Source organism: Lactuca saligna, chromosome 5, assembly GCF_052625555.1.
Source record: "Lactuca saligna cultivar CGN05327 chromosome 5, ASM5262555v1, whole genome shotgun sequence".
Lineage (NCBI taxonomy): Eukaryota > Viridiplantae > Streptophyta > Magnoliopsida > Asterales > Asteraceae > Lactuca > Lactuca saligna.
Window position 1 is genome coordinate 269,726,401 of NC_136421.1, and position 72,089 is coordinate 269,798,489.

A 72,089-nucleotide genomic window follows, 5' to 3' on the forward strand; every position below is an offset into this window, starting at 1 on the left:
AGGGTTTGTCATGGTTATGGATTTGTGTTTCGGGTTTTCGTTTTGGTATCCATTGTTCCTTGAGGGTTTGGCATGGTTATGGATTAGTGTTTCGGGTTTTCGTTTTGGTATCCGTTGTTCCCTGAAGGTTTGGTATGGTTATAGTTTGGTGTTTCGTGCTATCGTTGGTTATCATTCATGAGGGTGATTAGTGGAGATATGGCGTTGGTTGAATGTGGGTAGCATCTTCAGTCTGAGGAGTGATTAGCTGAGGAATGAGTACTTTTGAACGGATTGATCAGTGTGGAAATGTGTTTTAACGAAGGTTGCTAGTTCTAGTGGGAATCAGTCTGTGTGTAAGCGTTGGGTTTTGTGCAAGGTTATTTTGGGAGGTCGGTGTTAGCGGCCCGTGGTTGATAGTCAGTGCCCTAAGTGGGGGAGAATTGGAAATTCTCCGGATGATCGATAGACTTCAGAGGTTGTTTAGCTGCTTGGGTTTCAGCGGTATTTCTTTCAGCCGAGAGCAGGCTGGTATGGGTGAGTAGGAGGCATACGGGGCGGATTACAGACCTATGGCATTGATTTTGTAGGACCTGGGATCAGGCTGGGATCAAGTATGTATGATAAAGATAGAGTTCGGAACCCATGAGGGGCTAGAATAGTATGCAGGGGAGGATTTCCCAGAGAAATAACTCGTAATGATGAATGCTAGTTGAGCGGTCCGGATAGACTGAAGATCGGAAGGCGTACCAGTCAGACCGAAGGCTCGGGGGACGGTCCAGCCAGACTGAAGGCCCTGGAGGGCGGCCCAGATTGGCTGAAGGTTTTGAGAGTGGTCCAGATTGACTGAAGACCTGGTGAGGTGGCCCAGTCATGCTGAAGACTCTGTAGGTATTATCGGATTGGTTCGAGGAAATAGGTTGGGTGTGTTGTGATGTGTTAGAATTAGGAGGTCTGGCCCCGGGTATTGATTGTGAGTAGCAGAGGTGGTGCATGGACTGCAGAGTCCTTGCGAGCAGGTTCAGGACATGTATATCTCATGGTTAACGGTCATGCTAAGGGAATGTAAATCCACAGAAGTGGAAGCAGCAGCGCAGGTTTGCGATGGGAGTGGCCCAATTATGGACGTTGAGCAGTGAGATTTCGGCAGTGGTATGGAGCACATCCGGGTTGGATGGTTGCTGAGGCTCGGCAGGAATGCATGGATGGAATTTCGGAATTTCAGATAGATTTGTTGATGTGGTAAAAATGCATCCGGAAGGGTGTTTGGAAGTGTCATCAGTGTATCGGGGTTTTCCTAACCCGAGCACACTAGAGCCAGTTTGGTGCAGTTATGAGATTGCGATGGAGAACTCGTGGGAATTTCTCTAGGGCTGAAGCTCGTTTAATTCGGTCGGCAAGAAAGGTAAGTTTGGGTTTCGGGTCTCGATGGTCGAGTCTTGGGAAGCCTGGTCCGGTGAGTGCCAGGCGGAGCATTGCACGGTTAGTCAAGGACAACGATTGTGAGATCCTTTACCACCATGGTAAAGCGAATGTGGTTGCGGACGCGTTGAGCCGCAAGTCAACCGGTTCTTCCACTCTAGCAAGGTGTATGAGGATAGTGGTGGACTCCTCGCTGGTGAGTTTGATCAGAGATGCCCAGCTCGAGGGCATACGATCAGAGAACTGGAAGGTGGAAAGGATCAAGGGCGAAAGCGATCAGTTTGTTCAGGATAGCCGGGGGTTATTGACCCGATGTGGCTGAGTTTAGGTTCCGATGACTGGTGGAGTCAGGCAGACAGTGATAGAGGAGGCTCATAAGTCTCATTTTTCCATACACCCGGAGGCCACCAAGATGTACCGAGACTTGAGTTTGAATTACTGGTGGCCATGTATGAAGCGAGAAATCGCTTGGTATGTCGATAGGTGCTTGACCTAGAGGATGGTCAAGGCCGAGCATTAGAGGCTGCATGGTAAGCTGCAGCCTCAGGAGATCCCCATGTGGAAATAAGAACATATCATGATGGACTTCATCGTGAAGCTGCCACAGACGGCAAAAGGGTTCGACGCTATATGGGTCATCATGGATTGATTGAACAAGAGTGATCATTTCTTGGCGATACGGGAGAGTTACTTGGCTGAGAGTGTAACACCCCGTTCTTCGAGTGTTCAATTATAAGTCCCTGAGATTTAAGAGGAAGGGTAATTCTGGTCCCTTTCGATAAATGAGCTTCAACCGAGAAGGTTTCGAACGGGTGTATGTGTTAGAAGTATTGGGCTTCTCGTCACCCTCGTATGAATGTAAAGTTATTTGAGAGTGGGTTTAGATTAGAGGAGTTGCGGTGCTTCGAAGTTGATCATTGTTTATAGTTCTTTGTGGAATAAGAGGGAAATGGTCCCATGCATGCATGGCATGCATGCATGCTTTTGATTTTGAAAGGTGGCTGGGCACGCCCAACATAGAGGGGCGAATAGATGCGGGTGGCCGGGTGAGTACGCCCAGCGTACCAGGGAGGTACGCCCAGCGTACTCTCAGAAACCCCAAACCCTATTTTTAGGGTCAGCCACTATATAAGGAACATGTTGGTTCACCCCTCAGCCTCCTTATGCTCATCTTCAACCTCAGAGAAACCCTAGATCTCGTATCCTCTCATATTTGGGTGTGTTTGATCTTGAAAAGCTTGTGTTGGCAAAAGAAAGGCTTGAAGGAGAAAAGGGAAGTTGTCAAAGAAGAAGAAGAACGTGTGGAGCTTGTAGATCTGAAGAAATATCACCCTTTGGGGCTTGTTTGAGGTATAAAGTTTCTTGCTTGACCTTCATATTGCATAGATCTATGTATCTTGAAGCTTTGTCACCATTCTTGTCCCAAAAGTCCCCACCTTGTGGTATAGTTCGATTTGGTCAAGATTATATGTCCTTTCAGACCTTTGGAGAGGTCTTGAGTGATAAAAATGAGGTCCCAAGGGCTGTAGCTATTCCATGTATGAGATATATAGGTCTTAATGGATTAAGACCTTGGATTAAGGGCTTAAGGACGTCTCAGGTGATAAAGTCTGAGACATTATGAATTCTAATCATATTTGACCTTTGGATCTGAAATGTGGGCTTAAGAGCTTAAGCCATTAAGAGGTTAGAAAGGCTTAATGGATCTCGCAGTTACGCCCCGCGTAACCTTCGAGTACGCCCCGTGTAGCGGGCCAATGCCCCGTTTTCTTTTGGTGATCATGGCAGTACGCCCAGCGTACCAAGGAGAGTACGCCCAGCGTACTCCTCTTGTGGACTTTCATTTTGGGCTAATTGTGGGTTGTTGGTTATTGGGCCAAGTCGGGGAAATTATGAATAAAGTGTTTTGGGCCCAATTATTGTTATGGTCTTTTGATCTAGGCCCATTTGGTGAGGTGGGCCCAATTTGGTAAATTGGGCCAATGATTGGACTTTGTGTGAGATTTGGACTTTGGTCTTGGCCCGATAAGTGAAAGTATGATTGACCTTATGTTTATTTTTGTGATGATGGTTAGTTCGGGATTTGCGGTGAGTTGGTGATTCGAGAGTCTGCTTCTTCGATTCAGAGTATCAGCAATCGCGAGGTGAGTTATCCTCACTATATCGACAGGGTCTACGGCACCAAGGCCGACCCTTTACCGGATGGAAATCCGGATAGTTGTCTGTTATGGTATTGCTTGATATGGGCCGGAAGGCATTCTATGTTATGTGGACCGGAAGGTCATGGCCTGGAAAGGCGTATGTGCGTAAGTAGTATTTTGGCTGAGACGTAGGGTGATGTTATGCTCGTGATCGGTTAGGTCGGTATCCTAATTAGGGTGATGATATGTTATGTGATCCGTTTGATCGATTTGTTGACTGTGAACTGTTATATGATTGAATGTTATGTACACAAGGTTTTTTGGACTGGAGTTTGACCCGATATGCATGGCTGTTCTATGTTCTGTTATGTTATGTATGCTTTTTATGTTATGGGCCGGAAGGCAATATGTTTCGGACCGGAAGGTCGTGGCCTGGAAGGGCGTATATGTGGTTGGTATTTTGGGGGTGTCTCACTAAGCTTTCAGGCTTACAGTTGTGGTTTAATATTTTTCAGGTTCTTCAGGAGACTGTGGCAAGGCAAAGGCGTGATCGTACCGTTCCTCGCGTTTATGTTTTATGAAATGGACCTGGGAATACTCTGATAAATAATGTATTGAAAACCTTTTTGTAACAATGTTATTAAAATGGATATTTTTGAAAAGTTTAAATTATGTTGAAATTTTTGGTCGTTACAGAGAGGTTGGCCGACATATATATATCCGAGAGATCATTGCTCGCCATGGGATTCCAGTCTCCATTATCTCAAACCGAGATGTTAGATTTACCTCCCGTTTCTGGCAGAAGTTGCACGAGGAGCTGGGCACACGCTTTCACTTTAGCACAACGTTTCATCCTCAAACAGATGGTCAGAGTGAGCGGACCATTCAGAACCTTGATGATATGTTGAGGGCGTGTGTCATTGATTTTTGTGGGGATTGGGATTCCCACCTACCTCGTACAGAGTTTGCTTACAACAATAACTACCATTCTAGTATTGGCCCACCATCGTTTGAGTTACTGTATGGGCACAGATGTCGCACCCCGGTTTGCTGGGGTGAGGTTGGACACCGAGTGATGGGGCGGACGGAGGTAGTCATGCAGACTACCGAGAAGATTCAGCAGATTAGGCAGTGACTGCAGACTGCTCAGAGTCGGAAGAAGATTTACGCCGATAGACGCCGATCCGAGTTAGAGTTTCAGGTGAATGATATGGTGCTCCTGAAGGTCTCGCCCTGGAAAGGTGTGATTCGCTTCAGGAAGCGAGGGAATTTGGTCCCCGATACATTGGGCCATTCAAGGCCATTTCCAGAGTTGGCAAGGTGGCATACAGGTTAGAGCTCCCAGAGGAGCTTAGTCGGATCCACAACACTTTCCATGTTTCAGAACTGCGTAAGTGTATTGTGGATCAGGAAGCAATGGTATCAGTGGATGATATTCAAGTAGATGGGCGTCTGAATTACGTGGAGAGGCCTGTGGCCATACTTGAGAGGAAGACGAAAGTTTTGCGGAATAAGGAGATAACTTTGGTGAAGGTACAGTGGGAGCATCGGAAGGGATCTAAGTGGATGTGGGAACTGGAGACAGAAATAAAGGAGCATTACCAACATTGTTCATCGCACCGGACTTCGAGGGCGAAGTCTAATTCAAGTGGGGGAGAGTTGTAACGCCCCGATCCCCAGGTATTGATTTAAAGAAGAATTCTTTTGTTTCCAAGGTCTACTCGACGAGTTGGTTTCCCTACTCGTCGAGTAGCAGCGGGTTGGTTCGCGAATTTAGTGGCATACTCGCCGAGTCCAAGAAGGGACTCGACGAGTAGGATCTGGCAGATGAAACCCTAAATCTTGGGGTTTTGCACCCTATTTAAAGATGCACAATCCTCCTTTAGCCTCTTTACAGTCCATTAAGAGTCTAGAAAGGCCCTAACTCGTGTGTGTGTCTTCTTTGGAGGTTTAAGCTTGGAGGAAAGTCTTGGTCAAGGAATCACTTGAGAAGCAAGCTAGTTGAAGCAAGAGGTTGCGGGTTTCAATTTTTGAATCAGAAAGGGCTCTCTTGAAGGTATTAGATCATTTTTCCCTTCGCTTATTTTCTCCTAAACCCTTTTGTGCATGAGTTTAGGAAATGGTTCTTGTGTTTAAGCCAAGATCTTAGCATCTAGATTCATAAAGTCACCAACTTTGCCTAGTATGAGCTTTCCCTCAAGGATGTGACCCTATTGTAAGCTTAGTTGTGCCATTTTAGGGTCTTAAAGCCTTGCATGCACATAAAGTTTGCAACTGTACGTGATAAGCATGCCTAAGGAAATTGGATCTACAATTTGGGGCCTTGGCATGGCTTAAAAAGTGTCTGCATGGTCAAAGGGCTGAAGGGACTCGGCGAGTCGCATAGTCGACTTGGTGATTCATAAGAAGATGGACATTGAATTCGACGAGTTGGATGAACAATGTGGTGAGTCCGATGAAGATTACCGTAGACTTGACGAGTTGGATGAACAACTCGGAGAGTCGGTAAAGGTTTCCCCAAATTGATAAATGCGTGTGAACCGATCGAATTGCAAGAAGGAAAACTCGATGAGTGGCCTTAAGGCTTCAATCACGAACCTTAGGAACTCGACGAGTCACTCAGGAGACTCGGCGAGTGGATGAGTATCTCGAGGAACTCGGCGAGTAGCCGAGGGTAGTCGACGAGTAAGGGTCAACATGGACTGTCGACCTTGACTGTTGACTTTGACTTTGACCAGGAGTTGACTAGTTGACTTATGGGGTACCTTGAAAGGTTGAGAACTTACGAGTATGGCTCTATTATGATAATACGTGGTCGAGTTTGTGGCTGTGATCTGAGAGTTAGAGTTTAGTTACCGAACCGACATTTGCAAGGTGAGTTATCCTCACTATACTAAGGGGTCTAAGGCACCAAGGCCGACCCATTTAATATGTTATCCTAACAGTGTTAGTATGTTGAGTATGAAGTTAATGTTGCATGCTCAGTGGTTATGCCAGTTAGGTAGATCTGAAGGACTACCTGTATTGTTATATGGTTATCTGCATGCTTAGTGGTTATGCAAGTTAGGTAGATCTGTAGGACTACCTGTGTTATATGGTTATCTGTACGCTTAGTGGTTATGTTATATGTTGATATGTTATGTGGGATGGGTTGAGGTGGGACTGCTTCGTGCGGTAACCAATAAACCCAAGAGCATTCCAGTTACAGGCTAAGGGAGACTCGTACCGTGGGCACGATGGCAAGCCAGATGTGAGCTGTGGAGCCGCAAGGCAATCCAGATTCATATTGTGGGCCCAGAGGGTAATCCAATATGTAAAGATTTGGACCCGTTGCATCCTGTTCAGTTTGTTATGTTATGATGTTGCTGACATGGTTATGTGGACTATATGTGTATCAGTATTTTGGGAGAACTTACTAAGCTTTCAGGCTTACAGTTTCAGTTTATTGTTTTAAATACTTCAGGAGATCGTAGCAATGCAAAGGCTTAATCGTACAACTCTTCATTTTTTTATGAATTTGTTTCTGGGATACTCTGATATGATACATTTTAAAAACAAGTTTGTAATGTTTAATGGATTTGAAATGTTTTTAAAAATTTACTTGAATTTTTATGGGTGTTACAATATATATATATATATATATATATATATATATATATATATATATATATATATATATATATATATATAATTATAATAATAATAATAATAATAATAATAAAGAAAAACAATACGATAAAAGAAATGGATAACCGGTTTTTTTAAATGGATAACAAATGTGCAATGTAATTTTTTTTAAAACCATAAAGGTGCATCTTATCAAATTTTAAAAGTTGGACGTTCAAATCTGATCAAACCATAATTATCAAAAGTGTAAAAACTGACATTTTAAATGGATCCGGGATGTGAAATGTATTTTTTTTTAAATAATAAGATGCATCTTATCAAATTTTTAATAGTTGGACGTGAAAATCTGAACAAACCAAAATGAGTAAAATTTTATATATATATATATATATATATATATATATATATATATATATATATATATATATATATATATATATGAAATTCATGTTAGATGAAGATAATGATAAAATTTCTAAAAAACTGTAAGTAAATCAAGTTAAGAATTGAATTATATAAACATTGGACCATTATAAGACATACTAGGTTACAACCCGTGAAACCACGGGTAAAAAAAAATATTATATTTAATTATTAATAATTAAAAATGATAATCAAAAAGCAAAGATTTATAAAATTTTATCCTTACTATAAACATAACTATATAAATGCATAAATTTTTTAATTTGAAGATGATACAAACAACTAAAGATGTAGCAAAGCAAAAAACAAAATAAATCTAAACAATGAAGCAATTAACATTTAAAGTATAAAATATAAATAGACATTATAAAACAACTTCTTCAGGTGTTATAATTTGTTAAACATAAAATATAAATTATAGATATAGTCAACAAACATTATCTATTATAAATATATTTCGATATTCAATACATTCAGATATTATTAATTATATATATATATATATATATATATATATATATATATATATATATATATATATATATATATAATCAATTTAATAAACAATAACATTTAAAGTTTAATAAAAGAATGAAAAAGAGATATGTATTATATGTATTAACCATAGGAAAAAAAAAATCAAATATAGGAATTCAAAAATAACCGTATCTTTGAAAATTAAATGGAATCGAATTACATTTAGAAATTGAATATTTTGCCGAAATTCAAGCTAAAAAAGGAATTCAAAATTTTATGTTAGTCAGTTACAAATTTATAGGGATTTAAAGTTAATTATGCAATTTTTTGATTTTTGATTTATTAACAATACATACAGAAATATTCAGAGTAAAGCAGGGTATAGTTGGAATTTCACTTTGATGGAAAATAGTTTGTGTAAGTGCCGCAAGGCAAAATTGATTTCATTTATTAAGATAGAAGATATGATACAAAATAAACCTAATATTATGGTTTTGGATATCTGAGTATATATATATATATATATATATATATATATATATATATATATATATATATATATATATATATATATATGAGAATACTATTGATATGATTTATATTATAAAAAGATATATGTCTGTTGGTATCTATACATGTATGTTACTATGTATAAATATTTATTTATTTTATTTTTATATGGATATAATATTTATTTATAAATACGATTTTGATGTTTAAATATGCTTTTAATGATTAAGTATGGTTTTACTTTTTAATGTTTAAATACGTTCAAGTATAGAAATTTATTTTTAATATTTTTAAAATGTATAAATACATTTTCTAAATAGATAAATACTTTTAAACTTATAATACTTATTATAGTTAAAAGCACAATTAAATATATATATATATATATATATATATATATATATTCATAATAACAATAATCAAAAGTAATAATAATGATAAATTATTATTATTATTATTATTATTATTATTATTATTTATTGTAACCATGATTAAATTTGTATAAATTCTTCCAATATTTTGGACTATATATTATTATAAGAATCAATACATCAAAATGTTTTTTGCAGAGAATTTTATATGCATTTGAAAACTATCTGTAAAGTTCAAAACTACTAATTGTCAAAACAAATAAAAAAATATTAGAAAATATAATATTTATATTTAACTATTGATAATGATAGGATTGTCAAACTTTTTTTTTTCTTTGCAGAGACAACTAAATCTTTTTTTTTTTTTTTATGTTTGCTTAATCTCGTATTAATAGTTTTTGTTTTTCTTTTATACGTTTGATGAAGTTCGTATTGATATTTGATTAGTCCTTAGACGATAGGTGGTCATCTGAGTTGTATCTAACTAACTAGTTGCTGTGTAGACAATTAATAAAAATTATGATATTAGTCATATCGACTGAGCCTAATATTTGATCTTTTGTAATTACTTACGTCAAACAAAAATATATTATAAAACAAGATTACAATTAATTTTTACTACACATCTACGGTAAATAAAATTTACAATTTTCATTTGTTATCGTTTAATTGTTTTGTGTCTTTTTGTTTTTTCATTTAAAGTTAAACAAGCAAATATAAACAAACTTCCATTGTTTGTTAGATTTGGTACAACAATATTGGTAACGTTAATATCAATAAAACTAAAAGAAAATTTTTAAAATTCAGATATTATGTGAGAGTCCCTATAATAAAGTTGAGATATTATACAAAATAAAATTGATTCGGTAACTATACAAAAAAAAATTATAATTTAATTATACAAAATAAAGTTGAGATATTCGGCATATCTTGTAAAAATAGCTAGAAGCTAATAACTTGTATAACGAATTTTTTTCAGCTTTTATAGAAGGAGGTCCAACAACAATAATGCAACAAAAATGTTTATATTTTCTCTTAATTTAATCGTAGATAATCATATTTTAATTTTGTTATAAAGACGCTTATATATAATATTAAGATGTATTTTTATGTTTTAAAAAAACTTAACTTTTTTTAATAAGATGTTTTTGTATATATATTTAAAAATTATTAGTTTTGTCTAATGTACTTATGTAGTTACGAAAACACGATAATACATTTGTTTATACTATATATATATATATATATATATATATATATATATATATATATATATATATATATATATATATATATATATATATATATATATATATATATATATATATAGGTTCAGGTTCATTTGCGACTATTTTAATTTTGTGAGATCGTGAGACCAAAATCTAAAAATAATTTTAAAATGCAAAATAAATGGAAAAATCCAAAAATTATTTTTTTAAATATTATTTTCGAAACTTGAATTAACTAAATAAAATAAAATAAAATAAAAAAAATCCCGTTTTTTTTTTTTTTTTTGAAAAATACGTGAAATATTCTAAATAGAATATTACACTGATATATTCTAAAAAATAATTTTAAAATGCAAAATAAATTGAAAAATCTAAAAATTATTTTTTTAAATATTATTTTTAGAACTTGAATTAACTAAAAAATAAATAAATAAATAAATAATTCTATTTTTTCAAAAAAATACGTGAAATATTCTAAATAGAATATTACACTGTACATAATCTAAAAATAATTTTAAAATGCAAAATAAATGAAAAAATCAAAAAATTCTTTTTTTAAATATTATTTTCAGAACTTGAATTAACTAAAAAATTTTTTAAAAAAATAAAAATAAATAAATAAATTTGTCTCACGGTCTCACAAGATTAGGTCGTCTCACATGAACATAACCCTATATATATATATATATATATATATATATATATATATATATATTTATATATATAATTGAAAAAATTGAAGCAATAAGGATAACTAATAAGGAAAAATAAAAAGGATAACTAATATTTAAAATACAAAAAAATATAAATCGAAAATGCTTAAAAATGTAAAAACTATTTAATGTTTGATAAAGTAATAACTTTGATATCGGATATATATATATATATATATATATATATATATATATATATATATATATATATATATATATATATATATATATATATATATATATATATATATATATGACAAAACTTCAAAAATGATCCATGTGGTTTTCAAAAATATCAAGTTTAGTCCCTAAGTTCAAAAAACCTCACGAATTGGTCCTTCCGGCTAACTCCGTTACTATTTAGCCGTTAAGTCAGGGACATTTTTGGCATTTCACTACACAGTGACCATTTATGAGGTTTTCAATTACTTTTTTTAGAATAAATAAATAAATAATATTTAATACGAAAGGGGTCCCACCCCATCTCTATGTGTGTGTGTGTGTGTGTCTCTCTCTCTCTCTCTCCAGCCCTAAATCAAGAAAATCTACAGCCAACGGCTCTTCTGGTGAAGCATCACCTTCTTTTTGGATCTTCAACAAAAAGAATTGAAGTATAGGTGGAGGTGCAGGTCAGATCGGCTTAGGCAGAACCTGGATACAAGTAAGGTTTCTACACCTCCGTTTTTGTTCATGTTCGTTGGAGAAAACCATGGCAGCAAAGGAATACCCAACTTCATGTGCACGGAAGAAACCCAATCAGAAGCATGTGTAGGAAGTTGCCTTAAAAATTTCAACTTCATCACTTTGTAATTCCTCCAATGGCTCAGGTTCAACTAAAAATCCTATCTTCCTCATCGTGTCTTTTTACCATTTACTGGAAAAACAATGGCTGCATATTTTCCTTTATCTTAATCAGGATCAATGGTGGTGATATTATCTTCAACGAGACCTTTCATCTTCAAGAATCGACCCTAAACCCAGATATTATGTTGGCATCTTGCATACATTCCTCAGCTATCGAACTCCACACCAGACCCGTTTCGAAAGGAACCTACACACCATACCCATTTGGATGTTGAGTGCTTCCAGATTCTTTCTATGCTTTTGGAGAATCGGTCTGTAAAGGACAGTAGGAATTTAAACAAGAACCTCTAATCACGTATGCTATCTGTTCCGTTCTTTTCCTTTTAAAAACGTAGGTACCCGATGAAGTCGGTTTGTAATTGGGTTAGGTAAGATCGATGAAATCGGTTTGTATTTCTCTGTGTCTCTCCACAGACCCTACCGATGTTAAGATGCATATATTAACGGTTTGTAATCAGGGTTTCCTAGAGATGTGCAATCGGGGTTTTCTAGTGGTTGATCTATGACTACAATTTGAGTTTTGGAAACTCCTCGGAGTTCTTAGAGGAACTGAAGACAATGGTCACAAGGAGCGGCAAAGACGACTATATTCAGTAGTTTAGGACCGCTACCGTGCACAACGAGATTGGTGATAAGGAACGATTCAACATGGATGGAATGGTGGAGGGGAAGACCAGGGAACTCGATGTTGCCACAGAAGAATATCTGCCCATCAGAGCTTAATCCGATGACCCCAACGTCGAATTTCGAAATGGGTGTACGAGCGAAATCTTGAGCAAATTTTACAAGAGATAGAGGGAGGGGGGGGGGGGATGGGACCCTTGCATATTATTTATTTATTTTTTTTAAGTAATCGAAAACCTCATAAATGGACCCTGTGTAATGAAATGCCAAAATTGTCCCTGACTTAACGGCTAAATGGTAACGGAGTTAGTCGGAAGGACCAAATGTTAAAATTTTTGAAACCCCAGGGACGATCCGTGAGGTTTTTTGAACTTAATGACTAAACTTGATAATTTTGAAAACCACAGGGACCATTTTTGAAGTTTTGTCTATATATATATATATATATATATATATATATATATATATATATATATATATATATATATATATATATATATATATATATATATTTGAATAACAGTATTATAAATAATAATATAATAATATGAAAGTATTATGTAATTGTTATTTTAAGTCCTATAAGGATAGTGAGTGTGGTGTCACATTTGTTATGATTCACGTAAACGTCACATCACACTTGCCACATTCTTAGCAAAATTTATCATTTGATAGGCACGAGTTGCCACACTTATATGTTATTTTTTTAATATACAAAATAAATAATTTAAATGTAACTTTTTTTAAAGAACTTAAAATTCATTAAATTAAAAATAAAAACACAAAAAAAAAAATAGAAATTCAAATTACAAACCTAAAATTTTTTAAAAATCTAGAAATGAAAAAAAAAGACAATAAATTTAAAAACCCTAAGCTAGATGTTATATTCTTTTGCAAACTTCTCTTTGGCTTTTAAGGCCATTTCTCGTTCGCATCTGAATAGTTCAGTTATGAGTCTCGTTAAAATGGACATGCCACATATTTTTTCATTATCATTTGCAAAGTTCAAGTAGCGCTCAAAGGAAGATTTCAAACCGTCCATTTTTTTTATAGTTTCTCCACGTCTTCGGAAGTAGTTGTCGTCGCTTCTCTCTTTCGCTTGGCATTGTCTCTTCTCATGGGACGAGTGGCTCTTGGAACCTCAAAAGACTGATATTCATTGAGATCAATCCCGATGTGCACATCGGACGATTGACTATATATCGTTTCAGACATTTTAGTTCTTTTAGATGAATCACCCGTAAAGGTTTGAGAAGATGCCACATTCTGCCTTTTTTATTTATTTATTTATTTATTTATTTTTTTTTGACAATTTTACAATGTTCCAAACATATAAAAATTTAAATGACACCCCTTTTTGTTCCCGATACATTTCATAAGATTTTTGCAAAATGGTTTCGTCGTTTGCAGCACTTTACCATTGCCGTTTTATACTGGAAAACAACTCATTGAACTCCGTCATGACTTTGTTAACATTTTGCCACTTAGAATAAACATGATCTTTTTTCCGGTAATCACCAAGATTCATCTCGTTCAAAAACCGGTGCGTGATTTTCCGGAAGAAAGTTGGACAATCATGGTTGTTTCCAACCACATGATCTTCAGAAACATCCACCCAAGCACGCTAACATCTTTTCTTCGGCGGATGTTCATTGCTTTGGAGGCACCCTTCCACTTTTTTTTGTGGTTGATTCTCTTCCGGCTCATATTCTGTTTTCGAGACGACTGCAGGTTCTGCTTCAGTTTGAAATTCGGTTTGGTGGTTCATTAGGGACTCGAAAAGATCATCAAATGGATTAAACTCATGCATCATTTGGGATGAGAAGTTCATTTGTGGTTGGTTTTGAAACTTGAGTTGTCTTTGAAATCGTGGTTGGTTTTGAAATTGAGGTTGATTTCGGTATTACCCTTGATTTTGGTATTGAGGTTGATTTTGGGCTAGAAATGGGTAGTAAACACCACAAAAATGTAGATTCGGTGAAGAATAATTAGGCCGATCGCATTGGTTTTGGATGAATGTTGGTGAAGAAGATGGGGCGTTTGGGTTTTGAGTGTGTTGCGTTTGGTATTTTTTGAGCTTTTGAGTTGGAGGAGGAAGCTATTTTTTTTTAAAAAAATGAAATATTTGAGTGATAATTTGAAGGTTGTGAAGTGAGGTAAAATATGTGAAATATTAGTATGTATTTAAGGTAAAAAAAAAAGGATTTTTTGAATTTTTGAAAAAGGGTCTCATCTGACCACCTATCTCCTTATCCCAATACATCCTTCAACGTCTCTCTCCTCGGTGAATAGTAGCCGAATTGCTGAGCGGAGCTTGGCAGGTCGGCGCTGTGTTTGTCGAGCTCGTCGATGCTTTAGCCGAGTTCACATCCTCCAGCCTAAGAGTTATCTAACCCAAGTCAAAAGAAGTTTTGACTTGAAATGACATATGGTTCAAAAAATATTTAAAACACTAGTTGTGATACCCGTATAATATAAGGGTTGATTAAAACAAAATGTTAAATACAAATGATTAAACAGGAAGTTTTATTTGAATTTGAAAATTGAAATAAGTATAAATTTTTAAAAAAATGAAAAAAATAAATTAAAATTATATGTTTAGTTGTCAGACCCGTGTATTAAATGTGTTAATTATAACAAAATTTTAAATACGAAGGTTTCAAATGTAAATTTATTTAAAATTGAAAGTGAAGTTTGAAATTTGAAATTTAAAATTTAAAATTTGAAATTAATATAGTTATTGTGGTATGTTTAATTTATAGAAACTAAATTAATGATATATATATATATATATATATATATATATATATATATATATATATATATATATATATATATATATATATATATTCAATAATGATAAATGAAGTAAATGACAAGTGGAAAATAAATATCTCAAAGTTATGATAAAATGACATGTGACATAATGCATGAAAGTGTGTGAAGTGGAAAAAAAAAAAAAAAAAAAAAAAAAAAAAAAAAACTTCATTTATTGTAGACGATTACTCGTAAAGTAATTTCTTAGAAATTAAGAATTTATATCCAAGTTCATTAAATTTATATTTTTTTTTGAACCGGTGAAAAATATAATTTATTAAGTACTCAACCCCACCAACAAGTAGCTAGTGAGGCGAAATTGTTACATTCATTCAATTACAATTTAGTGGGTTTTTAATCTACAAACTCCATTCTAACTTTGCCCTGTCACCACGATATTTAACCCAGTTAAATGTTTGAGATTGTATAATAGAAACAATTCTCGCCGGTTACCATTGAGCTTTGTTTGAAGATTCTATCGTTTCTAGCCCTTCATAGACACCACAATGTGCTGAACAGTATCGTGATTAACGTTTTCCTTTTATTGGGGCAATTTCCCCATTTGGAGGCAAAGTCGATCATGTTGCTTACCGACTGGAGCCCTGACACCTAAACATTACACCACTTATAGATCGACTGAAAAATATCCTTTGCAAGAGGACATGAGACCGTGAGATGATCTCCTGTCTCTTCAGACTCACGACACACTCCACACAAGGACGATTCCAATACAATGCCCCTATTTCGGAGGGCTTCAGATGTGGCTATCTTGTTCTGTTTAGCACGCCAAACGAATCCCAAGACTTTCAGCGGGATCATTTTTAGCCATGGGAATCTTCTGTCGCAAACAGGGAAATCTGCCCTTTCAATCCTTTCACGTAGGAGAGCCACACAAAATTCTGCTTTCACGACAAATGGAGATACCCACCCTCGTCCTGGAATACCCGGTTTCATTACCTCATCAAAGGGAATGTTTATTCTATCTAGGAAGGCTTTGCATTTGACAATATTTCTCCAGACACCGTTCCAGCGACTCCTTAGGCAAATGTCTTGTTCCTCTCCATTTAAGAAATGAAGCCCCTTGATAATCTTAACCCAAAGTGCATTTGGTTCACTGTTCAATCACCATAACCATTTGGTGAGAAGTGCAAGGTTTAACGATCGTATTGATCCCAGACCAAGACTGCCCACCTTTTTTGGAGCAATGATTTTCCCCCACGCAACCCAGTTGATATTCCTATTACAATTTAGACCACCCTAGATGAATTGTCTTCGGATCTTCTCAAGCGAGTTAATAACTCCAATTGGGGCATTGAAAATGGTCATAAAGTATGTGAGGATGCTACCAAGGACTACCTTTGCGAGGTGACTCTACCACCAAAGCTGAGATTTTTCGCCTTCCAACTTGATAACTTACTTTTTAGTTTCTCCATGACAGGCTGCCATGTGGCAATACGGTTCATATTGACCCTAATCGGGACCCTCAAGTAGGTGAAGGGGAGGGATGCATGTTCACATCTTAGTCGACACGCCTAATTGTTCACTTCTTGCAATGGCGCTCCAATACCATAAACTTTGGATTTAGTGAAATTGACCTTTAAGCCAGAAGCTACATAGAAACAACGAAGGATCCTCGCCAAGTTGTCAATATTTTTTTTCGACCACTCTCCCAAGAACAGGGCATCATCTGCGTACAACAGGTGGGACACACAGATACTGGCGCTCCAATACCATCTTAGTCGACACGCCCAATTGTTCACTTCTTGCAATAGCGCTCCAATACCATAAACTTTGGATTTAGTGAAACTGACCTTTAATAAATAAAAATATATCTTATATTTATTAACATTTCCCTTTTTATCGTTTATAATCATTTAAATTTAGACATATCAATTTCAACCTCAATAACATTACAATAATTAACATGTTCCTCAACTTTAATATTCACATTACCTTCTTAAGCACTTTCCATATTCCTAAATTATCAATACACATTACCTTCTTAAACACTTTTAAATCATAAATATAAACAACTTTATTCCTCTTCAGTCGTTTGTAGCACACATAATGACAATTTTTTTCATGAGTGAAAGGACAGGAGGTACTATAGTCTCTATGACTCCCATGATAGGAGGTACTATAGCCTCTATGATATCAGCGACACATTGTATGTCTTGTAGTCCTTCTCGTACCTTATTTACAGTATCTTTGAGTGCATTTAGAGGTTGTATATTATGCAATTCGTCTTGTACATCAGATATGGCCTCTATGAGGGCATTGATAGGTTCTGCTTCAAGTAATTCATCTCGTACATTAGATATGGTGTCTATGAGGCCATGGATAGGTTGTATTTCATGCAAGTCTTCTTGTACATCAGCTACAGTCTCCTTGAGTGCATTGAGAGGTTGTATTTCTTGTAATTTTTCTCCTACATCACTTATAGTTTCTTTGAGTGAATTGATAGGTTGTACTTCTTGTACTTTTTCACCTACATCAGCTATAGTGTCTTTGAGTGCATTAACAGGTTGTATTTCTTGTAATTTTTCTCCTAGATCACCTATAGTCTCTTCGAGTACATTGACAGGTTGTACATCTTGTAATTTTTCTCCTAGATCACCTATAGTCTTTTCGAGTGCATTGACAGGTTGTACATCTTGTAATTTTTCTCCTAGATCACCTATAGTCTCTTCGAGTGCATTGACAGGTTGTACATCTTGTAATTTTTCTCCTACATCGGCTAAAGTCTCTTCGAGTGCATTAACAGGTTGTATTTCTTGTAATTTTTCTTCTACATCAACTACAGCCTCTTTGAGTGCATTGATAGGTTGTACTTCTTGCAATTTTTCTCCAACATCATCTATCGCCTCCTTTAGTGTGTTAACCAAAAAACTAGCCATGGTGGCTTCTTTATGGGTAGGCTACCTGTGCATCAATTTAAAGCAATCAATTATATTTAAAAGCTTAAATACATTCAAGTTTTACAAACTCAACATTATTTGTTCATCAAATCTCTCAAAGCTTACTAATGAAAAACATGTGATAACGAAACATGCAACAAATTTATCAAAGGCTAATATTAAATGACTTCTTTAAAAAAAACTTTAAAACTGAAGACATGCATGTGACAATGAAACTTAAACATTCATCGTCAAACAAATTGATGAGAACATACAATAGAAAATGAACGGGGAATTGAAGCTTGCAGATTTCAGCTCATTCACCAAGGCGATGAACACATAGAGAAATGTTAATAAAGGTCTCTTTCTCTCATTTTATTTCTTGAAAATGAACATGATTATCATTATGATGAATACTGAATTATTGATTATATATAAGTCATAAATACCGATTAACCCTTCTTTTCTTCCTTTTCTACACATTGTTCCTCAACCTTTCAATATTGAGCACCTTTAGTCCTCTAACTCCTTATTTCATTTAGCTTTGTTTATCTCACTCTTTTCTTTTTTGTCTTTGCATATCTAACATAATTGATTTATAAAATATACCAATATTAATCTTAATCAACTTTGTGAGGTTAAAATTGATATACAACATATACCAATATTTGAACAATCTCGCTTAATCTTACTCTTGGAAGAGATCAACCTTATGTATTTTGCTACACAAATAATATGTTGATAGCCATTTAGAGATATTTCAAAAACATCAACATGGTCAATTTTAACAATTTTGAAATCATCATTAGAAATTTTCTCTCTTTCCAAGTGAACATCAACTTCTTTATGATTCACCTCATTCACAAAAAAAACATTCACCTCATTCACAAACAAAACAACTTAAATTTAAGAGCGTTACAATATAAATTTGCTAATGGTGTCAAGTTTCCAAGACTTAGGTCGTACGATATGTTGATTATCATTATCTATATAACTTTGGTAAAATGATTTAAAATGGCAATTAAGTTTTAAAATTGTTCAAAAAATATCATTCAAGTTTATTCGATATAAAAAAATATTAGTGAACTAAAACGTTTGTACACAAAAATTATAGTAACCGAGTAATTGGGTATTCCATTCTTTTAGTCTTTTGCCATGATGGTAATGTCCAAAGTAAACTACATACATTTTCATATTTAACTAATTTCATTTATTGCTTTTGGTCGTTAATGTATTTTGTTTTTTCTTTATGATATATGTGGCTATCTTTATGACCCTTCACTAGCGATTGGCAACCTTCCCCTAAAGAACAAAAGGTGAAATTGAAAATGGTGGGGTAGTTTACACTTTTTTTTTTTTTTTTTTTTTTTTTTTTTTGAAAGCGGTATATCAAATGTAAATTGCTTTTGTTCATAAGCTCATGGGTTAATCTTCGACTGATGTTATAACTATCAATGGGCATTATATTACGAATGAAAATGGGATTGAATATGAATTTGTTTTAAAATGATGAATTTTTGGTTGTGTTTTAAATGGGTCTCGAAATGATGCATTTGAATTTAAAGATTATGAATCATCCAAGCCTGTAGTAAAAATACTAAATATGGAGCATGAATTAAACTTTAATAATAGCAAATTCATGATTTTATTACAAGTTAATGTACAATAACGTTGATGTCAATTAAAACGATTTTGTCGCTTGTGGCTTTGATCGGAAAAAGAAAAGCCATTTCATGTCGGTTAGACTAATAAGCATGAATTAAAGTGTATCAACGTGTTGCTATGGTGGGTGGCATTTGCTGCGTGTCTTCTAGGGGTATCTAAAACTAACGCGGGACTCCCTTCTAATAGTCTTTTGATTCCATATGTGATTAATTTTTTAAATTTTGATTCCATATGTGATTAATTTTTTAAAAATGTTTGGGAGTGGGGCCGGGACAAGGGTAGGGTTAACACCGTTTTATTTTGGGAATCGAGAATGAGTATTTCCGTCTCATACCCCACGGAGGCCTCATTTGTATTTAATGCATATTTAATATAAAAATATTTATAGATACTACATTATTTAATTTTAAAGTTTCTAAGTTTCTTCCACTTGCTTTCACACAACATCAGCGGCGATTTCTCCCAAAATCCACAATTCCCGATTTCCCGTCACTCTCAATCTCTCATTGAGTAATCGTCGTGATGTCATCTCACCCCTCGTCACTAGTAGCCTTCGCCTCCGCCTTCACCTTTTGGAGGAGACGACCATCACCGAGTCATTTGTCATCAATATCATGTTCCTCAGTGCTCGATACTCACACAATTAAGGTTCTAAAAAGCTCGTCATAGCTCTACTATGGCGCGCCATTGACTCATATATGTGTATAAAAATAAAAAATAGTTGAATATATATATATAAAAATATGAATTATATACAAAATTGCCGCCTTAAGTCACGCCTTACAAACGACGTGACTCGCGAAGACTCGGAAAAGTTTGAGGCTTGATATTACCGCCAAATCACGTCTTACGTTATTTAGAACTTTGCACACAATCAAACGACCATCGCCTGAAGAGTCAAGACATGTGCTGCCTGCCGCCTCACATCGTAGCCGACAACCTCTGCCTTCACCTTCCACCAACCCGCTAATTACTGTACTTTCTTCTTTGTTCCGGTTCAAACAAAACTATGTTGCTGTGAATTTTTTATTTATTTTGGTCTGATGTTTGGTAAACGCTATGTTTATTTCAATTTCTATTTTCTTTTTCAAAAGAGACTATACTCTGATGTTTGCTAATAGATATGAATCATATGGTATTACCGTGAAAAATTTTGCTACACATAAACAACATTAGTCAAAAATTTATGGGCTAATGTCATAAAAACATTCCAGTTTGCATGAAATTATCGGATTTATACAAAGATGATTTTTTTGTTCGCGCGTAATATTTGCATAATTTTGTTCCTACTTGCCATTTATCCAGTTTACTCTTAATAGCAGGTGACATTTGTGCTTAGGTGTCGGTTGTGGCGGACATGGCTTCCAAGTGTCAGCAAGTTTGAGTGTAAGAGCAATATCAAAGGCATAATGAGAAGGAAAATGATGGTGCTTAGGCTGGAGGGAGTGGTCTCACACTCCCTCATTTTACCACACTCAAGGAGTAGTATACTATATATATATATATATATATATATATATATATATATATATATATATATATATATATATATATATATATATATATATATATATATATATATATATAGAGAGAGAGAGAGAGAGAGAGAGGAGTGATCCCAAGAATGGCCGCACTCCCAAACCGCATAGAGAGGGTGGTGTTTCCTATACCACATAGACACTATTTCATCCTTACCGCACTCAACTCCCTCTAGTAATCGAAGATATGCTCCCTATTATGACTACCTTAACAGGGACCCACAACGGTTTTCCTGTATTTATAACTCAGGAATCAAATATAAATTGATTAAACTAAGCAATTTAATAGGGAAAAAGTAAGGAATGCAAGGATCGAACCACGTACCTAAATTATTAATGGTAATGATTTGCCTACTTAATTTCCATGTATAAAATTGTATTCAAAAAATTACTGGAAATTATATTATTATTAGCATATGAATTAAAAAAAACGTATTTATTACGTATAAAAAACGTATTTAATAGGAATAAATGTATTTATTTTGTATAGAAACATATTGTATTCATAAAAATATGAAAATACCTTAAAAATACATATAAAAACGCCTTTATACATATTATATGTATAAAAAATATTTTTATACATAGAAAACTTTTTATAGATGTAAATAGCATTTTAATATATATATATATATATATATATATATATATATATATATATATATATATATATATATATATATATATATATACATATAAATATGTTTTTTACAATAAAAAATGCATCAACATGTTTTTATACGTAATTAAATGTATACATTATGTATAAAGATGTTTTTTTTTCTTCATATTTATGTGTATATATTATGTATAAAGACATATAAATAGCATATAAATACATTCAAAATATCTCTACACATTTATATATGTATAAAAATATGTTTATGCATATAAATGTTGTATTATACATAAAAATAACATTGTTATATATAATTATACGTATAATATATATAAAAATGCATCAATGTGTTTTTATAAAAAAGTAAATGAATACATACCTAATAAATAGTTAAATACGTAAACTACGTTTTTATGTGATATAAATATGTTTCTTTTTAATTACGATTTTAAATATATAAACATGAATTGTAATAATAATAATAATAATAATAATAATAATAATAATAATAATAATAATAATAATAATAATAATAATAATAACACTAATATTGATAATCAGTATTCTATATTATATACAATGTTTCAGCATGAAATACTCAAAAGAATATCTAGTTTTGTTGGAACTCGCTATACTTAGGAGTTGGAAGTTGCAGGGGTTCTACGCCTATCCTCATTTTCGACATTATTTTTTAAACAAATGACTTTATTATACTATCATTGTCCACATCAGCACCTACTGCCAAATAAGCGTCGATGTGGCGCTACGATCATGGCCCATGTATGTATGCAATTGCCTGATAACCGGCAAAGGGTAAAAATGCAAAAAATTTAGCAAATTTACGGTTACTAAAAAACTAGATTCTAAGCTTTTAAAGTTAGGCAAATTGACTTATTAAGGTAATTAACTTTTCGGTTTGTTCACATCTGGACAATTATCTTTTTGTGTACACATCTAGGTAACGAACTCTTTGGAAGTATTCACATATGATCATTATGACCAGCTATAGCAAGTTACATCCGATGATAGCCAGTCATAATGATCATCTTCGTTACCTAAATGTGTACAAAAAGAAGATAGTTACCCAGATGTGAACAAACCGAAAAGGTAAAGTAAAATCCACGAATGGTCCCTTGGTTTGGGAAATTTGTGTGTTTGGTCCCTAACTTATTTTTTAACTTGGATGATCCCTACTGTTTATTTTTGTTGTGCGTTTGGTCTCTGTTTTACCTCAAAAGACTATTCTCCCCTTTTTAATTAATTTTCTTAGCAAAGTCTCCGTGTAGGCTTCTTGGTTGATGAAAATACCCTCAGAACTCTATCTATTTTTTAGATCAAGGAAAAAGTTAATAGGATCCATTGAGCTCATCTCAAATTTAGTTTCCACCAGTTTTCAGAATTCATTTGTTAATCTAGGATTAGTGGATCCAAAAATGATATCATCAACATAAATTTAGACAATCATTAGATGGTCACCATCTTTCTTGTGAAAGAAGGTTGGGTCGACTGAACCTTGTTTAAACTTAGATTACTTTAAGAATCGAGTAAGGGTTTCATACCATGAACGTGGTACTTTTTTTAAACCATACACAACCTTATCCAAAATGTAGCAGTGATTTGGATACTTCTCATTTACGAAACCTGGTGGCTGTATCACATAGACTATTTCCTCTAATTCACCATTCAGAAACACACGTTTTATGTCCATTTGATAGAGTTCGATATTATTGTGTGCAACATAGGCAAGGAAAATCCAAACATATTCCAGCCTAGCAACCAGTGCGAAAGTTTCTTCGTAGTCTATACCTTCCTCTTGGCAATACCCTTTCCTAACCAACCATGCTTTGTTTCGAATCACATTTCCTTCCTTGTCAAGCTTATTTCGAAATTTCCATTTTAATCCAACCACAGATGCATCCTTCGGAGTTGGAATCAAGCGCCAAACTTTGTTACACTCAAATTCATTAAGTTCTTCCTGCATAGTTTACACCCAATCTGAATGATCTAGAGCAACCTTCACGATTTTAGGCTCTATCTTGGAAATAAATGAATTAAGCATGCAAAAAGTCTATTTTGGAGAAACATGTAGTTTGTTTGTCCTTTTATTGAGCTCTAGTAAGATTACCCGAAGATGAGTCGCCGATGACTTGGGATTATAGATGATCCTTGGTCCATTTTTCCATAGGTGGATAATTCAGATCATATGTTGGATTGATTTCCGAAACAACTTCTTCAAATTCTGATTGTACATCAGAATCATCATTCAAAATCAGATTCTCCTCACGGAAGTGCTCATAGGACTCTATAGTCGGAGTTGGATACTCCCCCTGGACTAGAATATCAGTGTGGACTATAGGATCATAATTATCTGTTTGAACAGGTGTATTAGTTATTGAGGTTGAAGTGGAACCTTCCCCTATAATGGATCAATAAAAGGTTGTTGTAACACACCGTTTATTTAGTAAATAAATAAATAAACCCCGAGATAAGAAATGTATTTTTATATTATTTTATTCAAGCCTTATATCCTTAATAATAAGAGAATGTTAGCTATGGGGGTTAATTGTCCTATTGATGGAATTGTGGGGTTAAGTATAAAATTTGGAGCCCTTTTGTAAAGATTTATGAGGTCAAGGGCTAAATGGTAATTTCTGAAAGTACTTTGTAAAGATTTCTGATGTCGGGGGCTATTTGGTAAGTGTTAGGCCTAAAATGAAATGAAATTGTGGATTCAGAGACAAAATGGGTAATTATTGGATTAAATTGAAAAGATCCCATGGGGAGGGACCATAATTGTAATTATGGGAAAGATATGATATGGACCGGGTATATATATATATATATATATATATATATATATATATATATATATATGTTGGGTAATCTTGATGGGTTAAGCTGGGTCACGGGTACGGGTTCGAATGGGTCGGGTCAGTTTCCATATGCACAAGTTGGATAGGTGAGACTTAGTCTAATAATGACCTGGTTTGAAGGGGTTTCAAAATGTGGACTTAGTAGTCCTATATATGTGGTTCTTAGCTGATAGTTTATTCCTGTTTTTAGCATGTATACTAGTATAAGTAGAGTAGAATTTCTTCCATTTGTATGTACATATAATTTCTGTTTTCTATGAAAGAGATAATCCAGAGAAATGGTGTGTTCATGAATGTTTTTCTTGGGTCTGGACCAACACTTGGTATCAGAGCCCTAGGCTCATAGTGTGGGATGTAGAAGAAGGGTTGTTCAAATGTTGATGAAAGCAGCAAGTTTATGATATGCAGAAAGGAAGTAGAAAGGCTAATCAAGTTGTGATTGGCAAAAAGAAGCATGCAGCAAGCAAAAACATTTGATCAAGAAAGAAAGAAAAGAAGCAAGAGAAAGCAAAAATCGAAGCAGGAGACAACAAGATTCGGAGAATGGTAGCAAGATCCGAAAGAGACTTTAGCAAGAATGAGCGGTGGAAAGAATGTCGCAGGAGAAGAATTATGGTAGGGGGATCAAACGAAGCTGTGGCTCGCAAGCAAGATCCTCTAGGTTCATACCTGGTTCATAGCAAGAAAAAAAGGGTTGATTACAACCGTATGTAATCAAATGGAGAGGATGAAAGCAAGTAGAAAGCATGAAGAAAGGCTGCACAACAACAAATTAGAAAGAAAGAAAGAAAGAAAGAAGAAAGATAGAAAGAAAGAAATAAAGAAGAAAGATAGAAAGAAAGAAGAAAGAAAGAATGAAAGAATGAAAGAATGAAAGCAAGAAACAAGTCCGATCATGTTTGTTAATCAAAAGAAAGATGCAGCATCAAAATTTTGTTGTTTGTTAGCAGGTAAGAAAGGAGAAGCAGACATCAAGTGATTAACAAGCAGGAGAGGGCCGGTTTGCAAGAAAGAAAAGCAAGAAGGGTTGTTGCATAGTCTGTAGCAAGTAGCAGGCAAGACAATCATAGCAAGAAGAGAGTTTCGGGTTTGTAGCAAGTAGCAAACAAGAAACATAATGCATGAGACAGCAAGAAGTATACTTTTTGAGCAAGATAGAATAACTGTGTATTCTTAAAGAAAGTAGCAAGAAAAGCAAGATCAAGTTCATCAAGATTATGGGGGTGAATGTTGGGTAATCTTGATGGGTTAAGCTGGGTCACGGGTACAGGTTCGAATGGGTCGGGTCGGTTTCCATATGCACAAGTTGGATAGGTCAGACTTAGTCTAATAATGACCTGGTTTGAAGGGGTTTCAAAACATGGACTTAGTAGTCCTATATATGTGGTTCTTAGCTGATAGTTTATTCCTATTTTTAGCATGTTTAATAGTATAAGTAGAGTAGAATTTCTTCCATTTGTATGTACATATATTTTCTGTTTTCTATGAAAGAGATAATCCAGAGAAATGGTGTGTTCATGAATGTTTTTCTTGGGTCTGGACCAACAATATATATATATATATATATATATATATATATATATATATATATATATATATATATATATATATATATATATATATATATATATATACACGTTCAACTCAATTGTATACCCCAACCCTAAAGAAGTGTCGGTCGCCACCCATCCACACCTCCAGCCGCCATCACTAGTTTTCCCTCTTATGCTCCAACCAGACGGAGTTTCGATGACCACCGCCTGCTGCCTCGCCATCGAGTTGTCGTCACGCTTTGCTTCCGGACACCATGCGAACGAAGAAACCACTGGGAGCAACTTTTGGGCGGCATGTTAACGTTCTCAGATCTTCCTTCTCCTCTTCTTCTTCTGCTCCACCTTCAGCCAACATCGCCGATGTCGCTAGGGTCGTCGAACACCACCGTTGTTGCTGTCGTAAGAGTCGTTGTTGTCGTCGATAGTCCTGCTGCCTCCGCCGGCCTTAACCACCCATCCGTTGAAGACTAAGTGGGTACCGATTTCCCATGGATAGCTTAGTCGGAAGTGCCATTGTGTTCGTGTGTTGCTTGGCTGAGACTCAAGAAGACTTACCACCACCGTGGGGTAGTGGCTATCAACACAAGACCGCCACCGGCTGCCACTAGGTGGCTGTGTGTTGCCATTTAATCTAGTGTGTGCGTGCTTCAGTTGTGTTTTGCAAGCTTGTGGGTGTCTCGGGTTGCTGTTACCAATAAAATACCCAAGAAAAACCAACATGGCTGTCGGCCATGATGGTTTCCTCCTCAAGGACGGCCATGGCGGGTGTGTATGCTGTTGTATGGTGATAATATTGTGTGCTTTATTTTACGTGTGTGTTATTTTGATTTTGTTGTAAATTGTATTGTAATTCGGATAGAATAATAATAGAAAAATCCATAACCACCACCATGAGGTGGTGGCTGCCACCACCGGCCGTTGTGTCGGGTGGCAGTGTGCTTTACCTTGTCGTGTTTGATTTGGTTGGAATGCTTGAAACTCTAATGGGCCCAATGAAGCCCTAATGGGCCTAATGAAACCCTAATGGATCTAAGGACTTTGCTTTTGGGCCTAATGGGCTAGTATTTAGTTGGAAAACCCTAATAAGGATTTGGCAAACCCTAATGGCATAAAACCCTAATTTTGGGATTGATCGAGACTGCATGAGAATTATTTATTAAACCTAAAATAATAATTAATAATCATTGGCAAATTAACCTAAGGCAATATTGGACTTAATGGATTAAGTCATTAATATGTTAGGTAAGAAACACTTAACCCTAATCGTCATTTCATGTGGAAACCCTAATTTCACTTGGGCCTTAAGTTGGGTCTTTCTTTTGGGTTTTGCTAATTGGACTATTGCTGGGCTATCCAAGAACAAACAAATAGACTAAAATAATTGGATGGGCTTTAGGGTAAGGCTCATATGAGAGACTTGGGCCCAATTTGAAAATTTGGGCCATAGATGGGCCGTAACTGGACCTTTATGATTATGTGATATTGGGCCATGGGAATACCAAGGGTTGGACTAGAATAATTGAATGTGCCTTTAGCAAATACCATGTAGAGGTTTGGGCCCAATTTGGAAAATTTGGCCATATGTTGGGCTTTGGCCCATTAATTGACCTTTGGGTCTTTGTAGTGTGAGTTGGACCTTGGGCTTGGAACCCAATTATTAATTGGGTATTGTTTGATGTTGACAGTTCGGTAACTTGTCAACCAGTAACTGGAGTTTTATCTACGGGACTTCAGCAGTGCCAGGTGCGTTATCCTCACTGTACTCAAGGGTCTAAGGCACCATGGTCGGCTCTTTGTTTTGTTATCGGGATTATTACTATTGTGATATGTTAGTTCGGTATCCTCGTAGATAGGATGGTTATATGCTAGTGTGATCTATTAGATCAGTATTCTAGTAGATCGGATGTGGTTATGCTTAGAGACCTATAGTTGGTCTGATTTTCTGCATGCTAGTAGTTATGCTAGTTAGGTGGATCTGTAGGACTACCTATAGTATTATGTGATTATCTGTATGTGCATTAACTCTCTTATATGTCGACATATTTTGTGGGATGGGTTGAGGTGAAACTGCTCTGTACGGTAACCAACAAACCCGGGACCATTCCAGATACGAGCTGAGGGAGACTCGTACCGTGGGATCGATGACAATCCAGATGTGAGTTTTTTTTCCCGGAAGGCTATCCAGACTTACATTGTGGTCCAGGGGTAATCCAGTCTGTAAAGCTGTGGACCCACTACAGGTTGTTAGTTGTATATGTGTTATGTGAAGTGTATCGGTATGTTGGCATTTCAACCCAATGGTTGAGGGTCTGGGGTATTCCATCTCGGTGGATGATTGGGCCCACAGTATGCTGTTTGTGATTATATGTGTGTTATTGTGTGTATGGGTATTTTGGGGGAGCTCAATAAGCTTTGTGCTTACAGTTTTAGTTTATTGTTTCCGGTGCTTCAGATAACTCGGCAAGGCGAAGGCGTGATCGTACACATCCTCGTGTTTTGGACTTATGGTTTCTGGGATACTCTGATATTAAACTATTTTGAAAACATTTTGTAATAATAATTAATGGATTTTGGGTGTTTAAAAAAGTTTAAATTGGCTTATTTTTTTGGGTGTTACAAGTTGGTATCAGAGCCTTGGTTTGAGTGAATTGGAGGAACACTCGTGTGAATCCAGTCTCAAATCAAGGAAAGATTTCAAAATGATTTCTAAATGGTTTTAAAAATAAGTAAACGAGGATGCAGAGTGTACAATCAGCCGGAGCCAATAAGTAGACCCCAAAATACCATACAGTTGTTTGATATTGTTATATGTTAGAACATCATGCTAGTACTAGGCTAGGGATCTTAAGGAATTGCATGATATAATTGCCTGATTATATGATGCCTGATAGCCTAGGGATTTCGTTCTATGAGATTGACATCCTTACTGTAGTTTCTTAGTGTATGCATTACAGTTATACACAATTAAGATCTTATAGCCTGAGAATGTTTGATTTGGCCTTATGTTCTGTTCTTGTTGATTGGGAGCTTAGGGTAGGATTGGATATTCGAAAGTCTATGGGGTCCAACGTTATGTATGGAAAGCATACACTAGTGCTGCAGAGTCGATGGAAGTTTCATGGATGGTTAAGTTATGCGGGGACAGTAGGCCAACTATGAGATACTTGGCTTTCCTATAGGAGTGAGGATTGGGCGATCACCATGTGTATGCGTATTGTTAGGGTGTTGTGATGATACTTGAGACAAATATGGGTAGGTGTGGAAGATAGTATGGGCCCATACTACTGAAAGCACATGACCCATACGCGTGTCAAGGAAGTCACAATCCTTGGGGTTTAGTTAGGAGTTGGTTCCCTGTTATTATACGGATTATTCGAGAGCTTTCTGGTGTTTTATCAGAATGGTGGTTACGAGACGTTTGAGACCAGATCAGGATTTGAACCGGGAGCTAGCAGCCAGCATGGGCCAGTATTGTCAGAGGATTGTGTCGGTAGGATCATCCGGGAAGAGGTGATCGAGATTGTTTGGGGGCAGTTACTGAAGATGTTTTGGTCTAAGACTGTCATGGTTGGGTATTTCGACGAGCGCTATGCAGCCATTGCTAAGACGGTTCCCGTGGCAGCTACATTAGCTGTAACGGCGGCAAGGGAATGAGTTGGTCGAGCTTTCCAGTATCGGAGCTTGTTATTAGGACGTATCCTGATGAGAAGAGAGCTACAGTTACTTGGGATCAGGGAAATGATCTGTACTCATGCACTCCGCAGGTTGAGCGGGAGAAGTTGGTATATGAGTTTCCTGGTTTGAGGCTTTGGGGGTCTTGTTCGAGGCCGAGATTCGAGTTGTGGGGACTCCAGAAAGGAATGATGATTATGTTTAGCTGGGGTTTTTCAGCTGGAAGTAGAATGGTTAATTGGTGGATTGGAATGTCGTTTTTAGGGCAAGGATTGAGCCCTTTCAGTTTTCGAGCTCGAAGGAGTGAGCAGACTTGGGAACCCAGGATTAGGTTATGTTCCAGCTCGGGTCAGTTATTATCCTTTAGTTTCCACAGATCATGCTCTAGTTTCTATATCTATTAATGTAGGCATCTATGTCTGATCCTGCCATAGTGAGATTCCATAAATCAAGCTCTAGTTTCTGTATTTTTCCCCTTGGGCGGTACTCTTCCAGCATCATCTACTTTAGATTTTACCAGCCCATTTCGTTTGCTATTGGAAGAGTTAATGACTTGACATGGCTATTCCACCATGTAAGGGCTCTGTTAGAGAAGGTGCAGGAAACAAACTTCACTTTGCTCCCTTCTGGGCACGCGCATAACTCAAAACTTGACTCTGTCTTCTCAAACCATCGCATCAGGGCGATGACTCCCCCACTTACCTCGAAGGATTTGGGTCCACAGATCATGAAGTATTTGTATGAGCACTCCTTTGTGTGTTCGTGGTTAGTGTTGCTAGTACCACTACCCGATCCACTGGTACTTCTTGCATTGATTTGAGTCATGACCGCTGTCACTACAGCTGTTACAACCGCCTGAAAGACAACCAGGTCATATTGTGGAGGCGGCGGTGGTGCATTGTTCTTGTTTTAGTTCAATTTCTTCGGTGGCATCTTACTTCCAAAAGGTTTAAAAAACGAAACGAGGGTAAGTCCTTAGTGGTTACAAATTGAGTGTATTCTGAATCGAAATTATCTTAGTTCTGAGTGTTTCATGTTCTAATGTTTGGAAGTAATCCATAACAGAGGTCTATGCAACATAGACTTATGAATTTGATAGTGACCACCCTCTTAAAGAAGTTATGAGGCCTGGTTTATTGTGACTAGCTGATATGATAAAGGCGATAAGCCTAACACATAGTGTGAGCAATGTAACCACTGACTCACTAGATCATATTAATTAGTTATGTATTATTACGATGTATATGATACGTTACCGTCTTGCGCGCCTCGGGAGGGGTTTCATGTCCTGGTTATGATGATCCTGAATTCAGTTGTGGGTATTTGTTGTCTCTGGATTCTCTTAGGGTTTCCTATTCACTATATATCATTTTTTGAGTTCCATCACTGATCTCCACCACTCTCTGATGGAAGGTTTGACTCCTCGAATGATTCCTTCAAGGAATCCTCTATATGAATCATCTCTGGTTCCTTCTTGACATCTATATTGGTGATTATAGTGAAGTGGCTATTTATCTCTAGGTTGTTCGTGCAAGAATGGGAATGTCTAAAGAATCCTAGGGGATTGAGTGGAACATTTCTTCCGTATTTATTAATGGTCCAAATTGGGTCCTCCTATAGTCAATCAGTGCATGCACGTTGTATATGACCAATATCAAATAGACCTCCGAATAAGCGATCATACTCCGAAACCACAACCAAACAAGGAACAGGTAATAGAGCGTAGATCACAAATTCTAAGTCTATAAGATCCTAATTATGTATAACCCTGGAAACATGCACTTCACAACTATAGACCTACCATCATAGGTCTTTTAGTTCTTACGTAAGTTTGTTATAGTGCCTAAAATACTCCTATACTATTTTATCTTTACGTTTTGTTCTAAGAATCCTTTGAATATGGAGTTAGGTAAGTTTTACACTCGTTGCAACACCACCATCACTCCCAAACACATGTTCATCGTATCTCGAATAAATATAGTTGATCAGGTTATATTTATTCCAGATATGATTACATAACTGGCCGGGTTTGATTGTAGTGTCCAACATCTAAATACTTTTGTTTGTTTTGTTCTTATTTGATCTTATTATGATACTTTTTCTTAGTATGTATGCTTATTAGTATACTTCTTGTAAAATACTTATATTTTAAAAGTATACTTTTATTCAGAGCACTCCGGCCCCATTGTATTTATAGTTGTATATCTTTTACTGGTTGATATACTAAGTTCACTATAAACAGTGCTCTGATACCAATCTGTCACACCCCTAAACCGAAGCGACGGAAACATTTGGGGGTGGAGGGCGTCATGCGTAGTATCACAACAATTGAATAATAGTAAATAAAGCAACAAAAACCATTGAATTAATAGTAATATGTTTACATTGCATATGAATTATACATGATTGACACCAAAAGTAAATAACAAGTAAAGACTCGAAGCTACTATGCTACATCTTCTTGAACCCGATGCATGTACCTGTCTACTAGTGTCCTGAGAATACAAGTAAGTTTTGAAAGAGGAACAACATAAAGCTAGTGAGTTCATTAGCATTTTGTTTTAGTAAACTGTTCTTTGTTCGTTGGAAAAGTACTTCATGTTTCTCCTGAAAACCTTACATTTTCTGATGTAGTGAAAGTTGAGAAAAAAATGATTCTTACTAGTTCCTCCTATAAGTACTTAGTATACACAAACCATATACAATCCAGACCGGACAAACAATTGATTGTGTGCTTCTACCCCAAGCCCACAACCAAACAAGGAACAAGAAATGAAGCAGAGGCCACACATTCCATTGGTTGTCAGATCCTCCTATACATAATTCTGAAGTATTCATTAGATACTTATAGAGTTAACTTTATTGATTTCTTTGATATCTATTGAAAGTGTTCCTCAAGAAAATCCAATATTTTCTTATGTAAAGTATGATTAACCCATTCCTTCTATAACTTCTTAGTTCACACTAGTTATGTATAAACCAATATCAGATAGACAGTTAATTGGGTGAATCTGACCTAATCCCACAACCAAACAAGGAACAGGGAATGAGGCGGAAACCACACATTCCACAGTCTATCAGGTATTCTTCATACATAACCTGGATGCATAAACTAAGGAGTCATGAAATTAATAATGAATGCTTGTCAGTTAAATAGTAAACCAACTATTTGTAAAATACCGATGTTTACGCTAGAAAATCCTATATTTTCCCTAAGTGCATGTCATTGAATTATCTTTTCCTAATCGTGGTGGTCAAGTATCCACCATATTTATGTTGTTAAGCGTTGTTCTGTTTGAAATCCTTTGTATGAAAACATTTGTACAGAAACCTTTGTATGACAAACACTGCATAGTAGTCTTATTACATAAATAAAACTAGTTGATAACGTGTTGTTCTGTACCCCGAATAAGTTGTTAATACCCTCTTGTGATTACTTAGTACCTACGAGTTATAGAAATCAAGATCGAACAAATAGTCGATTGGGTGATTCTGCGCTAAGCCCATAACCAAACAAAGAATAGGAAATACGGCGGAAATCACACCTCCCACTGCAAGCCGGATGTTAATTTCATATAACCCTAATGTGCGTACTAAGTAATCACATAGTTAATAACCTTGTTGACTATTTTTTAGGTATATTATTACGTGAACGAGTCGTTGTTTCACTTGTGGATTCTTATAACCATACTATGGACGATCAACATTGTGACGTATTCGGACTTCATGAAAAATGACGTTTGTCACCCAGGCATGCCTGCCTAACTATAGCTAGTAGTTCAGGTGTGGGATTCTCACTCCCGTATAGATCTATACAGAAACTCACGCTCTCCCTCTAGGAGGCTCTGGTTCGAAGGTGTCTCACACTATAGTCCTCTCAACAAATTCATTAATAATACTATTAAAACCCACTTTGTTATTAGCATGAATTTCTATAAAATAATATCTTTTATTTTTTAATTCATAAGTTTACTCCTTTATTCTAAAAACTGTGTTTGCAAAGTTTGTATCTTAACATGTATATAAACCTCCCGCAAAACTATGTTCATCATGTTTGGTAAGTTCTATGTTTGTTGTATACTAATGATAGGAAAATATAAGAAACCAATTATATCTTTAAACAAAAGATTACTTGTGCTTTTACTTGTATTCCCCATGAAAACATTAAAAACTCGGAGAAATGTAGGGGTATGAACTCACTGTTTGACGTGGGATTCGAATGTAAGTCGATACGGATGTTGAGTGTCAAAGGAAGCCTCAGACACAACCGCATCCTATTTAACATATAATAGCACATATATGTATCATATTAGGGTATTTCATGGGTAAACATGATAGGAACCCACTCTAAGGACCTGGGAACACTTGAACCAAGTGTCGAAACAATATGTGATCGAATGAGGGAGGTTTACGGCCACCCTAAGGGTGTGTACGACCATGGGTGTACAGATCATGAGTGTATGGCCGTACACTCATGAAGGGATGTGTTTTCGAGATGTTTCCAAGGTCCTAACTAGCATCCAAGAAGTGTTCTAGGTCCCATGCTTAGTGGTATTGTAAGTTTGAAGCCAAAAATGATCATCAAAGTGGGTGTCCGACCCTAAAGTGTGTGTGCGGCCGTACAAAGGGATGTGCGGCCGTACAAAGGGGTGTCCTTCCATACACTCTTCATGTTCATGCCTAAGTTGTCGACTTTAGGTGCATCAAGGCTAAGATCATGTCCAACAAGAAGATAGGAGCAAAACTCTCACTTTGGAGAGCCTTTAAGGTTCGTTCGGACAACCTTATGAAGGTGTGCGACCGTATACCTTCAAAGGGATGAAGAACAATGTTGAAACATGAAGAATCAAGAGGTCTTTCAAGTATAACATGCTAGGGGATGAATTACTTACGTTTCTGAAGCCTTTGAAGGGTCCTTGGATGAAGAATCTAGAGAGAGAAAGTAGTGGCGTGCAGCCAAAAGAAGAAAAGAGTGAAGAAAAGGGGGTATCCTCATATATATAGAGGTGGGTGACCCACCACCCCGAGTTTACGGCCATTGGGTGGGTGTGCGGCCGCACACCCATGTGTACGCCCGTACACTCCTCCTTGAGGGGTGTCTGGCCCGAATGTTGTGCTATGACTTGGAATAACTCGACCTAGAACCCAAAATTTAATTGTACTAGGATTAGAACACTTTAATTAAAAAAACCCTTGAACGGTGCTAAAGGGTGATAGAATCAAGTTTAACATTGATAGAAGTGACCAATTGTACAAGATAGAAGTTCCGGGTTGTCACATGTATGTTGTTGTATGGTGATAATTTTGTGTGTGTTATTTTACGTGTGTGTGTTATTTGGATTTTGTTTTAAATTTTATTTTAATCGGCCAAAATAATAATAGAAAAATCCATAACCACCACCGTGAGGTGGTGGCTGCCGCCACTGGCCACCGTGTCGGGTGGCGGTGTGCTTTGCCTTGTCGTGTTTTATATGGTGGGGATGCTTGAAACCCTAATGGGCCCAATGAAAGCCTAATGGGCCTAATGAAACCCTAATGGATCTAAGGACTTAGCTTTTGGGCCTAATCGGCTAGTATTGGGTTGGAAAACCCTAATGGCATAAAACCCTAATTTTGGGATTGATCGGGACCACACGAGAATTATTTATTAAACCTAAAATAATAATTAATAATCATTGGCAAATTAACCTAAGATAATATTGGACTTAATGGATTAAGTTCTTAATGGGTTAAGTAAGAAACACTTAACCCTAATCGTCATTTCATGTGGAAACCCTAATTTCACTTGGGCCTTAAGTTGGGCCTTTCTTCTGGGCTTTGGTGATTGGACTATTCTTGGGCTATCCAAGAACAAGTAAATGGACCAAAATAATTGGATGGGCTTTAGGTTAAGGCTCATGTGAGAGACTTGGGCCCAATTTGGAAATTTAGGCCATAGATGAGCCATAATTGGGCCTTTATGATTATGTGATATTGGGTCATAGGAATACCAAGGGTTGGACTAGAATAATTGAATGGGCCTTAAGGAAAGACCATATAGAGGTTTGGGCCTAATTTGGAAAATTGGGCTATATGTTGGGCGTTGGCTTATTAATTGACCTTTGGGTCTTTGTACCGTGAGTTGGACCTTAGGCTTGGAACCCAATTATTAATTGGGTATTGTTTGATGTTGACAGTTCGGGAACCTGTCAACCAGCAGCTGGAGTTTTATCTGCGGGACTTCAGCAGTGCCAGGTGAGTTATCATCACTGTACTCAAGGGTCTAAGGCACCAAGGTCGGACCTTTGTTTTGTTATTGGGATTATTATTGTTGTGATAAGTGAGTTTGGTATCTTGGTAGATAGGATGGTTATATGCTAGTATGATCTGTTAGATCGGTATTCTGGTAGATCGGATGTGGTTATGCTTAGTGACCTATTGTTGGCCTGACTGTCTGCATGTTAGTAGTTATGCCAATTAGGTAGATCTGTAGGACTACCTGTAGTATTATGTGATTATCTGTATGTGCATTACTTGTGTTATATGTCGACATATTTTGTGGGATGGCTTGAGTTGAAACTGCTCTGTGCGGTAACTAACAAACCCAGGAGCATTCCAGATACGAGCTTAGGGAGACTCGTACTGTGGGCTCGATGGAAATCCAGATGTGAGCTGTTGGTCCGGAAGGCAATCCAGACTCACACTGTGGGCCAGTGGTAATCCAATTTGTAAAGTTGTGGACCCAGTACATGTTGTTAGTTGTATACGTGTTATGTGAAGTGTAGCGATATGTTGGCATTTCAACCGAATGGTTGAGGGCCTGGGGTATTCCATCTCCATGGGAGTGGGCCCATAGTATTCTGTTTGTGATTATATGTGTGTTATTGTGTGTATGAGTATTTTAGGGGAACTCACTAAGCTTTGTGCTTACGGTTTCAGTTTATTGTTTCACGTGCTTCATATGACTCCGCAAGGCGAAGCCGTGATCGTACACATCCTTGTGAATTGGACTTATCGTTTTTGGGATACTATAATATTAAACTATTTTGAAAACATTTTGTAATAACTAATGGATTTTGGGTGTTTGAAAAAGTTTTAAATTGGCTTGATTTTTATGGGTGTTCAAGTTGTGGCTAATGTGGAATATTAGAAGCCTTCAAAATATCAGTGTTAACTTATGGAGCCTTCGGAATTGGTGGCTCAGTTCCGAAATCTTTTTCAGCATCATCAATGATTTTCTTTAATTCACCCTCCTAATTATCCTTAGCATTTGATTCAGATGATATGGCTTTTTCAGGCTAATCAAACAGATTTATGAATTCCTCATATAAGTTCATCAGAGGAATCTTTTGAGTCGGAGTTGATGGAAAGATTTCTTTTGATGGACAATCATATTTCTGATACTTATTTAGATAATTGTCATCAAATGTGTCATAATAGGTTTCATAGATCCTTTTGGATTTCTTGTTCAGAACCACATATGCCTTCGAAGTAAGAGAGTACCCTAAAAAGATTCTTTTGTCTGGTTTCACGTCGAATTTGTTCCTTTGCTCTTTAGAATTGAATATAAAACAACTGGAACCAAAGACATGAAATAACTTAACGTTAGGTTTTCTTTTATTCAAAATCTTATAAGTGGTGATTAAGAATCTTTTATTGATCAGAGAGTGGTTCTAAGTGAAACGAGCAATTTCGATAGCATCAACCTAGAAGTAAAGTGGAAGATTCACAAAAGATACACAGTCCTTGCAGGTTTGCAAAGAAAGAGGTTTCGTCTTTCAACGATTCAATTCCCTTGAGGATTGTAAGGAGCAGAGAAGTTGTGTGAAACTCCTTTGTCAGTTAATAATTCTTCAAACGCTTGGTTTTTGAATTCAGAAGGATTATCGCTGCGAACTTTCCGAATGGGATTTTGCAATTGAAGCTCAATCTGCTTTATGAAATCCTTCAGCTTTGAAGTGGCATCTGATTTCTGTCTAAGAAAGAAATCCATGAAAAATCTTGAAAAATCATCAACAATCACCAGAGTATACTTATTACCACCAATGCTCTCGATGGCAGATGGACCACAAAGATCTATGTGTAATAGTTATAATGGCTCAATGATTTTGGTGTGGATTATAGTTGAGTGACTCTTTTGACTCTGCTTTCCTAGTTTGCATGTTGCACACAAATTTTCCTTCTCAAACTTCAGAAAAAGGAGTCATCGTACAAGATCACCAACTACAATTTTGTTGATGTCCTTGAAATTTAGATGCGAGAGCCTTCTGTGCCATAGGCAACTATCATCAAAAGATGCTTTCGTAAGAAGGCAAATAGAAGGCTTCCCTTTGATTGGTTTAATGTTCAAGGGATACATTTCTTTGTTTCTTTTGGATTTCAGAAGCACTGCTTTTTCTTTCTTCACTATAATTTCAAAACCCTCATCATCGAATGGCACTTTCAGCCCAATACCTACAACCAATTGCGAAACACTTATTAAGTTATGTTGCGGGCCTTCTAGATAAGCTACCTTCGGAATGAAGAAATTGTCATTCGTAATCATGTCGTAGCCTTTAATTTCTCTTGTGGCGTTGTATACTAACTTTACTCTGCCACCATCCTTCAATTATAGGATTTCTCTCAGCTCGTCTCTCCTTCCAGTCATTTGATGCGAACAGCCACTATCGATGTATCATTCAGAGTCGTAGTGTTCGTTACACATTACCTACAAAATTCAGAGAGATTTAGGAACCCAAGCCTTCTTGGGTCCTTGTGAGGATTTCTTAAGAATGTGAAAAATATTATTCTTGTCAACCCAAAAAGACCTTTTTAGCAAAATACTATTCTGCCCTTTAAATATTTAAACACCTTTAATTTATTTTGACCGATATTAATTTCTACAAAAGAGCCTTTCTTTGTTTAGATTCTATGTGTTGTTTAGCCACCTTTTTCGCTAACTCCTTTGCCTCTTTTTTCAAATTTGCTTCGTATACCTAGAGACTTATCTCAGGTTCCAAAACAATTTTACCTTTGCACTTGACATCTTTTAATGTATTGACTAATTTTAAAAAAATTGTTTTTGGAGGAAAAGTGGATTTTGGCTTGTCAATAGATTTTAAAACTTGAGGTTTTGAAACCACTGGTTTTGCAATAGGTGATGTTGAAAAAGATTTTGATTGTGGTTTTGGAATTGGTGAAGAGTTTGTGTTTCGAACTGAAGATCTTTATGAATTAATAGAATTTTGATTGGAATTATTGTATTTTCCAATATGCTGTCTTTCTTGTAAGTTATTCCTATATCTAGCATTCAGTTGTCGTTTCTTAGCAATAAGTTCGTTAGCTGAATTATGAATGTTAGTTTTAGGTTTCTATTTTCTGACTAGTGTGTCACTCTGTTTGGAAGTCGTTTCACTTAGGGCATTTTTAGTGCCACTCGGACCAGCTTTATCGTAACAATGGTTATGCAACATATCTCACTTTCGTTTTCCATGAGGTCATTTCAGAAAGACCTTTGGTTTCATCTACATTTTTAAAAGGACCTTACCAAAAGAATTCGTCGCACACTTCTCCATTATCATTATCTACAATGGACGTTAGTTCTGAAGTATCGATTTCGTTCAGTCTTGTTTTTGCGAAAACTCGATTCGGAATAGTTTTTACTTTCGGAAAAACTGTGGCTTTTGCTTTTAAAACTATTGAACCTTTATTTTCAACAACACGAACATATTCAATTGAAATTTCAAAAATCAATTTTTTTTTAGGTTCTGTTGGATTAATGTCTAAGTCCATAACTATAATTGGTAAGACTTGACCCGACCCAGCATGGTCCATTTGGGTTGCATGGCATCATGCACTTGGATAGACTATAATGAGAGAAATAAGACACTTATGGTTATTAATATATTATAAGTTCTAGTATATTAATAATAAGAATAATAAGATTATTTAATTAGTATTGATCAAGAATTAATCTAGGATTAATTAAGTGATCAAAAGAAGACTAATTAAATATATGAGTTGATTGTGTAAATCATCCATACTTGTATAGTGGGCTAATGCTCCATGGATTATCTAGTTGGGCCAAAACCCATATGATGCTCCATGGATGCTCGATGGTGTATTTGAACCCATGGATCCAACGAAATGGAAAGTCATGACAATTAGGGTTTGCCCTAATTGTAACACTATATAAAGATATTATTCTTGACAAAATCGGCACTAGTATTATTCTAGAGAGGGCTAGCTGATTTTCATGAAGTGTAGAATTCTCTCAAGTTATTCCAAGTGTATTTGGTGTTGTGTGAACCATTTGAGGTGTCACACTTGGGGCACTAGGCACTCAAGCTTCATGAAGACATTCTACATCAAAGAGGTATGTATTCTATCTTGTTATATTGATAGTTTTGTATGCTAGATTAGGATAATACCTTGGATGTTCATATTTGCATGTATAATAGAGAAAACATAGATCCAAGGTATTTAGGGTTGCATGTACACTTAGGAGTGTTAGAATGCTCATAACCCAACAGGTTCAACCTCATTATGAACAAACGCTAAACAATCTATCTCATCATCTAAAGAAATTTCACTCATGTCGCTTTCATCAAATTCAGAAATGTTTTTAGCATCAAAAGTATTTTCTAAACTTAATTTCATTCATAACGAGTCATATTTTTGCACAATATTAGATTTAATATGTTCTTTATCCTTAATATCCAACATTTGTTTTAAGATATTCTTATGTTCTTTGGACCAAATGTAAGCTTCTATTTTGTCAAGCCTAATTTTGTACAAATCGGAAATATCATCAGAAGAAACAATATATTCACACTTATCGCACTCGGCATCGATTTCATCCTCTTTCAATTTAAGAAAGGGTAAAATCATTTTATGTATATTTTTACCTATTTCACAATCAAGATGCAATTGACTAATATTAAAATATAAACGCTTTGCAATCAAACAGAAATTTTTTTTAAAAGTGCTAAATTGTCACTCTTAAGATAAATGACATCATCCTTTGACCTATTAAGCTCTAATTCCAACTTCTCTATCCACATCCTTCTCTCTTCACTTTTATTTGTTACCTTGCTGATTTGATCACTTAGGTTAGAATTAGTTATACGGGTTCTCTTTAAAATATCACTAAAATCTGAGACAGTATAATTTAAATCATCTAATTCAAAATCATAACGAGTAATAGGATTATTAATAGATTGGATTATAGAGTGTACCTTATTGATGACCTTCTCATTCTTTCACTTGTTCAGAAACAGGCTTCACAGCAAAGCCATTTTCAGAATCCTGAACACTATCAGTTACATAGCCCCTCTGATCCGAAACCGCTTTTTGAACCATCATACATTTTCCTTCATACTCCTGTGCTTCAGACTTTGCTAGAAAACACCCACCATGAGTGGGTTTCCGAACCTCCTCATCTTCCAAATTAGTGGACCATACCTCAACACGTCAATCTTCATCGCTACCTTCCTACACAATCAAAGCAGGCTTTCTGTTCACAACACTCTTCTTCCTAAGGTCCTTTATCTTTTAATGATATTAAGCTTTGTCCTTCTCTGTTTCTTTCTTTTCACTCATCCTTCTCAGTATACATTCTTTGGTAAAATGATTCTTTCCATGAAAGTAATTGAAGTAATAGCCTGAATCCCCTAACAACTTGTTTTCCTAATTTTCTTCTTCATGTTGAGAGTTCTTGAAGCTCTCTTCTCTTGACTTTTCAGAATTGAAGTTTCCCTGCATGTTCCTATTCTTAAATCGACTAAAATTCCTTTTAGTGAACTTTTTCGGGTTTGATATCATCAAAGCATATTCCTCTTTGCTAAGTTCATTGTCCGAAAAGTCGGATTATGAATCTTCTTTAGCTACCTTTTTGCCTTTCGCAACCAAGGCCAATGATCCTAGACTTGAGACAAGCTTCATGTCCTTCGTAACCTCATTTTCATGGGATCTAAGAATACCCACAAGCTTTACCAGAGAATAACTCTTGAATTGTTCATGAGATTTCATAGTTGACACAACCGCTTTCTATTCAGGATTTAATCCATTTATAAACATAACCTTTCGCTCTATTACTTTACGCCTCGGATTGTGCTTAAGCATCCTGCTCAATAGATGATTAAAACAGTTTAAGGTCTGACTGAGTTTTTCATCATACTTTTAAACAAAGGCTCTAAACTCAGACAGAAGCAACGTTTGCACGGAATGTTCCAGATCGGCATCGCTTGAATAAAGCTCTCTTAACCTATCCCAGATCTCCTTTGTCGTATCACATGCACTCACCAGACAAAACATGTCTGGAGGAATAGCAAAACTTATTATTCTCATTGCCTTGATGTTACTTAGCATCTTATCCTTTTCATAATGAGGAACATCTTTATAGTCAACAAGAAGATTATCGTATTCAGCTTGAGTCTTGATGACCTTCCTTGCAGCCGTGTGAGCGAATGTTTGTTGCGTGATTGCTTCCCATATTAAGGTACCATGTTCTTCAAGGCCAAGCACATAGTCTTCGAAGTGAAGGTCCCAAACTTCATAATCATGTGGGAAGAGGATCAGGATCATAGTAGAGAGATTAAAAGATAGAGTACGAGGATCTTCGTGCTGCATGATTTGGAGATTATAGAATCAGATGTGTAAAACTATAATCAAGTTTAGGGTAACAAATAGGATTCAGATCTGCCGTTTGTAATGGATAGAAATGTTCAAAACAACAAGAACAAATCCAATAACAACTCAAAACTCTAACAGAACTCGTCAGAAGATTAGCGTATAAGTCATACAATCTTCGATCTGATACCAACTGTTGAAACAATAAAAATGTACATCGAAAGATTCTACAAAAGACTTTAATCAATAAAAAACAATGAAGATAAAATAGTGCCAAATGATTATATTCAATATATTTAGAAGAGTTCAACGTGAATTTTTTTTGTATAATCTAGGTAGGGCAAATACGATCGTTAACCCTAGAACGATACATGCATGCACATTAAATAGTATAACCCTAGCAACCGTAAAGTCAGATGGACATGCCCAATCCTTTATAAATAAGAGTATATAAGTACAAAACATTTGGCATAACACTTTTAAAAACCCAACATATATATATATATATATATATATATATATATATATATATATATATATATATATATATAACTTTTATATCCCTGTTATATTTTTATACTGTGCACATATGAATACTTCAATCTGGATATCTGTATATGGATAACTAATGATTGTTTATATATATATATATATATATATATATATATATATATATATATATATATATATACACACACACACACACACACACAAACACACATACATACAAATAACTTGTATATCCGTGTTATATATTTTTACTATTCATATATGAATACTTTCATCGTATTCAAGTATTATCTGTTTTCATTTACCAAAAAAAGAGAAAAAAACAGAGAAAGAAAACAAGGAATCAAAGGGAAAAAAAGTCCAGCAAAACCAAAAACTCCTAAAAAGCGATAACTACATGATTCAAAATTTGATTTTGAAAGTAGTTGTTTAGCAAAGAAGCCATGGAAAAAGGAGTTACCAATTAAGAAAGAAAAGAAAAAACTCATGTAAAAGGAATTTTACTCAATGAAAAATGGATGTTCACCAGAGTCATTACTCTTTATAATCCTTTGGTTGAGAACAAAACAAAAAGAATGTGCAAGATCTATGGGTTTTGGAAGTCTGTTAAGAATGAAAGTAATTGATATACCACTAAAGCTAGGATTTTATATTCTTCAAAATTTTGATTCTGACAGAATGGTCATTGATGCTGAAGAAAATGAACTGAAAGTAACAACACAATCTGTTCATGACATGTTGGGGATTCCAACTAGCGGAACCATACTTACACAACTGGATCAATGGTCTAAAGATGATACATGTTATGATGAATAAAAGGAACCATTTGAAGAAAGAACAATCACCAGACTGAATGCAATCAAAAAAAATATTGTTCGTACCATAGAAGCTGATTTTAATTTCAAATTAAATTTCATGGTTCTTTTTGTCAACACATTTTGTGAGTCAACATCAATAGGAAAATGCAATCTGTTCCCTTTGAGTTGTATTTCAAGAAAAACATATATCAGCAACATCGACTGGTAGAGCTATGTTTTGGATTATCTAGTTAGAACAAAGAACTCATACATATTGTCACAACTGGAAATTTCCAAGTCTAGAAACCAAGCCAAAAGAGTCTTGTACATGAGATAGTTGTGGCTATGCTAATATTATATCTTGGTAATGTAATGTTTTTGAGGTTTATGCTACCCTAAAACTCCTATGAGCCATGCAAATTAAGGTAATATTGATTTTACATCAAATATGATCACATAAACAAACATATTAAGGATCTTACACATCTAGACCATAACTCTTCTTCTTGGACATGTTGGGCCATAAACAACTCCCAGGGAGTCACTTTGGCCGCAAACTCCTTCAAACACCCATAAGTGGACCGTGAACCACCCTAAGCATCCAAACATTGACCGTGAACACCAACCTATTCCACTTTAAGGACGTGAATAGCATAAGGCACCACCCTTAGGACGTAAACCACCTTAGTGGACTTTCCTTTGATCGTGAACCTTTCTTTAAGGTCCATCTAGACCGTGAACAATTTCCAAATTAAGTGTGTTCATGGTGGTTATGAGCTGTAATGCGTAGATTTCCAATGCATATCCCAATACTTCATGCATTACCCAACAGTAACCCAAGCAAATTTCTAATCACTTCCTTATCCCATATTAAGGGCCGTAAACCCCACTTCCTCAATTCACAATTTCAATTCCTCATTCTGTAAACTCCCTATAAACTCTCCCAAGGCTTCATCCAAGTTCTAGGAGCCATTTTCTTCATCAATCCTTCGATTTCTTGTAAGTGTTTCATGCCTAGTAAATGTTTCACACAATTAGTTATTTTTAAACTCCAACTAACACATAGATTTATGTGTTCATAATCTTATACTAGCTAGAATCTTCAAGAGGTTCATCCCACACTTCAAATGTTCTAGGCTATAACTCCTCATCTCATCCCTTCAACTACACTATATTCTACCCAGGGTGAGCTTCATACCCCTATCTTTTGAGTTTTCATTGTTTTTGGGGGAGAATACAAGTCAAGGGTCTTGTGAAATTTTAGTATGATTGCTTGTATATGCATGTATGTTATGATTTATGTGCGTAAAGTTATGAACCCTATATATATTGGTTCAAGAACTCGAGATTTTTGGCAAATCTCAAGGTTTGAACTATATATCACAAAGTACATGTTAGAAACAAAAACTAATATGTTTATGAAATATAAATAATAAATTGTTATATCAAGAATCATAAGGTTTTGCTTCAAAAATTGTTTAAACAAATTGTTAAACATAATATTTTGGAAATGGTTAAATTGGAGTATTAATGATATTTTGGGGACCATTTTCGGTCCCATATATATAAGGACCATTTTGTAAAATGGAATAAAATTGAAGAATTATTGAACATCTCAATTTTTAAAGGACCAAAAATGAAAATTTTAGATAAACAAGGGCCTTTTTGAATATTTTCACAAATATAAGTCTAAAACGAACATTTTAGAAGAAATGAGCCATTTTCAATAATTTACCTAGTTTTGAACCACATATGACAACTTTTGACAAACATGGGTCTTATTTGACGATTTATAAAAAGAAGGGCCATTTTGGCCAAATATCAATAATATTGGATCATTTTTTATAAATATGATTCAATGTGGATTATTTTTCAATAAGCAAAACAAAACTATATACCTAGTCAATCAACTAAATTTTTTTATTTATTAAATAAAGGATATCATCAGTTAGTACACATATTTGTTAGTATTCTAGTCAAACGCATCTTCATAGTACTTAAATATATAAATATATTAGTGTATGTTAAAAGTCATGTAAAGTGTTGTAACCAGAGTCTCCTAAAGGGAGAGCGAGAATTTGTATATAGATCTATATGGGGTTGACACCCCGCACATTCGTTGTTCGCTACAGCCAGACCGACCAGTCTAGGGTGTCAAATGTCTTTAACCGATTTGGGCGCCTGAGAAACGCCAAGATAGGCCTCTGTCATATTAGTATGGTTATAACGCCTCACTAGTATATAATAATGTATTTAGAAATTTATGTAAGGAAAACCTTACAAATATATTGGCACATTGTGTTAATAGCCCCTATGCATGGTAGTGATTGTCCACATTCGTTGTGTTGATCGTCCACTTGCGTTGCGCGGAATGTCCACAATCGCCTGTTGATTTCTCACACCTCACCAGTCTTAGGAATGTCCACAATCGCCTCTTGATTTCTCACACCTTACGATTTCGAAAACGATAAACTAAAACATACACACAGGTAACTATACTCAATTGGAAACAGAACTTAAAATTATTTTATACAAGAAAATATAGGATTTTCTGGAGAAAAACGATTTCACAATTTCGAAAGATGATAAACTAAAATACATACATGCAACTATACTAGATAGACAACAAGACTTACAACTGTTTTGATAAGAAAACAATGGAATTTTCTATATTTCTAAACTACCACAAGTTTTATACGAAAATGCTTATGAACTCACCAACTTTTTAGTTGACGCTTTTCAAAATGACTTGTATTCTCAGGAAATCAGTATGCACTAAGTAGGTTATACGGACGTGGATTTAGGATTATTTTGTTGTAGTTGGAATTTATTTACTTATGTCTCTTTTGTGTAATTCAAAGAACAAATACAATATGTAAACAATGTAAGTTTGTTATCTCAATGTATGATGTATGGATTTGCTATATTTCATTTATATTCAATTGTTATGATACTACACAATGAAGTCACCTACCTCCGTACATTTCCGCCATCTGATCCGGGGTGTGACACATACCATACTCGGATATCAACTACTTTATTGGACCTTTAGCTTTCTTGGTGCTATGTTATTCATAACTGAATATATTATAATGTTTTCATTCACTTTCTAATAAGATTAATTATTCATAACTGAATAACACATATTCATATTTTGAAAAAAGATAGTATTACTTGTTCACATGTAATGCTTTGCATTACTTATTCATAAATGAATATAAATAAATAATACTATATTTTGTAAAAACTCATGTATGAATATGAGCTAATTATCAATTATCTACAGTTGTTCTATACTGATAAAATCCGCTCGAAATCTCTAACGATAACATGTGAATGTTCAACTAATTGTTATTGGAGTTCAGAGAAGATTAGATATCAAGAGACATTTGAACAAGAAATAGGTAGATTTGGCCTTGGAGAATTGAATAAATAATTTGTTAATGAAGAAGTTGAAGGATATACAAATCTGGAAGACAATAATTGTGATAAAGATGAAGATGATTATGTTGAGGTAATTATTTTGAATATGTTAACCACATATGATGAAGGAAAACCTGAATTCAAAGCTCAATGATGCAATAACAAAGTTTTGTAAAAAGGAAAGTTTGAGGATTTTGAAAGAAAGGATGACAAATGTAATTTTTGAAGATAAAACTGAAAGCACAGAAATTTTGGAATTTCCAAGTATCGAAACTGGACGTGAAGGTACCAATTTGAAACTAGTTTTGGGAGAAAAAAGAAATGATGAAAAAGAGAATGAAGATAAAAAGGGAAATGGTGAACAACACAATGATAATGATGGACTTGAACCTGAAGTAGATTATTTTCTTGATGGAAACGAATTTGATAATGAAGGAACAAAAAATGATGGAGAGATTAATAGAAAAGAAAATGATGAAAAAAATAAGGCGAAACTGAAGCAAAAGAGAATGATGGAAAGATTAATGAAAATGAGAATGATGAAGAGAAAAAAGATAAGGAGACTGTAGAAACAAATAATGATGAAGAGACTAGTCGAAAAAATGAAAAAATCAAAATCTATTGGATAAAATTGTTGAAAACATTGTGGAGAATGTCCTTGGTATTGGATTTTCAAGTTTAAATAGTCAAGATGATGAAATATAGAATGAACCTGAAATAAAAACTATTTTAGGTAGTATTGACATAGGTAAATTTTGAGTTACTTTTTTTATAAAAATATATAATAATATTAATACACAATAACAAATTTTTTTTATTAAATTTTGAACAGGGTTAGTAATGACTGAAAGTAAAACTAATACTCCAATTAGTCAAGTTATTCAAGGTATGCATTTGTTTTTCATATATGAAAGAATAAAAAAATGTTACTATTAACTTATAAATTTTATTATAGACTTATTATTTATTTATAGATGAAAAATGTTATTATAGATTCAATAATCATTAATTAATTATAATTAATATATAATATGATATGGATCTTACAGGTATGGAAAACTCAGAAGGTGTACATAAACAAGGAAGAGAAGTTGAGAAGGGAAAGGGAAGATACATGTAAATAGATAATTCACTATTAAGTGAATAGATTACAATGCTTATATTGAATTTTTTAATAAGATTGCTTATTAATACACGTGTAAGACAATATATGAATGAGTAAAAAAGATAGAATATTCATATAAGATGTATATCTTTCAGGAAAAGAAAAGTCTAAAAATGGAAATAAAGAAGAAATTGGGAAGACAAAAGGAAATAATGGAGGTCGAGATAAACAAGGATTAGTTGAAACTACTGAGGAAAATAAATATAAAGGTGGACATAAACAAGGAGGAGAAATTAAGAAAGGAAATGCAGATGATAGAGGTAAATGGATGATTCACTAACAAGTGAATATAATAAGATTGATTATTTACAAGTCAATAAGACAGTATATGAATAAATAAAAAGGATAATATTACATGTTCATAAGTAAAGATGTGCACTACTTATTTATAACTAAATATATTATAATGCATACATTGATTTTTTTGAATAACCCATTTTTCATGTATGAATAAGTAAAAGATAGAATTACTTGTTCATAAGTAATGTTATGCATTACTTATTTATAAGTTAATATATTAAAATATTTATAATCATTTATAAATAAGTAATGAAATATTTTAAATATAGATAGAATATTCATATATAATGTGTATCTTTCAATCAAGGGAAAGTCTGAAGATGAAAATAAAAATAGAGGAGAAGCTGAGAAGACAAAAGGAAATGGTGGATGTAACAATTTGGAAAAACATATGAAAATTCATATATGATTGGAATGATAAATATTCAGATGTGTATAAAATATAAAAATATATTATAATTAACATATAATTATTTATATGATTCAACATTCACATATTATTTGAATTTTGAAGGTGATAAAAAAAAGGTTGAATTTGAGAACAAAAAAGCAGGTGATGGAGGTAAATAGATAATTTACTAATTATCTATACTTAATATATTACATTAAAATTTATATCTTTCATAGTATATTAATATATTATGTAAATTTTCTAGCAGGTAAAAAATCAAAATATGAAGATAACACTCATCTAAGCTTTAGTCTAGGTCTTAGTGAAGATTCAGATCAAACATCAAGTAAAAATTCTAATGATGAACATCAGAGGGTTGTGATCAGATTATCAAACAAAAAAGTTCTTAATCCAAATCCAATCTTTGTAGCAATTCCTACAGAAGAAGGACCATCAAACCATGATTTGGATGAATCAAGACCGAAGAAGCTTGTTGATCCTTTCAAATCACCTTAAAAATAAAGGATAATGGACACAACGCCTAAGCTAGCACATCAGGAGAGTATTTTATGTAACCGGTGAGTGGTTCTCCAAGTTGCAAGGGAATACATCGTAAGTAATAATATATGTCATTTTGATTATATATTTACATAGATGTGGTTATCCAAAAAAAAATATGGTTATGTAACACAAAGAGAATTTATGGAAAGTCTATATGCACAAAGATTTTTGCAGAAGTTTTAGACACTTGAGCTTATTTACTTAACCACGAAGAATTGGGAAGAGATGTCGAAAATTCTCCATTAAAACTTTTCCTGAAAGTTGAAGTTTTTGTAAGTTCGTGTTCTAACATTATTTTATTCTTTATTGATAAATGAACATACCAATATGATGTATTCATTTATGAATATTTGATTTATTTAATATCATTTAAGATAATTATGTATATGCAAATGAAATTCACGTATAATTGTAACAAAATGGTGTATTTAATTATGAATATAAAAATCAAAAATAAATATCTTTGGTATTCACTTATGATTAATATACCAATATGATGTATTCTTTTATGATTAACAACTTGCTAATCCTTTAAATTATTTTGGTTATAGAATGCTTATGTTCTTCAACATTGTTTGATGAAAGAAAGTATGAAAAATTCAAGGAGAACGTTCATCATAGCACTGATGGGTTCAAAAAAATCTTTAACATAAAAGATATTGACATGGTATGTTAATTTAACTTGTTTTTTTATATACATTTTATCAACAAAATACTTACCATTATATACATAGAAAAAAATAAGTATTCTTTCCAGTTGTTAGAAGTGCTCATATTTTTGTGATTGTCTTCAACTTAAAGAAATCATCAATTGAAATTATTGACAATAATGCAGTTGAGGGGGGTTATGAAGGGAAATTATTGAAACCTTTGGTAAGTACCTAATTCAAAACAACATATCAGAACCACTATATTAAATATCTAACTTTTATTTTATTTAATGATTAGAAAATTTTGTATATAAGATACTTTAAAGAAATAAATCATACAAGAACCAATGTCATCTCAAAAGAAATAGTCATACCATGACTTGAAATGCCAAGGAGAATAGTTAAAAATAAAGTTGATTGTGGGGTTATTGTAATGAGACATATAGAGACCCAAATGGGACAATCAATCTCAAAGTGGAAACCACACCTTTATAAATAAAGTGCAATTCAACAAACTACTTTAGAGAAGCTTAGACAAAGGTATGCGCACCGAATATTAACCTCTGAAAATAACATGTTGAAGGCTAAGGTGCTGGATCTTGCCGAAAAATATCAAAATGTGGAAATCACAATGCGTAGCGCTCATTCATACAAGGCTATGCAAAAAATTCAAAAAAATGTTAGAATAATATTGATGATTGTTTGTGATGAAGTTTGATGGTATGGGAGAATACTTTGTGATGAAGCTGAATACCTTTGGAAAACGTGTAAAATGTTTTTTGTGAAACAAGTTTGTGAACTAGTTTTATATGGTTTGTTAAGTGTTTTTGAACATCATTTAAATAGTGTATGAAATACTTGTGAACAGGTTTTATTATTTTGTGTTAAATGATTTTGTAATAGAAACAAGTTTGCTTATTTCTGTTAGTTTTTTATATTCTAATATTTTCAAAGTTTATGATAATGATTTATAAACAAGAGTGATTGCTTCTAATAGTTTTCAATTTTATTTATGTTTATGCATAAATGAATACCAATATGTTATATTCATTTACGTTTAATATATAAATAATAACGTTTTCAATCATAAATGAATACAAATATGATGCATTCATTTATGATTAAGTTAGGAATAATATGTAAATTCAACAAAGTTTACATATAAATATAACTTATTTTTTAGTATACTAGTAATCAAATATCATGAATACATCATATTTGTATTCATTTATAATGTATTCATTTATAACAGTTTTCAATTTTAATTATGTTTATTCATAAATGTATACCAATATAATATATCCATTTACATTTAATATGTAAATAATAACATCATCAATCATAAATGAATACAAATAGGATGTATTCATTTATGATTAAGTTAGTAAAAAAATATGATATATTCATTTATAACATGTATTTCACATATGAATATTTCATATATATATAAATGTCATAAGTAGTAGTTTCTAATAAATCCATAATGACACAAGAATATTGTATTATTCATACATGAATATTATTGTTTATGATTATTATCTGCATATATTCATAAATCAATAGAACGAAATAACATAAAAAATAAAAAGTCTATATGTCTTTTGTTGATTAAGCAGTTGCAATTCTTACTGGATATGTATGTAACTTGTGAGGAACTCGTTCTCCGCATCCTTAATACATTCTATGTTCTTATTTATAATTAACATATGTTTTTTCACCAGCACTTGGAATTCTATTCTTGATTCAAAAACCTTTATTGCTTTAAACTTGCGGAACATGAATATTCATTTCTTCTGGAATAGGAATAGAAACACCCGTAAGCTTGCATATGACTTCACCATCCGTCTTGCTTTTTAATCCACCAGATGTATAATCACTCTCAAATTCCATCAATGTAACAACCCTTTATTTTTCAAGTCAATTGAAGTCAAACTTTTTCAAATAAAAGTCTAAACTACAACCGTGTACAAGTGAATTAACATTATAACATTAATACAATAAGAACTTTGGATGCCAAGAATACATATATATATATATATATATATATATATATATATGTTTATATATATGTATATGTATATATATATATGTGTGTGTGTGTGTGTAAATTTTGGAAACAATACTTATATGAGTTATATATACTTATATTGAAACCATGGATATATATATATATATATATATATATATATATATATATATATATATATATATATATATATATATATATATATGTGTGTGTGTGTGTGTGTGTGTGTGTGTTATATAAGATGTTATGTGTCAACATAAGTCAATAGGTGAAGTTAAAATCAAAATTTAACACCTTAAATAGGTGATTTCGGTCTAGGGATTCTTGGATCAATTATGATTTCGGTTTAAAGCATCTAGAAGCATAGTGTTTTCGGTTCTGAGCATTTTTCAACAAATTTATGTTTTCGGTTTGGTATCCACCACATATGACCAAAATCAATATCTTAGGACCACATAGGATCAAAATCAACTTCTTAGGATCACATTGGACCGAAATCACTTCCTTCCATGTGATGTTTGTGCCTAAAACACCTATAATATCTAGATATTTTACATATTTAACATCCCAATGTGATATGATCGAATTACAAACGTAAACATCACCTCAACCGCCTATCTTTTCCTTCATATGTAAGATAAAAAATGAGATTAATTTAACACTTCTAGTAAATTTTCACTCCATATTTTTCTCTCAGGATACAAACCATTTTCCTCTCAAAGTTTAAAGATCAAATACTCCGTGGAACTTCTTTTCTTCAAATTAGATTCTTATGAAATCATTGTAAGTCCTTATAAAACTAGTATTATCACAATCATATTTACATTAGATCGTAATATTTACACATTATTACGTGTTTAAAACAATTAGGAACTTATTAGCTTCCCGTGTTCTAGATCGAAGTCACCGGTACAATCTTATTAACTAATCACGACTACATACAAGGTGAGTTCATACCCCTACGTTTTCATGATTTTTCACTGTTTTAGAGGGGGGGGGATACAAGTATAACACAAGAAATATTGTGTAAATATCTAAATATCTGCAAGTATTTCAACAGTTGTCATTATTAAAAACATATATATATATATATATATATATATATATATATATATATATATATATATATATATATATATATATATATAGAGAGAGAGAGAGAGAGAGAGGAATGATCATTTGAGAACCTATACTTTCCCAAGAACCTGAGATCCAAAAAAGGACTGTTAGATCAAAATAATAGAGGGCCAAGATGATTTGTGGTATTTTTGTAAAAAAACTTGGAAATAAAAAACACAGGGGTATCTTATTTCAATTTGTTAGAGGGCATTTTAGGGATAGAAAACTTATACCTGATCCTGTCAAACCCTTTCCTTATATTATTTCTCTATGTTTGTCATCAAATCTCTCTCCCTCTCACGTTCTTCATTGACGATAAAGACGACTGCGTCCTCCATCATCCGTCGTCGATCGCCTCCCTCCTACCATCACCGGCCACCTCTACCTCTGTCGACCACCACACTCCTTGATCTCACGTTCTTCATAGAAAAAAAATCCAATGAAGATGCTTTGATTTTGAATCATTTTATCCTCCATCAATTTGTTCCCCGGAGTACACCATAATTGCCGACTTCATCTTGGCCTCCTCTGTGGATTGAAGACCTAAACGGAGAAGAAGATCCTTTGTCGATCAAGAATTCAAAGTGCAAACAATATGAAAAGTGCTTCTAGTATTGATCGCTATACTTACGCCTGAAGCACTTGACCTTAGCCTATCAGACTATCCCTAACTCTCGATATCGGTCTCAATTTTCATCCACTAGAAGTTGCCTAAACAGAGGTTTTTATTTTTCTGCATTTCTTCGGTTTTTTAGATCAGATGTCACTTTTGCTTTTCTACTTTACCAAAATTAAGTTGACAATCTATATGCTTGTTTGTATTCTGATTTAGTTATCAGATTCAATACAATATGTGATATTGAAACTACTTATAGTTTAGAAGTTTTCTTATTAAGAAGAACATTTTTGTGAAAATATAAAACTATATTGCTCTTTTCCTTCATGTGTTGCCTTATGAATATTGTTGTTCTTTTTAACATGGACCTTTCTGGTGAAAATATAGTCAATTTGTATTCAAAGTGTCAGGTTTTCTGAAGTGCACACAAGTTGCTCGATGAAAGTCCTGAACCAGATTTAGTTCCGTTGCTTTAATTTTAAGGTAGATTGGCTTAATACAAGTATACAACTTTGCATTCCTTTGTTTACTTCTAATAATCCATGATATTTTCTTAGGATTTTACCATTTCAATTTGTTTTTCAATTATAAAGTAAACAAATGAACAAAATTATATTGTTATTTCTTGAGTTTACCCGTATCTTGAGTAGGAATGATAGTTTTCCATGTTTGATTAAATTTTAGAATTTATGATTTGTTTGTAGTTTTCAAATTTCAGTATGTTAACCAAAAGGCCAACTTCTATTAGTTAATGGAAAAATAAAAGATAAATTTTATAGAAATATGGAAAGAATTTTTCTTACAATGAAGATAACAAAAGAAGAACCTAAGGTAACAAATAACTTACATTTATTATTGATGCAATTACTTGTTTTATTTTTTTGATTTAAATTTAATTAGAAGGTATGTATGTATTTTGTTGCAGGATGTGGCTTTGTGATTGATGGATGGGCTCTTGAAATTGCACTCAATTATTATCGGAAAACATTCACATAGTTGGAAATACTATCAAAGACAACTATATGATGTTGGATTATACCATCCCACAAGGCACAGGTACAACTAGCTACACTTTATTTATTTATTGATTACAAATTACAGACCAAATATGTATGTCTAAAGTATCTTTACGTCTTTAACTATTAGCTATTTATGATTCAAAGCCAAAACACAGGTAATTTTCAAGTTGACTAAAAAAATTTCATTTCTTAAAAAAAAATTAAAAAAAGTTACTAAAAATCGTTCCTTTTTATATTGATTAATTATTGTTCTTGAATCACATGTAATTCATTTACAGTAACCTAGATAGTTAGTTACATTACATATCTAATTGATAAAAATCACATGTAATTCACATACGAATTATATGTAATTCACATATGAATCACATATGAATTATATGTGATTCACATATAAATCACATGTTATTCACATATAAATCACATGTAATTCGCATATGAATAACATGTAAGTAACAAGCGAATCACATATGAATTACATGTGATTCACATATAAATCACATATGATTCACATATAAATCACATGTGACTCACATATAAATCACATGTAATTCACAAGTGAATCACATATGAATTACTTGTGATTTACATATAAATCACATGTGATTCACGTATAAATAACATGTAATTCACATATGAGTCACATGTAATTCACAAGCGAATCACATATGAAATATAAATTACATGTGATTCACATATAAATCACATGTAATTCACATATGAATCACATGTAATTCACAAGTGAATCAAATATGAATTACATGTGATTCACATATAAATCACATATGATTCACATATAAATCACATGTAATTCACATATGAATCATATGTAATTTTGTGTGAGTGTTCTTCGTTTTTATTTTCTTATGAATTTCACATTTGAATTTTAAAAGATACAATCACATCTGAATATTACATTATATAATCGAATGTGAATCTTACATGATATATACATATGAATTTTTGTGATTGTTCTTGCATTAATCATTTATTTATTTTCTTGTAGATTTGAAAGAATTTGTGGAAAATTTTGAAGATGCAAAAAGTGATAAATTGAAGAAAATATGGAAATCTTGATATGAAGAAATGATAACATTGTGAATCTTTGAAGCTTTTTTTTATATTATTTTGTATCGAGCAAAATAATTGTACCATTATGTTTATACATTAATTAATAAAAATACGATCTTTTATGATTTACTTACGAATATTATAGTATAAGAAAAAATTTCAGTTAATTTTTGAAAAAAATTGCAGGTTTGTAAGAAAAAAATGCAGTTTTATTAAAACAAATTGGAGTTTTTTTTTTTTAAAAAAAAAAAAACAGTTTTTTATAAAAAAAAATGGCAGGTTTTTTTTTCCTGAAAACATTGCAGTTTTTTTTTTATAAAAAATGCAGTTTTTTTTTTTTTATAAAAAATGCAGTTTTTTTTTAATTTTTTATAAAATCAGCTTTTTTTTTTAAATTACAGTTTTTTTTTGAAAAATTTTGCAATTTCTTTATTTTTTTTACAGAATTACATTTTTCATTTTTTTTTAAAATATTCATGTTTTTTGAAAAAAAAAACTCCATTTAAAAAAATATTAAAATCCGAAATTTGATTTATTATGTTAATTTTGTCCAATAACACAAAAAAAAAAAAAAAAAAAAAAAAAAAAACATTAAATGAGATCGGTAAGATTACGACCATGTCATTAATGAGTTAATTTTAATCTAACGCTTCACATTTAGTTCTCAGGTTCTTGGAAAACTATGAGTTCTCAACCGATCTCAACCCTATATATATATATATATATATATATATATATATATATATATATATATATATATATATATATATATATATATATATATATATATATTAGATTCAACAGGCTTAGAATTGGTGATTTTACTTTATTTTTTGTTCGACTTGCATACACATAAAGTTTTCAACTTTACGTGATAAACATGCCTTAGGAAGATGGATCTATAGTATAGAACCATAAAATGGCTTAAAAAGCATCTAAATAGATAATTGATTGAAGGGACTCAGCGAGTTGCATGGCCAACTCAGCAAGTCCGATGAAGATTGTCGTGCAAGGACTTCTGCATGGACTTGGCGAGTCAACAGGGTGACTCGGCGAGTCAACTTAGGTTTTCCTGAGTTTTAGACACGCTTGAACTCGGCGAGTTGCAGGAAATTCGACAAGTCCGTGGGGGGATTTCACGACTACTCGAGTTCTGGAAGGACTTGGCGAGTTAATGACTGCACTTGACGAGTCGGGTCAACATGGACTGTTAACCTTGACCGTTAACGTTGACTTTGACCAAGGGTTGGCTAATTGACTTATGGGACATTTTGGGAAATTGGAAATTTATGAGTAGGATCTATGATGAATATATGTGGTGGAGTTTGTGGCGATGATCCGAGGGTTTGAGCTTATCTTTCGAGTCGACAGTTGAGAAGTGAGTTACCTCACTATACTAAGGGGTCTAAGGCACCTAGGCCGGCCCATTGGATATGATATCCTAGCAGTTGGTAGTATATTGAGTATGAGTTAGTGTTGCGTGCTAGTTGTAATGCCAGTTAGGTAGATCTGCAGGACTACCTGTAGTATTATGTAATTATCTGTATGTGCATTAGGTATGATATGTCGACATATTATGTGGGATGGGTTGAGATTGATGGGTTTTGAGCATTCTAACACTTCCTAAGTGTACATGCAACCCTAATAAACCTTGGATCTATGTTTGTCTAAGATACATGCAAATAATTATTTTTCCAAGGTTCATATCCTAACTAGCATGGCATGGGGAACATGAATCAAAACAAGCTAGTAGAAATACTTACCTTGTAGTACTAGTTGATTGCTTGGAGTTTTAGAGCCTAGCACCAATAGTGTGAATGCCTTAAATGGAAATCACAAATCACCACAAACTTGGAACTTTGAGAGAATAGTCACTACTATCTTGAAATCGGTCCTCTTGCTTTACTCACCTCAACAAGTGTCAACTAGTATGATTTCAAGAACCAAAGCCTCCTTTATATAGTGTGGTGGATTAGGGTTACATCCATGTAAAGCTTAATACCCATGTCTCTTCATTTCCATGAGATCCATGGGTTAAAGCTCCATGGAGTATCCATGGACTTTTCCATGCAAGCCTAGCCCATTCCAAATAAGCATTAGCCCACACTATATAAATATAGAAGCCCATATATAATTAGTAATATCTTTGATCTCTAAATTAATCCTAGATTAATTATAGATCAATACTAATTAAATAATATGATCTTATATTAATATATTAGAACTTATAATATATTAATAAATCATAACTTGTACTATTCTCAAAATATTATCCATAAATTGTTCGGGTGAAGTGCAACCCAAATGGACCATGCCAGGTCGGGTCAAGTACATACCAAATATAGTTATGGACTTAGACACTATATCCAACAGTCTCCCACTTGGATAAGTCTAATAACTATAGTTGCAAGTATGACTTCAGGAACCGATCAGCAATCGTAGCTCTTTAAACTCTGTTGAACTAGAACGCGCCATTTTAGATAAGTGATCATATAATCCTCTGTTCAAGATATCAGCCGGACAAATACATGGAACATGGTCTTACTTATTGTCCAGCATTTGTTTCCTGATTTCCAATTTGTTTGACATAGAACTTAACTGAACACATCAATTTAGTTCTGACCGGGCCCGGTACATAGGTCAAAACAAAGTCATCGAGGGGCCCAGATATCAGCTTCTAATCCAAGAAGGAACAGATAAACTTCAACTCATATGTTTGTTCTACCACTCATTGAATTACACACAAATGCACGTTTTATAACATCGAGTTACCAATGCGTTTTCGTACAATTAATGCATAACCAACTCGTAAGTAACAAATCATATCTCTAGGTTTGAAGACTTATATGATATTACCGTCTCACGATCACTCGAGATAAAATTCCATGAAGTGATTCCAGTGAGCGTGGGTTGAGTCCAATGCTCAGAACTTATGAGCACTCATGATTGTTGTAGCCATGTCCAACACCTTAGACCTCTGGAACCAATCATGACAGTCTTGATTCATACCTACTTCCAACATATGACCGACTGTGGAGGTTTGAGTAATATGATATACCAAACATAATTATTCTGGAAGTCAAAACATGCAAAAAATATATAGTAAATGATCAACAAGAGATAGCAACACTTTACTCATAAATAAAACACCTTTTATTCATCATCTAATGTCGATTACACTTTACAAATTTCATAATTTATCTAACTACTAAAACTTATATCATCCTTCAGCCCTATGCTCCGAGCATGCTGGAGATGCTTAACCCTACTCAGTCCCTTCGTGAGGGGATTTTCTAGGTTCTCATCTGATGATACCCTCTTTGCCACAAGGACTCCTTCTTCTATTCGATGTCTGATGAAGTGATATTTTTTGTCAATGTGTCTGGATCTCCCATGATCTCTTGGTTCCTTGGCTAAGGCAACCGCACTATTGCTGTCACAGAAAATCTCCATTGGCTCCTTAATAGCTGGTACAACTCCAAGGTCTCCGATGAAGTTCTTTAGCCATATAGCCTCCTTTGCTGCCTCGCTTGCTGCTATATACTCGAATTCACAAGTGGAATCAGCCACTGTCTCCTGCTTGGAACTCTTCCAAGTGATTGCTCCTCCGTTTAAGGTAAAGATCCAGCCAGACTGAGAGCGGAAATTGTCCCTATCAGTCTAGAAGCTAGCATCAGTATACTATACAACTCTCAAGTCATCACTCCCACCAAGGGTAAGGACCCAGTCCTTAGTCCTTTGCAGGTACTTGAGGATATTCTTTACCGCAGTCATGTGTGCCTTGCCATGGTTCCCCTGATACCTGCTCACCATGCTTAAAGCAAAAGCTACATCAGGTCAAGTACATATCATAGCATACATGATCGATCCTACAGCTGAAGCATAAGGTAGTCGACTCATTTTTGCTATCTCAACCTCAGTAATAGGGCTTTGTGTCTTACTCAATCTGGCGTTACTCTGAATGGGTAACTCACCTTTCTTGGAGTTATGCATGTTGAATCTTTTCAACACCTTGTCCACATAGGTGCTTTGACTAAGTCCAATTAGTCTTTTACTCCTACTTCTCAAAATCCTTATCCCTAGCATATATGTAGCTTCACCAAGGTCCTTCATAGCGAAACACTTCCCAAGATAGGACTTTACTTCCTGCAGCATTGGGATGTCATTTCCTATGAGTAGTATGTCATCCACATACAGTACCAAAAAGCTGACTATGCTCCCACTAGCCTTGATATAGACACAAGATTCATCTTCACTCCTTAAAAAGCCAAATTCCTTGACTTTCTCATCAAAGCAAAGATTCCATCTGCGAGGTGCCTGTTTCAATCCATAAATGGATTTCTCGAGTTTACACACTCTATTGGGGTACTCTGAACTGACAAAACCCTCTGTATAAACCATGTAAACATCTTCAGCCAACTTTCCATTATGGAAAGCGGTTTTGACATCCATTTGCCATATTTCATAGTCATGAAATGCAGCAATGGCTAACAGAACCCTAATAGACTTTATCTTGGCCACTGGTGAAAAAGTTTCATCATAATCAACTCCAAGAGTTTGAGAATAACCCTTTGCTACCAGTCGTGCCTTATAAGTGTGTACATTACCATCCATGTCGGTCTTCTTCTTGAAGATCCATTTGCACCCAACTACCTTACGATCGGGTACATGGTCAACCAAGTTCCAAACTTGATTGTCATACATAGACTGTATCTCGCTATCCATAGCCTCTTTCCATTTAGTAGCCTCAGGGCCCACCATGGCTTCCGTGTAGCTGTTAGGCTCATCCAGACCTACTAGTGTCCCATCACTAATAAGTGTCTCACCTTCTGCAGTAATATGGAAACCATAGTAATGCTTAGGTGCATTCCTAACTCTCGTGGAACGCCTTAGAGGTACAGATTGGTCAATTGGCTCAACAGGAGTTTCCTCCTCAAGTTGAGGGCTAGCGTTTGAAGTTCCTTCACCACTTGAATCTTGAATGTCTTCAAGATCAATTTGCCTCCCACTGTCTCCTTGGCTTATAAACTCTCTCTCTCTCTCTCGAAAGACTCCTCTTCTTGCTACAAAGGCCACATCATCACTAGGTCTGTAGAAGAGGTAACCAAAGGATCTTTGTGGATAGCCGATGAAAATACACCTCTCGCTTCGGGGTTCTAGCTTGTCATGAGTCCCGCATCTCATAAAAGCCTTGTAACCACAAATCTTGATGTGGTCTAGTTTAGGTACTTTACCAGTCCACATCTCGTGAGGAGTTTTGGCAACTTTCTTTGTAGGGACTAGATTAAGGATATGGGCGGCAATCTCTAAGGCATACCCCCAAAATGAGATTGGTAGCGAAGCTCGACTCATCATGGAACGAACCATGTCCAACAAGGTTCGATTACGCTTCTCAGCTACACCATTCAACTGTGGTGTCCTGGGAGGTGTCAATTGTGAGACAATCCCACATTCCCTACGACAGTCGAGGAACTCTTAACTAAGATACTCACCACCTCGATCGGATCGAAGCATCTTAATGGTCCTGCCCAATTGATTCTCGACTTCCTGTTTAAATTTCTTAAACCTTTCGAAAGTCTCTGACTTATGCTTGATTAAGTATACATATCCATATCTACTGTAATCATCAGTAAAAGTCAAATAATAACGATTAGCATCCCTTGTGGCATGTTTGAATGGCCCACACACATCCGTGTGTACAAGGTCCAACAAACCTTTACCCGTCTCACAAGAACCTGTGAAGGGTGACTTGTCATTTTTTCAAGTAAGCATGATTCGCAACTATCATCTCACTTTAGGTCAAACGACTCCAAGACTCCATCCTTTTGGAGTTGGCCTATGCGTTTCTTGCTTATATGTCCAAGACGACAATGCCATAATGAGGCTTTATCCAAGTTATTATTATTAATAGAATCAATACACAATACATTATTTCCTAAGTAATCAACCACAGATACTGTTTCATACACGCCATCACAAGGTAATGCTTTAAAATAAAGAACATTATTAAAGAAAGCATCAATAGAACCAACTTCATTATTAAATGAAAAGGTAAACCCTTGTTTATACAATGCATGAAAGGAAATAATATTTCTTGCCATTTCTGGCGAATAACAACATTTATTCAAATCTAAATTTAACCCACTACTTAGCGACAAAGTATAAACTCCAATCTTGGTGACAGGTGTAACTTTCCTATTCCCCATGATTAAGTTTATCCTTCCTTGCTCCACATTCTCACTTCTTCTTAGTCCCTGCAAGTCACAACAAATATGAATACCACAACCGGTATCAAGGACCCAAGAGTTAGAATTAGGTGAGTTATTAGAAATGATAGTGTAAATACCTGCATGGTTGGGTTTAACTTTCCCATCCTTCACATCTTGCCGGTACTTTGGGCAGTTCCACTTCCAATATTATTTCCTCTTTTGGGTCAGAAGAAGGAGTGATGAAACCTTTCTTGATTCCACTTGAAGAAGATCCATCAAGGGTCCTAACCTTGGTACCCTTCGAAGAAATATTTCTCTTCTTCCCTCGTCCTTTCCCGATTGCCAAGACATGGGCGGTGTTGGTAGGAGTAAGAGTAACAATCGCCTTACCCTTAAGACCACTTTCCGCAGTCTTTAAGAGTCCTTGAAGTATGTTTAGTGTGACCTCTTCCTTGTTCATGTGGTATGTCATTTGGAATTGATCATAACATGAAGGTAAGGAGTGCAAAATGATATCTATTGCTAGCTCCTCAGGGAAGTTCACATTTAGCTTTAGCAAACGGTCCACAAATCTTTTCATTTTCTGCATGTGGCCCATGATGGGTTCACCATCCTTCATGCGAGTTGTTATCATGGAGGAGATGATTTTATACCTCTCTCGACGAGCACTTTGATGGTATCTTTCCATCAAGTCTTGGTGCATCTCATAGGGGTAGAAATCTTCATAGGATTTTTGGAGATCTGCGGTCATAGTGGCCATCATGATCCATGCCACTTTGGTCGCATCCCTTTCATGTGCCCTAAACTCAGTGATCTCTTGAGGAGTTGCAACTGTCTCATCAATCTCCTTAAGCTCCTTATCGAGGACATATTCTTTGTCCTCGTATTAGGTAATCATTCGGATGTTTCTGATCCATTCATTAAAGTTGGATCCATCAAAACTGACTTTCCCACACAAGTTCATAAGAGAAAAGGAGCCATTAGGATTAGAGCCAGAAGCAGCAGTGTTTGCAAACATCTGAGAAGAAAAAACGTTTAGTTTAGAAATAGGAATAGCCCTTAATAAAACACCAAAATGTAGTATTAAGGCTAGGAACCAATCACAATATATTATACTTAGAAGAGGTATGTCGTAATCTAAGTAATAACATATTTGAAAGGTAGGTGAATGACGATTCACCAATTTCCACCAAAGTCGAAATATTAAAATATTTAATTTGGTTCTTAGAAACTCCTAGAGTCTTTTGAGATTCAGTGAACTTTTCAAATGCATGTTTCAATCTCGAGTGTGCCCTCCAAGTTTTGTGACTGGGATGTCGAGGATCACAAAACGAGGTGTGAAGTAACCATGCAAATTACTTGGTACCCTTAATAAATTACCCCTCATTCGATGTGCCGGTTAACCACACACGCTCCATCGATACTATGATAAATATTAATTCACCCTTTACCTACCTTGTTAAGTACAAGTTAGTGTGCCGGTTAACCACACACGCTCCACTAACGACTTAGACAAAGTGTAAAGTGTAATTTCATGGATTAGCACCTTATTCACATTTTTCCTAAAGTAACTAAGATTGGGAATTTAATAACACATTTAGTTACTTTATAATATTCATCATACTTTTAATGAGAATTTTTAAGTCCTTGTCTTACCCGTTCGGCTAACGACCCTCCACCAGTCAAGCAAGCGGTGGGTGAGAGTGGACACCCATTAAGTTGCCATTTTATAGGCAACAACCTTATACCCACCTTATAGACCGGTTTCGTGAATGAGGCGTACTAGCGGTAAGACGACTTTGATCTTATACATACATACATACATATATATATATATATATATATATATATATATATATATATATATATATATATATATATATATATATATATACACACATATAATTAACTTATAATATTATAAGTATAAGGGTTGAATTTTAACTTTTAAAATTCTAAGGGTTGGAACTAAAGTTTTAATATGACTTTACTTGTTCCAAAACTTGAGGGCAAGTTTTGTAAACTTTCGAAACTTTTCATTTCTTGTAACTTATGAGTTAAATAGAGTAATAAAATGAAGACTCTTCATTTTTCTAACTCTTGTGTTCTTTTAATGGTTTTGATTCAAGTGTGACTCTTGGTTTTCCATAACCTGAGGACAAGTTATGGACTCCATTAAAACACATTATGATCAAGAATTAAACTACCACATAGGTTACAAATAATTCCTATGATCATCTAAACATCATAAGATCAAGAACATGAATATGAACACTTTCATGAATCAAAAATTACACATAAAACTTTGTAATTTTGATAACAAGTTGTTGTAAATGGATTAGCAAAGATATTACACCATCTAAAACAAGTTTTCAAGTACCAAAACAGTTTAGGGTAATGTTTCTAGTCCATTCCCAGCAACTAAAGTCGAAAATCTGCACTCTGTCGCTCCTACTCGTCGAGTGCATGAACCTACTCGCCGAGTAGGTTGAAGATACACATGAACTCGGCGAGTCCCCCCATGGACTCGGCCCCCCATGGACTCGGCGAGTTCATCAGGCAGACAACAAGTTTTTCAACTTTTTCAACTATTTTGCATCAAGTATCAAACAAACAAGCCTGGGCTCTGATACCACTTATGGGTTTTGAGCATTCTAACACTTCCTAAGTGTACATGCAACCCTAATAAACCTTGGATCTATGTTTGTCTAAGATACATGCAAATAATTATTTTTCCAAGGTTCATATCCTAACTAGCATGGCATAGGGAACATGAATCAAAACAAGCTAGTAGAAATACTTACCTTGTAGTAGTAATTGATTGCTTGGAGTTTTAGAGCCTAGCACCAATAGTGTGAATGCTTCAAATGGAAATCACAAATCACCACAAACTTGGAACTCTCAGAGAATAGTCACTACTATCTTGAAATCGACCCTCTTGCTTTACTCACCTCAAAAAGTGTCAACTAGTATGATTTCAAGAACCAAAGCGTCATTTATATAGTGTGGTGGATTAGGGTTACATCCATGTAAACCCTAATACCCATCTCTTCATTTTCATAAGATCCATGGGTTAAAGCTACATGGAGTATCCATGGACTTTTCCATGCAAGCCTAGCCCATTCCAAATAAGCATTAGCCCACACTATATAAATATAGAAGCCCATATTTAATTAGTAATATCTTTGATCTCTAAATTAATCCTAGATTAATTATAGATCAATACTAATTAAATAATATAATCTTATATTAATATATTAATAAATCATAACTTGTACTATTCTCAAAATATTATCCATAAATTGTTCGGGTGAAGTGCAACCTAAATGGACCATGCTAGGTCGGGTCAAGTACATACCAAATATAGTTATGGACTTAGACACTATATCCAATAGAGGTGATACTGCTCCGTGCGATAACCAACAAACCCGAGAGCATTCCAGATACGAAGTGAGGGAGACTCGTACTGTGGGCTCAACGGCAATTCAGATGTGAGTTGTGGGCCCGGAAGGCAATCCAAACTCATACTGTGATCCCAGGGTAATCCAGTCTGTAAGCTATGGAACAGTACATGTTGTTATTTGTATATGTATTATGTGCAGTCTATCGGTATTTTGGGGAAACTCACTAAGCTTTCGGGCTTACAGTTTCAGTTTATTGTTTTAGGTACATCAGGGGATCGCGGAAAGGAAAATGCGTGATCGTACAGCTCCTCATGTTTCGTTTATGTTTCTGGGAAAACTCTGATCCTATACATTTTGAAAACAAGTTTGTAATGATTTAATGGTTTTGAAATGTTTTTAAAAGTTCAAATTTGGCATGATTTTATGGGCGTTACATAGCTTGTTACATAGTCTTAAGTCGATACCTGAATTTTGTTCCGATCGATTTGTAGGTTTCAAATGATGAGTGAGATAGGGGAAATAGGGAAACCATTTTACATACTTGCATCTATTGGAATCGACTTGAGGGCATGAAATTTTTGGCTAAATCTGTATACAGGTGGGTCTCGATTTACTTGATTTATTTGAAAATATATTTGTAGGTGGGTCTCGATTTATCTCTCTTTTTTACTACCAGGTTACCCAAACAAGGAGACCCCCAAAATATTTTGTTCCTTCATCTGATTTTGAGTGTTTTATGTACTTAAAAATTGATGAACATTCATAGATAGAATGGTTCTTTGAGTTTTGAATCAGATTTTGGTTATGAATGCTAAATATTTGATGATTTAGATCAAATCAACTTTTCTTTTGAAGAAATTTGAAACAAGAAAGAAAAATGATTTCCGATTTCTGATTCTTTTATAGTGGTGGAGGGGGTGGTGATGATAGTTGTAGGTGGTGGTTAAAGACAAAAGTGGTTAACAATAGTGATTTAGATGGTCGAAGCAGATGAAGACAGACACATCTGTCGGTTCCAATGGAGATAGAGGGAGAGAGAGGTATTTAATTTTAGTTTTTCTTAAAAGTTTTTTAATTGTTGTATAAAAAATGGAAAATAAAATAATAAGGGGAAAATCAATATGAAAAAGTTCAAACCAAATTGGACAATACTCGCAACAAAACCAAACTATTGGACCACCTTGCGAGTTGAAACTTTTTTGGACAAAACATGCTAGTTTTGACATATTTTCTTGTTTTACTACATCTTCTTGAAAGAGCTTTTCCAAGACCCAAAAACAATGAAAATGTGTTGATAGAATACAGTATTATTCCAAATTATCACAAGTTACAAATCTTACATAATTCACACCCCAACCCAAGCCCACATTAAATATAAAGAAAACACTTAGAAAGACTCGATCTTTAATCTTTAACACGAACAAGATAGAAAAAAATCACTCACCTTTTCGTATCTATCTGTGGCACCTGAAGCGAATGATGATAGACATTATATGGTTCCAAATGTTTTTGAAAATTCCATAATTGTGTTTGTAGTTGCTGAATCCATCTGTTTTTTGTGAAATTATTATATTTTATTTTGTGAGCACTCATAAGGTTCTCCTCGACCTAAAATAAATCATAATGTCTTCATCTCCTCCACTTGTTTCTTGTGAGCACTCACAAGATTCTCCTCAACCTAAAATAAATCATAATGTCTTTCAGGATTACCAAAATCACTTTTGTAAACTGAAAAGCTTTACAAAAATCACTTATGTAAATCGAAGGGCACTACATTGCATCTAATTTTGATTACAGGAATTAAGTACCAAACAAATATTGGTGTTTGAAGACAAGTGATAAACAATAAATGATCAATCAAATTTCTGAAATCCATGCATAAATATGATCGAATTTCTACAATACATAGACAAATAGCATCTAATTTCAAGAAATACATACACAAATAACATCCAATTTCGGAAAATACATACATATGTGAATCTAGTTTCAAGGAAAAAAACAGATGAAAGAACTTACACTCGGAGTCGTCGGTTAGCCCTGATGGAGGAAGGTGTTGGATATCAAGGCTCTACAAGGAATAAGAGTGTTATATTTACGATCAACATTTTGTTTTCAAGGAATCGGTAAGATGTTGATCCTTCTAAGAGGATAATATTGCTAATATCAAACACTTTTACCGAACCTAGTAAGAGATAAACTATTACCGAACCGGTAAAAAGTAAACGAAATAGGCCTTAATAAACTATAAACCATAATAAATAGTCTCATACATGTACCAAACACCCGATGACGGAACTAGAAATTTTGATACGATAGTTATCGAAATTCAAAATAATATTTGTATAAAATTACTTAATATTTGAATACAAGACAATTGTCCAAACTTTTATACTTATATTTATAAAAGTTTTCGATAATCTTTGTAACTTTAGATTTTTTATAAATTTATAAATAAAATTTATTTTTGATAAATTTGTCAAAACAAATTTAATAATCATTTTATTTTGAATGCATCCACGAGATATATTCAATAATATAAATTATTTTATATGTTAATATATATATATATATATATATATATATATATATATATATATATATATATATATATATATATATATATATATATATATATATATATTTGATAAATACCATTAATAAATCAATAAGATAAGGATATAAAACAAAATTAGAAAGTTAAGAAAGAGAGGTATACATCAAAATTCAACATTAATTTGATACCGAAATGCAACCCCTACACAAATTTCAAACGCAATTTGTTGGGAGTGGGATTTTAACCCATGTTTTTTAAGACAACTCAACCAACTTAACTTTTAGCTAAACCTTAATAGTAATATATATTTTTTTTTTTGTAGGTACATGGAATCCATCGGGATCATTGTAGTAAGAGAACTCAATCAATTTAACTTTTAGCTAAACGTTAATAGTAATATATTCATTTTTTTGTAGCTACATGGAATCCATCGGGATCTTTATAAGTTTGGGGGGAGAAGGGGAGGGGGAGGGGAGGTAGTGGGCAGCTGAGTTTTTTTATAAAAGTACATAAAATGACATGTAAGAGTTGTGTTTCTATAATTAATTAAGAGGTACATTTAGAAATTTTTTAAAAAAGCTACTAAAAAGCTAGTCTAAGTATTTTTTCAAAAAAATAATTTATAATCTATTTTTTAGCTTACCAAATACAACAATATTAAAAACACAAAACACGAACCGATAGATTTTGATATGAATATAGTTATTAACAAAATTATTTTTCAAGCAATTGGTAAAGAGAATAAATAGCAAATTAAAGTTAATGATTAATGCAACAAGTTAATTCGAAGGCATAGGTTACTTTATAGTTAGTGGACCAAATGATTAAAATGAATACATCGTCGCAAGCATAAAAACATTCCAAGCAAGTTTCAATAACAACCATCATTATTAATCTTAAGAATGTGAAGAAATGATTATGATGTTTGAGTAAATGTTTCTTATTAGGAGTAAACTCAAAGACTTGCCTTTTCCCATCCAACTATATTTTCACTAAATGTAGAGCTAAACTGCCTAAATTTGACTTATATATTTGTTATATGACTTTAAACATAAGAATTCATGTATTACAAAAAGGGTTCACTAATATCAAGTCAAATATTTTATTTGTATGATATTAAATAGAGAAAATTACTAATATATCTATTTTTCTTAATCTCTTTGCAAAAAAAAAATTACCAAAATAGCTACTAAAATCACAGGTGGATTAGAGTCATCTTCGATTTTGCTTGTTGATTTGCGAAGGTACATGAGTTTAAAGCGTCTGTGTGCATTAGCCGTTGTACGTTCGAAGATGAATCTTGTCTATCTGCGATCACCTATGATTTTTTACTATTTTCATAATATAAATTCCTAAATTTTTTTGGGGACTCTCATTTTTCTTAATTTTTCTTTAGGAAAACTCTTTCAAGTTTTTTAGAGGAAACTATGGACGAGTATTTGAAATCTCCCGAAACATGGTAAACTCTTTACACTTTTTGTGTTATACTCATCATTTATCATGTTTAGGGCATGTTTTACAACTTATCTAGAAAAAATAGGAAAAAATGTAAATCAAAGTGCTGCCCTTTCGATTTTCATAGATGTAGAAGTTATATTCGATATTTACAACATTTGATAAGTAGCCTTGTGGTTTTCATGCATAAGTAGCCTTGATATTGTTATTTTACTGCAGATATGTGATTGTACAAGTACATGATGTGTAAATCGTGCATTGTAAGGTTGTACATTTGTGTTTCATACATTATATTTGTTGTAAACAAATTTATGATGCATCTTCAAGTTGTAACTTTGCTATTTGTGAGGTTGTACATTCGGTTTTCATACTCTATATTTATAGTCAAATGATTTTTGATGCAAGTTCAAGTATTATTTCAGTATGTTAGACAATTGTGATATACATATGATTTATGTTATAAAAGTGATTTATGATGTAGGTTGTATCTTTGCATTTCATAGTATGTTTTTTGTATATTTTGAACTTGATTTCTAATGTATCTTCAGGTTATTGCAAGTGAATTTTCATATTTATATGTTTTTTGATAGTGTTATGAAATTTTAGTATAATTAGCAATATCAATATTGTGTTACTGAAAATAAAAATTATACCCTTATAATATTTCTTTTATATTTCAGTACAAGAGTGACGATGTTAAAGTTGTGGTTATCTGAAAGGTTCGAGGTGTAATATATGGGAAGTCTTTGAACATTTGACATATATCCGAAGTGAATCATTTATCAATACCACTTTTGGTTTTTTGTTGGGCATCCCTTCATTAAAAGGGGACGACTTGCTATTCCACAAAATGTTCATTTATCAGATACAGCCAAATGGCATAAATCAGTTGTATTTTAAAGTGGGAGATACAAAGATGGTTTATGGCCCTAAAGAATTTTGTCTGATCACCGGATTTAATTTTTGCGTGTACCCAAAACAAATAGAAAAAATGTGTCAAAAAAGCAAAGTTTTAGTAAAAAAAAAATGTGTTTATTGCGGGAAGGTCTCTTTTCGAACCATACAAATAGTTCAGTAACACTGTCTGATTTGAAAAGTATCATATTAAACAATACCTTGTTAGTTGCTAATGACGATCATGTTCCGAAAGCGTGACTGATATACGTTTTGTGTCAAAGGGTTTCTGGGGAAAAAAATTAATAACCGTGTACACCAAGACTGGTTTTTTTTCGGCTGAGAACTTTGATGACCGAAACAGGTATGAATTGTGGAATTAGAACTGTTATTCTTTTGTATAGTAAATTTTGTTCTAATTAAAAGTTTTATATTATAGGTTTCTGTATGGTAGTTACTTGTGTGAATTCACCTTTAAAGATCTTCAAGAGACTTGGAAGAAAATAAATAACTATTTATCACTACCGAAACCTCGACGACATTTCAAGTACTCGGTGTTAGGAATTACAACACCATTAAGGGTTTATATATATATATATATATATATATATATATATATATATATATATATATATATATCCATATATATATATATATATATATATATATATATATATATATATATATATATATATATATATATATATAATTTAATAAGAATCTTAGTTGGTTATGAAATATTGTAGATATGAATTTACGATATGTTTCCATCTGCGAGAGATCGTTATGTGTCGCGTAGGAACAAAGGTGTATATATATATATATATATATATATATATATATATATATATATATATATATATATATATATATATATATAACTTTTTTTAGGAGGTGCGTAGACCTAGACATAAGATGATACCGAGTGAAGAAGAGATAAAAAAATCATATTATTTGTCTTGTCTAGAGATTGTGTTTGTTGAACCAACTTCAGTTCCATCCGCGGTACGGAAGGATTTTTGGAGGCAAGAAGAATCATCATCTAGTTTATCTTCTAGTGGACGATCTAAAGCAAGAGCAAGACAAAGTGGCAAACCAATTATAAAAGATTTGGTGAATCAGGTAATTGTACTCGAAGAAATGGTGTTTTTGAACCAGCAACAACGCACCAAGGAGAATTGGCAACGCACCAAGGTGAAAGTTAAGAAGTGAATGAGGATAATTTATGGCACCGCATAAATTTTGATGAACCAGTAAGATTTCAAACAAATCAATTTGTTGATGACACATTAAATAAGCAAGTGTCAGTTGATAATGATA

At 34.1% G+C, this 72,089-nt stretch overlaps 1 protein-coding gene and 1 long non-coding RNA gene across 2 annotated transcripts; one reads left to right on the top strand and one right to left on the bottom strand.

The window, feature by feature from the left end:
- Positions 1-17,122: 17,122 nt before the first annotated feature.
- On the bottom strand, positions 17,123-18,491 carry LOC145047769 (uncharacterized). The gene is made up of 2 exons (XM_078996102.1): positions 18,370-18,491; positions 17,123-18,119 (listed from the first exon to the last, which is right to left on the bottom strand). The coding sequence occupies exon 2, from the start codon at positions 18,092-18,094 to the stop codon at positions 17,243-17,245; it is 852 nt and encodes a 283-aa protein (XP_078852228.1). The 5' UTR covers positions 18,095-18,119; positions 18,370-18,491; the 3' UTR covers positions 17,123-17,242.
- Positions 18,492-53,096: 34,605 nt separating this feature from the next.
- Positions 53,097-56,290, top strand: LOC145047524 (uncharacterized). Its single transcript, XR_013682265.1, has 5 exons — positions 53,097-53,208; positions 53,296-53,370; positions 54,571-54,643; positions 55,086-55,216; positions 56,186-56,290. It is a non-coding gene; the product is annotated as an uncharacterized LOC145047524 (long non-coding RNA).
- The last annotated feature ends 15,799 nt before the right edge of the window (positions 56,291-72,089 follow it).

Excerpts from the sequence above, each read along its gene's own strand:
- LOC145047769 (XM_078996102.1), bottom strand. The coding sequence starts at position 18,094 with ATGGCTAGTTTTTTGGTTAACACACTAAAGGAGGCGATAGATGATGTT.